We start from the raw sequence: 72,089 nt of genomic DNA, 5'->3' as shown, positions 1-72,089 counted from the left end.
AGACTCTTCCAGACTTCCATCAGGGCTGATTTATTCTCCCTCTCAATCCCATTCCCCTGCCTTCTCTCTGCAACCACTGATGCCTTTACTAACCAAGAAGCCACAGATTCACTACCCTCTGGCTAAAAAAATTCCTCCTTATCTCCGTCTAAAGGGATATCCATGAAGCCGTACCCTCTGGTCCTGGACTCCCCCACATCATCTCCATTTCCCTTCCATCTTGGCCTTTCAACATTAGATAGGTTTCAACGAGAAACCCCCCTCATTCTTCTCAACTCCAGTGAGTACAGACCCAAAGCCATCAAAAACAACTCATATATTAACTCTTTCATTCCCAGGGTCACTCTTGTGAGCCTCCTCTGGACCCTCTCTAACACCAGCACATCTCTTCTTAGATAAGAGGCCCAAAGCTGCTCACAATATTCTATGCCTGACTGAGCAAAAGGCTTGCTAATTGTATGTTTTATACAACAGTGACATTATAAAGTAGTCCTTTGAAATGGTTCAGTGATCCAGGTAATGGGATTGGAACAACACATGGTAGGACTGCTCAGAGTGCAGAAGGCCTTAAGTCTACGTGGTCTGGAGAGAAGAGACAAGAGGCAATGAGATTGAAATTGCATTCAACGAGTAGGGGAAGGAAAGGAGAATGGGGTAACTGTGTGCTTGCATGAGAGGCAAAGAAGCTAAGGTAGATACAAAAATGTGGAACACACCAAGTGCTGGTGGAACACGGCAGGCCAGGCAGCATCTGTGAAGGGAAATGCACAGTTCATGTTTCGGGTTGTGATCCATCATTGAGGGCGCTCGCCATCTAGGACATGCCCTCTTTCCATTACCACCATCAGGGCGGAGGTACAGGAGCCGGAAGCAACAAAATACTGGAGGAACTCAGCAGATCAGGCCATCACTGTGACAGGCCGAGACCCTTCACCAGGACTGGACAGACAGGAAGCTAAAGACCCACACAGTTCAAAGTAAATTTTATCATCAAAGTACTTATGTCACCATATGCAACCCTAAGATTCCTTCTCTTGTGGGCATACTCCACACATCTATAGATCAGTAACTATAACAGACCGCCCAACTCAGGCGTTCAACCAGAGAGCAGAAGACAATAATCTATGCAAATGCAAATATAAATAAATAGCAATAAATATTGAGAACATGAGATGAAGTCTTTGAAAGTGAGTCCATTGGTTGTGGGAACGTTACAATGATGGGGCGAGTGAAGTTATCCCCTTTGGTTCAAGAGCCTGATGGTTGAGGGGTAATAACTGTTCCTGAACCTGGTGGTGTGGGTGCTGAGGTTCCTGTACCTTCTTCCTGATGGTAGCAGCGAGAAGAGAGCATGTCCTGGGTGGTGTGGATCACTGATGATGGATTCTGCTTTCCTGTGACAGCGTTTCATGTAGATGTGCTCAGTGGTGGGGAGGGCTTTACCTGTGATGGACTGAACTGTACTTACTATTTTTGTAGGCTCCTTCAAGGGCATTGGTGTTTCCATACTAGACTGTGATGTTTGGGACAGCTTCTCCCCATCTGCTATCAGATTTATGGATGTTTATGAACCCACGAACAATACCTCATTATTCCTCAGTCACACAGTTTATTTATTGTAACTAATAGTAACTTTTTATGTCTTTCCCTAAACAGCTGCCATAAAACAACAAATTTCACAACCTCCACCGGTGGTCATAAACCCGAAAGTGTTTCCCCGGGACTGGATGAAGTCCAATGGTTCACAACTCATTAAACAGGTGAAGAACTTCAGTGTGTTGATGGTGCATATATTCAGCCACTTTTGTCTCTCAGACAGCTAACTATCTGCTAGAAGAACGCAGCAAGGTCGAGCAACATCTGTGCAGAGAAAGGAATTATCGATGTTTTGGGTAAAAATCTTGCATCAGGGCCACTGCTCACTCTAAACTCCGCAGCCACACAGTAGCGGAAATGCTCCCGCGCACGTAGCCTTGGTTGCCGCACAGCTGGGGTACAGACAGACGAGTTTATGAAATGTGAAGGGTTTCCTTCGTTGTACTGAATTTCATTATGCCCTTCAATTCATAAATAAAATCAAAAGTACGTGATTTTTCAATTTTCATTCTAAATATTCATAGTATGCTTGCTACAAAAAAAAATTAAAGAGCTGCACAGTTTTCAGACGGCGTAAAAATTTCCTGCTCAGAGTCACACAGCCGCAAAAAAATTCAGAGGGGACATCAAGTCAAGTCAAGTCACTTTTTATTGTCATTTCGACCATAACTGCTGGTACAGTACACAGTAAAAACGAGACAATGTTTTTCAGGACCATGGTGCTACATGAACAATACAAAAACTACACTGAACTACATAAAGACAACACAGAAAAAACTACACCAGACTACAGACCTACCCAGGACTGCATAAAGTGCACAAAACAGTGCAGGCATTACAATAAATAATGAACAAGACAATAGGCACAGTAGAGGGCAGTAAGTTGGTGTCAGTCCAGGCTCTGGGTATTGAGGAGTCTGATGGCTTGGGGGAAGAAACTGTTACATAGTCTGGTCGTGAGAGCCTGAATGCTTCGGTGCCTTTTCCCAGATGGCAGCAGGGAGAAGAGATTGCATGAGGGGTGCGTGGGATCCTTCATAATGCTGTTTGCTTTGCGGATGCAGCGTGTAGTGTAAATGTCCGTAATGGCGGGAAGAGAGACCCCAATGATCTTCTCAGCTTCCCTCACTATCTGCTGCAGGGTCTTGCGATCTGAGATGGTGCAATTTCTGAACCAGGCAGTGATGCAGCTGCTCAGGATGCTCTCAATACAACCTCTGTAGAATGTGATGAGGCTGGAGGAGGGTGGGGGAAGATGGATGTTCCTCAGCCTTCGCAGAAAGTAGAGACACTGCTGGGCTTTCTTTGCTATGGAGCTGGTGTTGAGGGACCAGGTGAGATTCTCCGCCAGGTGAACACCAAGAAATTTGGTACTCTTAACGATCTCTACCGAGGAGCCGTCGATGTTCAGTGGGGAGTGGTCGCTCCGTGCCCTCCTGAAGTCAACAACCATCTCTTTTGTTTTGTTCACATTCAGAGACAGGTTGTTGGCTCTGCACCAGTTCATTAGCCGCTGCATCTCCTCTCTGTAAGCTGACTCGTCGTTCTTGCTGATGAGTCCCACCATGGTCGTGTCATCGGCGAACTTGATGATGTGGTTCGAGCTGTGTGTTGCAGCACAGTCGAGGGTCAGCAGAGTGAACAGCAGTGAACTGAACACACAGCCCTGGGGAGCCCCCGTGCTCAGTGTGATGGTGTTGGAGATGCTGCTCCCGATCCGGACTGACTGAGTCTAGGATCCAGTTGCAGAGGGAGGTGTTCAGGCCCAGCAGGATCAGCTTTCCAATCAGTTTCCAATCAATCAACGTTGATCAGGAGTGTGTTCAGTTTCAGAGTCATTTATCTCTCACGTGTAGAGAGAGGCATCATCTTGCATTAACAACCAGCACAACCTAACAACGTACTGGGACGCAGTCTGCAAGTGTCACCACACATTCGAGTGCCAACGTAAGATGCCTACAGTTTAATAACCCCAAATTGAATATCTTTGGACTGTGGGAGGAAACCAGAGCACCCAGAGGAAACCCACACGGTCACGGGGAGCACGTACAAACTCCTTACAGACAGCAGCAGGAATTGAACATTGATCACTGACCCTGTAAAGCGTTAGGCTAACCACCACCCTTCAGTCTTGGACCGAAACAGCAATCATTTATCCCTCTCCACGGAAGCTGCCTGACTAAGCCGAGTTCCTCCAGCATTTTGTGTGTTTCCAGCATCTGTAGAATCTCTGGTGTTTATGGAAAGCAATGTGCTCATCCATTAGAATCAGAATCAAAATCAGCTTTAAAATCGCTGGCCTATGTCGTAAAACTTGCTGTCTTGCAGCAGCACATGAATACACTACAATAAAATAACTGCAAGTTACAAAGTTCAAAGTAAATTTATTATCAAAGCACACATACAATGCTGGGATTCATTCCCATGGCACACTCAGCAAATCTATAGAATATTAACCATAACAGGGTCAATGAAAGATCAACCAGAGTGCAGAAGACAATAAACTGTGCAAATGCAAATATAAATAAATAGTGATAAATTACAAGAACATGAGGAGAAGTCTTTGAAAGTGAAGTCGTTATTTGTAGGAACATTTCAATGACTGAGCAAGTGAAGATGAGTGTATTTATCCCCTTTTTGTTCAAGAGCCTAATAGTTAAGGCTATAAGACTGTAAGATATAGGAGCAGAATTAGGCCATTTGGCCCATCAAGTCTGCTCCACCGTTTGATCATAGCTGATCCATTTTCCCTCTCAGTCTCAATCTCCTGCCTTCTGCCCGCATCCCTTCACGCCCTGACCAGTCAAAAATCTATCAGCTTCGGCCTTCAATAGACATATACTTCATCCACAGCTACCTGTGACAAAGGATTCCACAGATTCACCACTCTCCAGCTGAAGAAATTCCTCCTCATCTCCATTCTAAAAACATGCCCCTCTATTCCGAGGCTCTGCCTTTGGTCTTAAACTCTCTCACCATAGAAAACATCATCTCCACATCCACTCTATCAAGACCTTTCAACATTCGACAGGTTCCAATTAGGTCACCCCTCATTCTTCTGAATTCTGGCGAATACAGACCCAGAGCCATCAAATGCTCTTCATATGACGAGCCATTCAATCCTGGAAACAATTTCGTGAACCTCCTTTGAACCCTCTCCAGTGTCAGTATATCCTTTCTAAGATAAGGGGCCCAAAACTGCACACAATATTTCAAATGAGGCCTCACCAGTGTGTTATAAAATCTCAACATTACATCCTTGCTTTTATATTCTAGCCCTCTTGAAATGAATGCTAACATTGCATTTGCCTTCCTCACCTCAACCGGCAAATTAACTTTTAGGGAATCCAGCACAAGGACACCCAAGTCCCTTTGGGCCTCAGTCTTTTGTATTTTCCCTCCATTTAGAAAATAATCAACCCTTTTATTTCTTCTACCAAAGTGCATGACCATACACTTCCAGACACTGTATTCTATCTGACATTTCTTTGCCCATTCTCCTAACCTGTTTGTCCTTCTGTAGTTTTCCGATTTCCTCAAAACTACCTGCTCCTCCACCTATCTTCATATCATCTGCAAACTTTGCAACAACGCCAATAAGTCCACCATCCAAGTCAATGACCTACAACATAAAAAGAATCGGTCCCAACACAGACCACTGTGAAACATCACTAGTCACCAGCAGCCAGCCAGAAAAGGTTCCTTTTAACACTAGCGAAGTTTAGGAGACTACTAGACAGGTATATGCAGGAATTTAAGGTGGGGGGTTATATGTGAGGCAGGGTTTGAGGGTCAGCACAACATTGTGGGCCGAAGGGCCTGTAATGTGCTGTACTATTCTATGTTCTATTTATTCCCACTCTTTGCCTCCTGCCAAGCAGTCACTGCTTTATCCATGCTAGAATCTTTCCTGTAATACCTTGGGCTTGTACCTTGTTAAGCAGCCTCATGTGTGGCACCTTGTCAAAGACCTTCTGAAAATCCAAGTACACAACATCAACCGATTCTCCTTTGTCTATCCTGCCTATTATTTCTTCAAAGAATTCCAACAGATTAGTCAGACAAGATTTTCCCTTGAGAAGACCATGCTGACTACAGCCTATTTTATCATGTGCCTACAAGTATCCTGAGACCTTATCTGTAATAATCAACTCCAACATCCTCCCAACCACTGAGGTCAGACTAACTGGCCTATAGTTTCCTTTCTTCTGCCTCTCTCCCTCTTGAGGAGTAGAGTGGTATTTGCAATTTTCCAGTCTTCCGGAACCATTCCAGAATCTAGTGAGAGACCTTTACTGATGCCCCCACAATCTCTTCAGCCACCTATTTCAGAACCTTACGCCATCTGATCCAGGTGACTTGTCTACTTTCAGAACTTTCGGGTTCCCAAGAATCTTCCGTCTAGTGATGGTAACTTCACAGCTTCCTGCCCCGACACCTGGAATTTCCACCACACTGCTAGTGTCTTCCACACTGAAGACTGGTGCAAAATGTTGATTCAGGTCATCTGCTATTTCCTTGTCCCCCGTTACTGCCTCTCCAGCTTCTTTCTCCAGCGGTCCGATATCCACTCTCACCTCTCTTTTACACTTCATGTATCTGAAGAATCTTTAATACTGTTGGCTAGCTTACTTTCATATTCAATCTTTAATTTCTTAATGACTTATTTAGTTCCCATCTGTTGGTTTTTAAAAACTTCCCAATTCTCTAACTTCCCATAAATTTTTGCTCTATTATCTGCCCTCTCTTTGGCTTTTATGTTGACTTCGACCTCTCTTGTTAGCCATGGTTGTGTCATCTTGCCTTCAAAATACTTCTTCCTCTTTGGGATGTATATATCCCGTGCCTTCTGAATTGTTTCCAGAAATTCCAGCTGTTGCTGCTCTTCTCTCATCCCTGCCAGTGTTCTTTTCCAATCAATTCTGACCAACTCCTCTCTCATGCCACTGTAGTTCCCCATACTGCACTGTAATACTGATACATCTGACCTCGCCTTCTCCCTCTCAAAATTCAGGGTGAATTCAATCGTGTTATGATCACCTTCCCCAAGGGTTCTTTTACCTTAAGTTCTCTAATCAATTCCAGTTCATTGTACAACAGCCAGTCCAGAATAGCTGAACTCCTAGTGTGCTCAACCACAATCTGCTCTAAAAGGCCATCTCATAGACATTCTGGAAATTTCCTCTCTTAGAATCCAGCACCAACCTAATTTTCCAATGTACCCGCATATTTAAATTCCCTGTGATTATTGTTTCATTGCCCTTCTGGCAGGCATTTTCTATCTCCCATTGTAATTTGTAGACCACGTCCTTACTACTGTTTGGTGGTCTGTATACAACTCCCATCAGGGTCTTTATCCTTAGCTCCATCCACAATGATTCAACACCTTCTGGCCCTATGTCACCTCTTTCTAATGATTTGTTTTCATAATTTCCCAACGGAGCCATGCCACTCCTTCTGCCTTCCTGCCTGTCCTTTCAATGCAATGTGTATCCTTGGACATTTAGCTCCCAGCTGTAATCTTCTTTCAGCCATAATTCAATCTTTAACTGTGCTACCAGTTCGTCTACCTTATTCCATATACTACACAGATTCAAATATAACACCTTCAATTCTATATTCCCCCTTTTTGATTTTGCATACCTTTTACATTGTAACTAATCCTGTTGACTGCAATTTTTCACCATCAACAGCCTCTCCTCTATACATCACCTCTGTTTGTAAACCAGCTCCCACATCTTCAGCAGAACCATATCATTGGACCATGGACCATGAGCTCCAGATGTTCACTCTCCCACTTGAGAATGCAGAGGACTCAATCCGCGATGTCCTGGGCCCCATCACCCGGGAGGCAATATACCATCCGCAAATCTTGTTCTCCTGTCCATTTCTCTAACTAACGAATCCCCTATCACCACAATGTGGCTCCTCTCCTTTCCTTTCTGAGTCACAGAGGCAGACTCAGTGCCAGAGACCTGATCACTGTGACTTTGCTCTGTTAGGTCATTCCCCCCGACAGTATCCAAAGTGATATACCTGTTGTTGAGGGGATGGAGTACTCTGCATTGACTCCTTAACTCCTTTCCCCTTCCTGGCTGTCACCCAATTTCCTGTATCCCAAACCTTGGGTATAACTACCACTCTATAAGCCTTTTCTATCACCCCTCAGCCACTCGAATGACCTAGAGTTCATCCAGTTCAGCTCCAACTCCTTAACGCAGTTTATTAGAAGCTGCAGCTGAATGCACTTCTCGGAGTTGAAGTCGTCAGGGACACTGCAGGTTTCCCTGCCTGGCATCTCTGCTGCCCTAGCTGAACAGCTGTAAGGAAAGGAAGGGGAAAAAAAACTTAACCTTAAGCTTTTTTGTTTGCTTTCTCTGACTAAAGGCTGGAAGAGCTAAAGCCTGAAGATCACCACTCTGACTCTGTCTACTCAGATGACAGCTGCTGTGATGATGGCCACTGTGCCTGCCCCTGCCTTCCTTTAATTTACTCTTGTTAATCAATCACGAACGTGGAATGGTTGCTGGTCAAAGCTCGGGCAGCTGAGGGGTAGTAACTGTTCCTGATTCTAGTGGTGTAAGTCCTGAGGTTCCTGTACCTTCTACCTGATGGCAGCAGTGAGAAGAGAGCTTGGCCTGGGCGGTGGAGATCCCTGATAATGGATGTTGATTTCCTACGACAGTGTTTCATGTGGACGTGCTCAATGCTCGTAATGTACTGGGCCAAATCCACCAGCTTTTGTAGGATTTTTTTGTTCAAGGGCATTGGTGTTTCCGTACCAGGCTGTGATGCAACCAGTCAATATACTCTCCACCACACATCTACAGAAGTTTGTCAAAGTTTTAGGTGCCGTGCCGAATCTCCGCAAACTCCTAAGAAAGTAGAGATGCTGCTGTGCTTTCTTTGCAATTGCATTTACATACTGGGCATAGGACAGGTCCTCTGAAGTACTAACACCCGGGAATTTAAAGCTGCTAACCCTATCCATCTCTGATCCACCAATGAGAACCAGCTCGTGGAGCTCTGGTTCCCCTCTCCTGGTCTATCATCAGATCCTTGGTCTTGCTGACACTGAGTGAGAGGTTGTTGTTATGACACCACTCAGCCAAATTTTCAGTCTCCCTTCTGTATGCTGATTCATTATTGGAGTATAAAAGTTGCATTGTTTGCTGTGTAACCAAAACTATGTAGTCAGCTTTGATGTAGATTATGTAGTCTGAATTTGCTATTTGCTATGCATGTATCCAATTTAGTAGGAGAATGAAATCTTAAGAATGTAGAAGACAATGGTGTGTTAATGAGAGGTGTCTGAGTTTGCTATTTGCTATGCATGTATCCAATCTAGTAGGAGAATGAAATCTTAAGAATGTAGAAGATAATGGTGTGTTAATGACAGGCTAGCTAAGAGATGTAGATTAGAACATGATTAAGTCAATGGGTAGAAACAATAGTGGCGGATGTACTAATTGGACATGCTAATGCAACTAAACCAGGAGATTGCTATAAAAAATGCTATGCACAAGGATCGGTGGGCCATCGGCAACTAGCTCAATGACTGTCTCAGCTTTGATTTGCAAATTAAAGTTTAACCCTTCTTGAAGAATCTTCGGCATCTCCTGGTCGTTTGTGGGGCATGAGAAACCACAACAAAATTGGCGACCACGGCAGGACCGGAAAGAGACCCGCGGAAAGGAAACGGCAGATTGGGGATGCTTCCCAGTCCTCTAGGGACCCCCACAAGGCTAACAGAATTAAGGGTGCACCCAAATAAAAGGTAAGTGCTTTTTGCGACAATTTGGACTAAGAATTCTGTTGGTTTTGGGGAGGTCTTGGAGTCTCAGAAGTGTGGAACCACTGCCGAAGGGTCTCTCCGGTCCAAAGAATCTGGCAGAATTGGGGGTTAACAGGAGGCTCAGAGGATTGATCAAGAACACTGCAGTGAGGGTAAGTACAAATAAGTTAATAAGAAGTTAAGTTAAGAAAAATTCCACGTGGTGTTGATAAGTCCCTGTGGATACCGCTTCGTATAAAACGAAGGTCTGAACGGGCAGGGAAAAGGAAAATAGAGAAAATCCTCGTGGATACCACCTTAAGAGATAAGGGTCCGAATAGACGAGGTGCAAAGAGAAAGTTCTGTGGATACTGCTCTGAATAGAGGTCTGTACGGGCAGAACAGAATAGGAAACAAGGACAGTCCAATATATAGTTTAAAGCGCTGGTAGACAATAGACTAGGCATAGAATTAGAGTAAATAATATTATCCAGTAAACGAACTGTGAATCTCTGAAATACCTTAAAAAGAGAGAACAACATGACAGGTAAAGGAACGGCAGTAGAGATTCTGAGCAAAAAATTCCTGGTAAATAAATGAGATCACAAAAACTTCAGAAAAATGGGAAAAGAGAACCAAAAACCTGGTCACAAAATGGCCAAGAGAAGGAACGTTTGATGTAAGCTTGTGCGAAGAAATGGAGGCACTAATTAAAAATTACAAACCACGACAAAATTGGTGACCGCGGCAGAACAGACAATGTGGAGACGAAGTGGGGCCAAGCAGAACCCGGAAGGCTTGTGAAGCATGGAAGTCGGTTTGTTGGTAGCGCCCACCCCTCTACTGACGATTCTGATTTCAGAAGTGCATGGGATTGACCATTGTGCAAGGGGGGAAGTGATAAAGAAAATAAAGAAGGATGGTTTTTGGTCACCTTATTTACAGGCTTCAGTGAACTTTGTCTTGTCACAGTGCGAGGTATGCGCACAGAATGCAGGATTCGGACATCAGTTATTTGACTGGTTAGAAAGTAGACTCGGAGGATGGGGAACATAGCTGACTAAAATGGCAATAACTGTCAGTATTGTATTGTTGAGCTGTGCGCTTGTGCTGTGCTGTTTTCTTCCTTGTCTCAAGTCTCTTGTAGTGTGTGCTGCAACCAAACAATTTCCGATGTTCGTGGCAATTACTGAAGCAAGCTTAGTGGAGAAAGAAACACCGAAAATGTATCGTTACAGCCTACAACACCTGCAGGATGAACAAGAGGAAAACGACAGTGTGGGAGTAGATTGTAAGGGCTTCTGAGTTTTTTTTCCCTGTCTCAGGTACAAAGGGACAGGTTTTTGGCTCAGCGACCCAGGGTAACAGGGAGAGAATACTTTGGGGTCTTGGCGCAGAAAATTATAGTTTAACCCGAGATTTGGGAATAAGTGCTTGAGTTTATTGGGGCTTTTGTGCGCGGACTCTTAGTCTTCTTTCTCTGTGTGAGACCCTATGGGTCTCAAAGGGGGGATATATTGGAGTATAAAAATTGCATTGTTTGCTGTGTAACCAAAACTATGTAGTCAGCTTTGATGTAGATTATGTAGTCTGAGTTTGCTATTTGCTATGCATGTATCCAATTTAGTAGGAGAATGAAATCTAAAGAATGTAGAAGACAATGGTGTGTTAATGAGAGGTAGCTAAGAGATGTAGATTAGAAGATGATTAAGTCAATAGGTAGAAACAATAGTGGCGGATGTACTTGTGATACGCAACGATAGACCGATTGGATATGCTAATGCAACTAAACCAGGAGATTGCTATAAAAAATGCTATGTACAAGGATCGGTGGGCAAACAGCGACTAGCTCAATGACTGTCTCAGCTTTGATTTGCAAATTAAAGTTTAATACTTCTTGAAGAATCTTCTGCGTCTCCTGGTCGTTTGTGGGGCAAGAGAAACCACGACATTTTGATACGGCCCACACCAGTGGTGTCAATAGCAAACTTGAATGTGGTATTGGAGCTGTACTTAGCCTCACAGTCATAAGGGTAAAGTGAGTAGAGGAGGGGACCAAGCACACACCCTTGTGGTGCTCCTGTGCTGATGGAGATTGTGATGGAAATGCTATCAATCCAAACAGACTGGGGTCTGCAATTGAGGAAATCAAAGATCCAGTTGCACAATGAGATATTGAGGCCTAGGACCTGGAGTGCAAGGATTAGTTCTGAGAGGATGATGGTTTTGAATGCTGAGCTGTAATTGATAAAGAACATCCTGACGTAGAGTGCCTAAAAAAGTATTCACTGCCCCCCCCCACCCCCGGAAGTTTTTATGCTTTATTGTTTTACAACATTGAATCACAGTGGATTTAATTTTGCTTTTTTTGACACTGATCAAAGTGAAAACAGATCTCTACAAAGTGATCTAAACTAATTACAAATATAAAACGCAAAATAATTGATCGCTTAAGTATTCACCCCCTTTAATATGACACAACAAATCGCTACTAGTGCAGCCAAATGGTCTTGGAAGTCTCATGATCAGTTAAATGGAGATCAATTGTGTGCAGTCAAGTGTTGCAATTAATTGTAGTAAAAATACACCTGTATCTTGGAAGGTCCAACTGCTGGTGAGTCAGTATCCTGGCAAAAACTACACCATGAAGACAAAAGAACACCCAGCAACTCTGTGAAAAGGTTATTGAAAAGCACAAGTCAGGGGATGGATACAAGAACATTTCCAAGTCACTGAATATCCCTTGGAGTACAGTTGAGAAATGGAAAGAATATGGAACAGCTGTAAATCTGCTTAAAGCAGGCCGTCCTCAAAAACTGAGTGACTATGCAAGAAGGGAATTAGTGAGGGAGGCCACCAAGAGACCTATGACAACTTTAGAGGAGTTACAAGCTTCAGTGGCTGAGATGGGAGAGACTGCACATACAACAACTTGCCCGGGTGCTTCACTAGTCACAGCTTTATGGGAGAGTGGCAAAGAGAAAGTCACTGTTGAAAAAAACTCACATGAAATCAGAAGTCATGAAGACTCTGAAGTCAGCTGGAAGAAGGTTCTATGGTCCGATAAAACCAAAATTGAGCTTTTTAGCCATCAGACTAAATGTTATGTTTGGTGTATGCCAAACACTGCACATCATCAAAAACACACCATCCCTACTATGAAGCACGGTGGTGGCTGCATCATGCTGTGGGGATGCTTCACTGCAGCAGGCCCTGGGAGGCTTGTGAAGGTAGAGGGTAAAATGAATGCAGCAAAATACAGGGAAATCCTGGAGGAAAACCTGATGCAGTCTGCAAGAGAGCCGTGACTTGGGAGATTTGTTTTCCAGCAAGACAATGAGCACAAACGTAAAGCCAAAGCTACACAGGAATGGCTTAAAAACAATGAAGCTAATATCCTAGAGTAGCCAGACCTCAATCCAATTGAGAATTTCTGGCTGGACTTGAAAAGAGCTGTTCATTCATTATCCCCATGCAATCTGACAGAGCTTGAGCAGTTTTGTAAAGAAGAATGGGGAAAAATTGTAGTGTCCAGATGTGCAAAGCTGATAGAGACCTATCCACACAGACTCAAGGCTGTAATTGCTGCCAAAGGTGCATCTACTAAATACTGACTTGAAGGTGAGAGTAATTATGCAATCAATTATTTTGTGTTTAATAATTGTAATAAATTTAGACCAATTTGTAGAAATTTGTTTTCACTTTGACTGTTTTTTTTCTGTTGATCGGTGTCAAAAAAGCCAAATTAAATCCATTATGATTCATTGTTGTAAAATGTCACATACCTCGTGGGTATCTTGTGACTGTCTCATGGCCATGATGTAATTGTGTATCTGATGAGCGTGATATAATGCTCTTGTGATGGTGGGGTGATGTATTTTCCCACCAGTATGAGGTCACATGATGTAATTTTCCACCCAGTGTGAGGTCATGTGATGACATGTTCTCAACAGGTATAAAACGGGGAAAGCCTGCTGTGACGCAGGAGTTTTTGTTGGGACATCGTTAAAGTCGTCCGTTACTCCGTTATGCTGCGTATTTGGTTTCATGATGCAGTTTTCTTTTAAAGTGGAGTCTTAATTCTTACTGTAAGGTGCATTGTCATTGTGCCAGCAGTTTTGAAAATTACTGCCAGTTATGTTTGATGTATCTTCGATTTAATTTTAAAGTCTAAGGATTGGAGAGTTAAGATTTACTGAAGTACGGGAACCCGAAGGATCGAGTAAATTTGATGTCATCGGCGGTAATACAGGATCGACCTTATTGGATCGTCGTTCAGGAAATATAACCTGCATCCAAGATAACCCCTGTCTTGTAAGGGCAGAAAGGGTTGGGCAGTGCTATTCGCCAAGGAAAAGGTCAGTTCCTTCAAGCCGTTTTTATTTCCTTCATCGTGAATCCTTCGGGCAAAACATATTTCAGCTAGGATCAACAGTAATGTCACGTCTTTGAGGAATTCATTACTTCAGGGAAGTCTCTCCTAATTGACTGTATAAATTATTTGGACTTGCATTTTATCACTTTAAGAACTGTGTTCACATTTATCGCTTTAAGAACTGTTCGAGTTGCCATATAGCAGTTAACTTCTGGTTAAGTTAGTCGTTTATTTACTTTTCATTTTTATTGAAGAGTTTAAATGTTTATTTGTTTATAAAAAAACCTGTCTCAATTCTATATTCATTGTTGCTGTATCGTAACAATAAGAATAAAACATGAAAACTTCCAAGAAGGGTGAATACTTTTTATAGGCACTGTACGCATCTTTTCTGTCCAGATGTTCCAGGGTTGAGTGAAGAGCCAATGAAATGGAACCTGCTGTGGACCTGTTGCTCTGGTAGGCAAATAGAAGCTGATCCAACTCGTCTCTCAGACAGGAGCTGATTTGTTTAATCACCGACCTCTCAAAACACTTCATCACTGTGGATGTAAGTGCAACTGGGCAATAAGAAGTGTGTGTATGTATGTATGTATGTGTGTGTGTGTATATGTATATATATGTATTATATATATATATATATATATATATAATTAAATAAATAAAAGTGGGAAAGAATATACAGCACCACTGTATAAAAATAGGGCCTTTCACCCATCTACTCCCATCAACCTGCACCTCGACCATAGCCCTGCATACCCCTCCAATCCATGTACCTATCCAGTCTTTAAGAAAGGAGGAAGGCAGCAGAACAGACATTATAGACCAGTTAGCCTGACCTCAGTGGTTGGAGTCAATTGTTAAGGATGAGATGATAGAGTACTTGGTGACGCAGGACAAGATATGGTAGTCAGCATGGTTTCTTTCAGGGGAAAATCCTGCCTGATGAACCTGTTGGAGATTACAAGTAGGATAGATAAAGGGGGTGCAGTGGATGTTGTATATTTGGACTTTCAGAAAGCCTTTGACAAGGTGCCACACATGAAGCTGCTTACCAAGTTAATAGCCCCTAGTATTACAGGAAAGTTGCTAACATGGTTAGAGCATTGGCTGATTGGTAGGAGGCAGTGAGTGAGAATAAATGGATCCTTTTCTGGTTGGCTGCCAGTGACTAGTGGTGTTCTGCAGGGGTTGGTGTTGGGACCATTTCTTTTTATGCTGTATATAAATGATTTTGATGATGGAATAGATGACTTTGTTGCCAAGTTTGCAGATGATACAAAGATTGGTGGAGGGGCAGGTAGTGTTGAGGAAACAGGTAGGATGCAGAAGAACTTGGACAGATTAGGAGAATGGGCAAGAAAGTGGCAAATGAAATACAATGTTGGAAAATGCATAATCATGCACTTTGGTAGTAGAAATAAGTGTGCGGACTATTTTCTGAACAAGGAGAAAATCCAGGAGTCTGAGATGCAGGGGGACTTGGTAGTCCTTGTGTAGAACACCCTGAAGGTTAACTTGCAGGTTGAGTCGGTGGTGAGGAAGGCAAATGCAATGTTAGCATTCATTTCAAGAGGTCTAGAATACAAGAGCAGGGATGTGATGCTGAGGCTTTATAAGGCACTGGTTAGGCCTCACCTTGTGTATTGTGAACAGTTTTGGGCCCCTCATCTTAGAAAAGATGTGCTGGCATTGGAGAGGGTCCAGAGGAGGTTCACAAGGATGATTCCAGGAATGAAAGGGTTATCATATGAGGAACATTTGATGGCTCTGGGTCTGTACTCCCTGGAATTCAGAAGGAAGAAGGAGGGGGTGTGATCTCATTGAAACCTTTCAAATGTTGAAAGGCCTAGAAAGAATAGATATGGAAAGGATGCTTCCCATGGTGGGAGAGTCTAGGACAAGAGGGCACAACTTCAGGATAGAAGGGCGCCCTTTCAAAATAGAGATGCGGAGAATTTGTTTTAGCCAAAGGCTGGTGAATTTGTGAAATTTGTTGCCACCTGCAGCTCTGGAGGCCAGGTCGTTGGGTGTATTTAGGGCAAAGATTGATAGGTTCTTGATTGGACATGGCATCAAAGGTTATGGGAAGAAGGTTGGGAACTGGGGTTGTGGAGGAGAAAAAAAGGATCAGCCATGATTGAATGGCGGAGCAGACTCAATGGGCCAGATGGCCTTATTCTGCTCCTATGTCTTATGGACTTCTATTAAGTATTGCAGTCAATCCCACATCCATCACTTCTGCAGGAAGCTCTTTCCTCACTCCCACCACCATCTGAGTTCCCCTGAAATATTTCACCTTACACCTCTTAACCTAAGGCCTCCAGTTCTAGTCTCACCCAACTTCAATGGAAAAAGCCTGCTTGCATTTTCCTCTGTCTAAACCCCTCTATCAACTCTCCCCTCAATCTCTTAAGCTCCAGGAGAAAAAAAGTCATAACCTATTCAAACTCTCCTTATAACTCAGGTAGTTCAGTCCCGGCAATATCCTCGTTCTTTGTACTCTTTCAATCGTATTGATATATTTACTGTTGGTGTCCAAAGTAACTAATTAATAGCAAATTTCTGACAACAAGAAGTAGAAACACTGAATTTTAGTGAAAGAAGATTAAGCTTGTACAGAAATTAAGTGGTGATTTAATCAAGGAATTGAGGGGAAACTGTTCCCTCTGGTGGGAGACTGAAGAGTGACCTTGAGTTAGAGATACTGCAGGCCTTTCTGTGGAAAACATTACTTCACACGAATTCTTTCCACTGAAGTTGGGTGAGGCTAGAATTAGGTCATAGGAGGGGTGAAAGGTAGAATATTAAGGGGAAATCTGAGAGGAACCTCTTTATTCAGAGGGTGGTGTAAGTGTGAACAAGCTGCCAGAAGAATGGTTAACGGAGGTTTGATTATACCATTAATGAGAAGTTTAGAGAAGCGAATGGATGGGACAGGTATGGAGGGCTATGAGCCGACACTTTGGGGTTCCCAACCTTTTTTATGGCACAGACCCCAGTTTGGGAGCCCGAGGTCCAGGTGCAGGTCAATGGGACTAAGCAGAATAACAGTTTGGCATGACTAGATGGGCCGAAGGGCCTGTTTGTGCGCTGTAATGCTCTGACTCTGAATGGGGTGGATTTCACAGGAAAAGAGCATTCCATTTTAATGATTTACTTCATTTACTTTTTTTCCAAAATTACTCTAATCAATGACCCCATTCTCAAAATTATTTCCACTCAGCAAGATTTCCTGACTAACACATGTAATAGCTTCCCTTGATTTCAAAACTGGCACATTCACTTCAGTTTATTAGCATTATAAATGATCCCTCCCATCCATCCCATAATCTCATTGACCCCAGGAGGTACTGTAGAGCAGTTGCTATAGGGATGGAAAAAAGCTTCTTCCCCCAGGCCGTGACACTACTGAACTCCCTGCCACCCGCCAGGTCCCACTGGGTGGCATATGGTTAGCACAACACTTTACAGGTTCAATACCCACCCCTGCCTGTAAGGAGTGTGTACTGTGACCGTTTGGATTTCCTCCCACGTTCCAAAGACATCGCAGTTGGTAGGTTAATTGGTCATTGTAAATTGTCCTATGATTAGGCTAGGGTAAATCTGGGGGGGTGTTGGACAGCACGGCTCAAAGGGCCTGTGCCATGCTGTATCTCAATACATAAATAAATCGATCCCGTTAGAAGTTTCAGTGGCATTATATTGTTTTCTTTTTAACTTGTGCCATAAATGGCCCTTAATAATTGTTAATTTATTTGTGGTAATATTACTTAGTGTGTGTGTGTGAGTTTTAAGTATTGTGTTGTGCACCTTGGTCTGGAGGAAAGTTGTTTTGCTTGGCAATGTACATGTGTACGGTTGAATGACAATAAACAGAACTTGAACTTTTGCACAATTGTTGTAAGCCTGATGGGTCTGGTGCTCAAGTCTGATGCTGTCCTCAGCTGCTGTCTAACCTTTATCAATAACATAAACACTAGAAATACTTGACAAGTTGGGTCATATCTGTGGAAGAAAAGGTTCATGTTTCAGAAATGAGATGTCAACTCATTTTCTTTTCTCGCAGATGCTGCCTGTCCTCCTAAGTATTTCCAGCATTTTATTTTAGATTTCCAATATCTGCAGGTTTTTATTTGACTTTATATCTATACTTCATCCCACACATGCCAGGCGTTCCCACAGAGCTGCTGCTGTACAGAGAAAATTCAGCCCCCAACCCTCTGTTCACATAAGTGAGTATCACAGCCAGGGATTCTGATCAAATCAACTGAGAATTTTTATTTGTGAATCACTTGTTGCTTTTTCACAGTTGAGCCCAAAAAAAAAGGAAAATTGTAAAGCACAAAAAACTAAAAATTCAAAAACTGAAATGGCAGCACTTCAAAAGCATTCATATACATGAGAAAGCCTGCAGATCCTGGAAATCCAACCCAACACATACAAAATGCTGGAAGAACTCAGCAGGTCAGGCAGCATCTATGGAAATGAATAAACAGTTGCCATTTTGGGTTAAGACCCTTCTTCAGGACTGAGGAGGGGGAAAGATGCCAGAATAAAAAGGTGGGGAGGGGAAGGAGGCTAGCTGGAAGGTGATAAGTGAAGGTGACATATCGATTGCTTATTAATTTTCATAGATGCTGCCTAACTTGCTGAGTTCTTCCACCATTTTGAGTGTTGCTTCAAAGTGATTCATTCCTCTTTGCTCAGTACTTAGTTGAACCACCTCTCGCAGCTAGAACAGCCAGTAGTTCTTTTGGATAAGTTTCTATTAGCTTTGCACAATGTGATGGAGTAACAACCATTCCTCCTTACAAAATTGCTCAAGCTGTGCCAAGTTAGTTGGCGAGCAGTGGTGGGTAGCAATCTTGTCAGAGATGTTCAATCAGGCTAAAGTCAGGACTCTGACTGGGCCACTCGAGTACAATACTCTACTTCACTTGAAGACACTCCATGGTGGTTTTAGCAGTGTGCTTTGGGTTGTTGTCCTGCTGAAAGCCAAACTTCCTTCTCATTTTAAGCTTTCTGGCAGAGGCTAGCAGGTTTTTATCCAGGATCTCTCTGGAGATAGCAGTATTCACCTTCCCATCAATCCTGACCAGATTCCCAGTCCCTGCTGCTGAAAAGCATTTCCATTGCATGATTCTACATCCATCTGTAGCATATTTTACAGTAAAGATGGTGTTACCCAGCTGATATGCAGTATTTGATTTATGCCATATGTACCACTTAGAGTCAAGGGCAAAAAGTTCCACTTTGGTCTCATCCAACCACACTACCCTCTTCCACATCTTTCATGAGCAACACTTTGAAAAGTCTTGACACACAGGATTATGCTTTTTTTGTTGCTAGGGCTTCTTCCTTGGCTCTCTTCAATTAAAAAAACCCCTTTATGTGCAAGGCCTCGGTAATTGTGGAGCCATGAAGTTCATCTCCAGTTGCAGTCACTGACTTCTGCAGCTCTTTCAAAGTGACTACTGGCATCACAGTAGCCTCTCATACAAGTGCCATTCTTCTCCAGCAACCAAGTTTAGAGGGTAGCCTGACTCAGGCAGTGTAACTGTGGTTTCACATTTTTCCACAATGAGCTCCAGGATATGTTCAGTGCCTTTGAGATGGTCTTGAACCCTTCCCCAGATATGTGCTTTGCTATTATCATTTCCTTGACTGTTCCATTTCATGTCTTCATTTTGGCTTGGTCTGCTGAAAATCTACCAACTTTACACAGAGAGGGGGTATTTACATATTCTTACGAATTCATTGAAAACAGATGATCCTCCAGTTTTCTACATCAACAAATTGGGTACATCAGTAAGGTAATATATTGCTACCTAGACAAGTTAGTGTAGTAAATACAAAGGGGATGAATACTTTTTCAAGGCACTGTAAATACAAAACTCAGGAGTCCTGTATTTTTTTGGTAGCATTTTCTTAATTTGCTCCCTCTGTTCTTGCTGAACTCTTATTTTGCCCAGTCCCAATGACCTGCAACCAATCCCATCCATTCCAATTTCTCTTAAATTTTGCAATTGTACCTGCATCCACTACTTCCACTGTCAGCTCACTCTATACTTGCACTACAGCCTAAGTTAAGTTCTTTCTCATGTTCCCCTTAAACATTTTGCCTTTCATCTTTAACCTACTCTCATGCAACCTGAGTGGAAAAAGCCTGCTTCTAATTATCCATTTATACCCCCCCCCCCCCCCCGCAATTTTGTATCTTACTGCCCATTATCGCCACTGGTGTTTAGGGCAGCAATGAAGGCCACTCAAATGTAGAAGGATTCTTCGTTGCTGTTTCCATAACAATTTTGTTTTACCAATCAGGGTTGTTAGCCCTGAGCTGAACACTTGAACCTGGAACACTGTTAGTCTGGTCTCTACCCTTTGGCAGACCACAGTATGTGTGCTTGCAACACTGTGTGTCAGAGTGGTCAGCAGCACTGAGGCTCCACAGAGGACTGTCCTGTCTCCTTTTCTCTTCACCATCTACACCTCGGACTTCAACTACAACACAGAGTCTTGCCATCTTCAGAAGTTTTCTGATGACTCTGCCATAGTTGGATGCATCAGCAAGGGAGATGAGGCGGAGTACAGGGCTACGGTGGGAAACTTTGTCACATGGTGCGAGCAGAATCATCTGCAGCTTAATGTGAAAAAGACTAAGGAGCTGGTGGTGGACCTGAGGAGGGCTAAGGCACCGGTGACCCCTGTTTCCATCCAAGGGGTCAGTGTGGACATGGTGGAGGATTACAAATACCTGGGGATATGAATGGACAATAAACTGGACTGGTCAAAGAACACTGAGGCTGTCTACAAGAAGGGTCAGAGCCATCTCTATTTCCTGAGGAGACTGAGGTCCTTTAACATTTGCCGGACGATGCTGAGGATGTTCTACAAGGCTGTGGTGACCAGTGCTATCATGTTTGCTGTTGTGTGCTGGGGCAGCAGGCTGAGGGTAGCAGACACCAACAGAATCAACAAACTCATTCGTAAGGCCAGTGATGTTGTGGGAGTGGAACTGGACTCTCTGACAGTGGTGTCTGAAAAGAGGATGCTGTCCAAGTTGCATGCCATCTTGGACAATGACTCCCATCCACTCCATAATGTACTGGTTAGGCACAGGAGTACATTCAGCCAGAGATTCATTCCACCGAGATGTAACACTGAGCGGCACAGGAAGTCATTCCTGCCTGTGGCTATCAAACTTTACAACTCCTCCCTCGGAGTGTCAGACACCCTGAGCCAATAGGCTGGTCCTGGACTTATTTCCACTTGGCATGATTAACTTATTATTATTTAATTATTTATGGTTTTATATTGCTATATTTCTTCACTATTCTTGGTTGGTGCAGCTGTAACGAAACCCAATTTCCCTCGGGATCAATAAAGTATGTCTGTCTGTCTGTTGACCTATTTGGCATGGGTGACCCTACCAAGAGATAAAACATAAAGCCCTTACCTCAACCAACGTAACTCTTCAGGTCACTGAGCCATACAAGCCTCCAAATCTTGACAAGGCTGTGGTCCACTTGGAGGATAATTTTGTATATCTCTACCAAATCTCCCCTCATTCTCCTATACTCCAGAGAATAAAGACTTTTAAAAAAATGTTCTATCAACAATGCAATTTAACCGCAGTACAAAGACACAGTAATCAATTACCTATTTACATGTGACTTTATTGGAAAGAACATTGCAGGTTTTGATGGATAAAATACTCTCTGCATGTGAACACAGATTTAGTATGAGAATCTGTTAACATTCAAAATAGGGTCCGACGATCTTCGTAGAATTCTGGCACGTCCAATTACCCGTTTAAAACTAAAAATCTGGACAATACACCGATGTAATGTGATCCTATTTGTCAAACAGTTCAGAATGGTACAATACATACATGCAGCTATCGTCTTATTTATTTATTGAGATACACAGCGCAGAACAGGCCTTTCTGACCCAATGAGCCACATTGCCTAGCAACCCACCTATTTAACCCTAGCCTAATCACAGGACAATTTACAATAACCAATTAACCTACAGTATGTCTTTGGACAGTGGGAGGAAAAACGGAGCACTCGGACGAAAGGACATATAAACTTCTTACAGAGGACGCCAGAAATGAACTCCGAACTCTGCCCCGAGCTATAATAGTGTCACGCTACTGTTGCGCAGATTTTCTCATGTGGTCAGTGGTTTTCACACCATTAACCTGCCTCAATATCCTATCTGCATTTAATAAAAAAAATAAGATTGAATTAATATTTCTCCACTCATTTTGGCATCTATCTCAACAACCTTCCCAACACCAATTTTAAACAAGATATCCACTCAGCACATCGTGGTTGAGAGGTTACATGCTCAATGCTTGGTGTGGCAGTAGGATCCAAACACCTCTAGAGGCAAGCTCGTAGATAGCTAATGCAGGCTCTAGCTCAGGCATGGAATGGGAACCATCAGAAATATTAAACAGCTCATTGTACAGCAAGCACCTCTTTACCGTTATATGAAATGAGAATTTACCTTGAAATCTGCACGTCAATGTACAAGTTTGTATGCAATGTTGAAATGGAGAGGGCTGAGGAATTTAATGACATAACTCACAATAATCCCCAAACATTTAACAATAAGCAGCAAACTTCATAATTCAGGAAACATTACACGCTTTAATGTGGATGTCACAATGCATCGATAGTTACTGCAAGGTTCAGTGAATACATCAGTTCCTAACACTGGTTATGAGCATCACTGCAGTTTCATTTTTGCAAGATCTGTTGTTTTCAGCATTCTTGTTCAAACACAATTTCTGGCATCTACCAAAATAAACAAGTCATGCATACGCAAATGGCATTACCCAGGGATGGAACTGACTGGCATCAAACTGCAACATATTTTATTAATGCAATAACATTTGAAAACATACAGGAAGGAGGGGGTGCAATGAATCACAGGATTAGGTAACATACATCTTTGAACAGCTATATTTCACTTTAGCTGTGATATATTGCAAAACCGGCGGTATTGTTATTCAAAAATAAACCCTCTTTCCATTCCAGATTGATATCCAATTGTGTTTGAAGTCAAACGGCACCTTTCCCACCAGTCAAAATGTTTTATTTCCTGAATTTAGTTTAGTATAAATTTTGGCACAATTGTTAACATCATAGTGTTTATCATGCTGAGGTTTTACTTTTCATAAATAGTGGCTTCCAGACCAGAACAGAGCAATGCCATACATGTACAGGCCCAGCAGTCTATAACTTAAGAGATGGACTTGTACAAAGTTGCAAATATTTTAGCAACAAGCCAGTTTTTTATTTAGATCTTAAGAGAAGCTATATTATGGCTAACTCTAAACTACTCTTAGCAGATAATCAGAAATTATCCATTTCTGATTCAGTGCAGCTTGAAGTTGGCTTTGTAAGCAACATCCACTTCGCAAAACCAAATTAGAAAATATTAAACCTGCGTTGCCTCACATTTATTTTGAGAAATGCTTCACCTGTCGGGCAGCCAGTGCATCAAGAACCAAGGACTTTAGCAAACAGAAGCTCACATCTGACTACTGTTGCTAATTGGAATGAACTGTAGTTTTACTTCTAAGTTAGGTCTGGACTATGTGCATGCATTTTCTGCATCGCTGTATTTTGATGATATTCTGTATGGGTTTGTTGTCTTGTACGTGTGAGGACTGGACATCTAACTGCGGTGTCACAGAAGAAGGCAGGTGCGTCAGCTATGTGTTCTTGTATGTGACTGTTGGAAACGTGTTTTAGCACCTTGACCCCACAGTAATGCTGTTTTGTTTGGCTGTATTCTTGAGTATTCATGTATGGTTGAATGACAATTGAACTTGAATTGAAATGAATTTTAAGAAGTTTAATCTTAGAGCACATTCTAAATTCTGTTTTATTGATTCAAATTGATCTGAATTCTTTTTTGGTGTGCAAAAGAGGCTGTAAACATTATAAAGATATACAGAGTATTCATCCTACTTCAGAACTTCTAAAATTAATTTTGCTTTAGTCCTACCAAAACGACAACATTAATACTCAATGCACGTTATCTTCTGAAGTAAAGAAATCTGAAAGAGTTAAATGCAACAAATATGGCACAACTTGTAATCCAAAAGAGCTCTTGGACAAGACTGGAGAAAATTTTTTCCACCGCCTTAAGTCTCCCTTTCTCCAAAATAGATTAAGCTAATTCAGATTAGTTTTGTTCAACTATCTAATTCCTCTTCCACAAGTCTGGTCAATAATTAACTGTAGGTGAATTCCCAATTCTGTATAAACCCACAAGCACAACACACTTAAAAACCCAGGGCCATTTTCTACACTTCCTGGTTAAGATAGTTTACCTTAATGGACCAAGAGTGGATTGTACACTTGAATTTTATTAGTCAGCTACCCTGAGGACTTAGTGAGCTATTGAAGTAAACAACTATTTGAAACTTTTCCAAGAAAGAACATAGGAGGGCACAAATTAGTATGGGTTACAGGGATCAGGTAACTCCAAGTCACAGCACCTAGCTAGAGTAAATCAACGGGCGGAGTTCCAACTCAAAGGTCAACTAGTTGTTAAAATACATAAAGCACAAAAGAGCTGGAACTATTCAAACCAAAGAGATTCTGCAAATGCTAGAAATCCAGAGCAACATACACACCCACACAAAATACTGGAAGAACTCAGCAGGTCAGAAAGCATCAACGGAGAGGAAAAAACTGTTGACATTTTGGGGCCAAGACCCTTCATCAGGACTTACGATGAAAGGTCTCGGCCTGAAAAGACAGTTTATTTCTGTCCATAGATACTGCCTGGCCTGCTGAGTTCCTCCAGCATTTTGTGTGAGTGTGTGTTGCATGGGAAAAGTTCAGCAAATCAGACTGAATCTGCGAAGGGAGAAATCTCTCCAAATACTACTTGGCCTTTGGTCATTTCCACCATCTGCAGCTTGTTTCTGTATCATTTAATGACTAACGTTAATAGTTTAATGGTCTCTTCAAAATGGATTGGTATCTTAATAATTAGAGCTGTGTACAAAGTAATTCTAAAGTAGCCAGTTGTGCCAAATAAGATTATCATCTGCTTCCAAAATTCAATTCTACTGTAGTCCATAGGGCTGATTTTTTTTTTGGATTAAGGGTACTATGTTAGGCCACTAGTGTTTCTACTCATGGCATAGGGTGAGTTTCTACCTTTTGGTCTTTAATCTTGTTCACGGTGCTGGTGATCCACTACTGAAGACAAAGTGTATCTCGGAGTGTAAAGCAATGCACCATCATATCCCACTCCACTCAGGAGAAAAGTACAAAGCTTGAATGGCACTAAAGTTTATACTGACAAGAGAATGTGTTAGAAATGGCTGTCACACTCAAAGTTCCCTTGGTAGTACTAAGTTTAAATTACATGGCAACACAGCTTTAACATTCCAACCAGGGGCTTGTTAAGACTATTTTCCATTACAGTTCACCAGTTGCAAGCAGTCAAAGATCTACCCTACAGTCTCTTTCAAACCTTCCATACCTTGTGTGCAAAAAATAAAACAACTTCTTCTGCTGAAGTAGTGCGAATGCAAGAAATTTTGCTGATTAATTTGATTGCTGACTTTATTATGTAAACAATTAACTTTGGACATTTTAGCTTGTGTCCTAAACACACACATTAGACCAATGGCTTTATGCTTTCACGAGACACTCGTGAAGGCTCCAAACTACCTCAAGGGGCCCAAAAAAGCGGGAGAAAAAGTAATTACTTTATAAGTCAAATCAAAACAAAAATTAGTTCTTGCATAATTCATCTAAGCCAGTATTCCTTCCAACTTTTGCTTTTTCCACACCAGTCACATTAGTTTGAAAATAAGTCAGCCATGGAGGATGCAATTCTTCGTTTAAGTGTACATCATTTCAGCCATATGTGACATTTTTTTGGGGATGTACAAGTAATATTCCATGTATCCCGAAAGGTCTTCGATGGTGATATCTTCCACAAATGCCCGGGCCTCCTCAGAGCAAGACCGTGGTGAGCCCGTGGCCCCAGAGCCCGGCTGAGTTCTTCGGCAAGGTGACGTGTGCCGGCCAGCCTCGGCTGCGTCCCTCTCACACTCTGATATGACGCTGCGGAGCCCAGTGAAGGAGTATACTTCGACGTCTTGCCACCGCTTGCAGCGGCATTCGTTCCCCTGCAAGCAGCGGCACGGGTCGGTCTGATGAAGCTGCGACAGAGACTGGAAGTCGGACGTGGGTTTGGACTCCTGGCTCGTCTCCAGCGCCTGCTTAGGAGGCTCGGAGCGAGGGTCAGTGCATGATTTGGTGCCATTTACGCCAGCAGATTCTCCCGAAGACTCCAGTGAGAAGACACTAGGAACTTTAGCGCCAAACACAGCTTCAGGCTGCCCGACCTTGCAGCACTCTTTGGGAGGCTGGACGGCAAGGCCCTGGTAAGGCTCTGCTTGCTTGCTGTGTTTTGCCTGAGAACTGGCAGCAGGTGCTATCGAACTGCAATATGTAAATTTAGGAGGATGAAGAATTGGTGATTTGGAACGTCTTCTCCGCTGTGTCCTGATAGTACCACGTGGCGGCTTTCTGGAGGAGCTGTACATGGACAAGGGCAGAGAAAAACTGTTAACACCTGTCATAAATGTCACCTTTCAACTGCAACACACTGGAATCCACGTGACGCACTTTAATTTTGTCACTGCCGAGTGACTAGACTCTGAAAACTCACACCCATTCCTCAATCATACTTTATTTACTGCGCACAGGGAGAAACAGCACAGCCTCTATCACCACACTCTGAAGTCTGAACGAGGAAATTCTTTTTTTTATGAACAGAATTGACTAGCTGGATACAGATGCTGACCAACCAGTAACCTTGTGCATGTTCAAATTCCTTGTCTGTATGATCAATCACTTATCACATCACAGATATTAATAGACAATGGAATCGGGAACAGAAATCTCTAGCACATCACAGGCCCTTCAGTCCACAATGTTGTGCCGACCACGTAAACTACTTTAGAAACTGCTTAAAATTTCTCTACCACATAGCCCTCTGTTTTTCTAAGCTCCATGTACCTATCTAAGAGACTCTTAAAAGACCCTATTGTATCTGCTTTCACCACCACCGCCAGCAGTGCATTCCACGCACCTATCACTGTATGTCAAAAACTTACCCCTGACATCCCCTTGGTACCCATTTGCAAGCACCTTAAAACTATGCCCCCTCATGTTAGCCATTTCAGCCCTGGGAAAAAGCCTTTGGCTATCCAAACGATCAATCCCCCTCATCATCTTATACACCTCTATCAGGTCACGTCTCATCCTCCATCGCTCCAAGGAGAAAAGGCCAAGTTCACTCAACCTATTCTCTTAAGGTATGCCCTCCAATCTAGGGAACATTCTTGTAAATTTCCGCTGCGTTCACTCTCTATAGTATCCACATCTTTCCCGTAGTGAGGTGACCAGAACTGAACACTGTACTCCAAGTGGAATCTGACCAAGGTCTTATATAGCTGTAACACTACCTCACGGCTCTTTAACTCAAGCCCACAGTTGATGAATGTCTTCTTAACAACACTGTCAACCTGTACAACAGCTTTGAGTGTCTTATGGACACAGACCCCAAGATCTCTTAGATCCTCCACATTGTCAAGAGTCTTACCATTAACATTATACTCTGTCTTCAAATTTGACCTACCAAAGTGAACCTCTTCACACTTATCTGGGTTGAAATCCATCTACCACTACTCAGCCCAGTTCTGCATCCTATCGATGTCCCGCTGTAACCTCTGACAACCCTCCAGACTATCCACGACACACCCAACCTTTGCGTCATCAGCAAACTTACTAACCCACCCTTCTACTTCTTCATCCAGGTCAGTTACAAAAAAATCACAAAGAGGAGGGGTCCCAGAACAGATCACTGTGGAACACCACTGGTCACCTACCTCTATGCAGAATACAATCCATCAACAACCACCCTTTGCCTTCTGTGGACAAGCCAATTCTGGATCCACAAAGCAAGGTTGCCTTGCCCTTACTTTCTGAAGGAGCCTTAGCAAATGCCTTTCTGAAATCCATAACACTACATCCATTGTTCTACCTTAATCAATGTGTTTTACATCTTCAAAGAATTAAATCAGGCTTGTATGGCACAACCTGCACTTGACAAAGCCATGACTATGCTTAATCAGATTATGTCTCTCCAAATGCTCACAAATCCTGCTTCTCTGCATTAAAGGCCAATAATACTTCAGAATTAGTAAAGTAACTGATTAATAGTAAGTGTCACTCTAGAATGTTTGCATTTTTATTTCGTCTCTGTTTGCCAAACAGCTCTGGTCCACTGCTGTGCAAAGGGAAGCTATGTTCTTCAAAGAACTTTCTTGCCTAGACTGACTGCAGCCTGTCTGTAAACCACCTTGCCTGGATACTATCTCATCCCTCACCTTGCTGCAACTTCCATAATTTGTGAACGGATTGTGGAGGGAAGAAGGGGCCACGGACTGCCGTGGAGGCCAAGTCATTGGATATATTTAAAGAGCATGTTGATAGTTTCTGGATGAGTAAGGAGGCCAAAGGTTACAGAGAAAAGGCAGGAGAATTTTATTTATTTTAATTTAGAGACACAGTATAAAACAGGCCCTTCTGGCGCAATGAGCCGTACCGCCCAACAATCCCTGATTTAATCCAAGCCTAATTACAGGACAATTTCCAATGACCAATTACCTTACTATGCCTTTAGACTGTGTGAGGAAACTGGAGCATGCAGAGGAAACCCGAGCTGGAATATTGCTGCACTAACTCCTACACTGCCGTGGCCCCCATGTTATGGGTGAATGGGGTCGAGAGGGAAAATAAATGATTATGTGACGTGTTGTACAACATGGGTGATCACCGTCTTATCCAAGACCATGATTGTTCTCAACAAATTTTCCTGCAGTGTCTTTACAAGACGGGTGAGCTCAGTTATTATCAATACTCTTCAGAGATTGTCTGCCTGGTGTCAGTGGTCACATAACCAGGACTTCTGATCTGCACCGGCTGCTCAGATGACCTGCTCCCATGGCTTCATGTGACTCTGATCAGAGGGTAAGCAGGTGCTACACTTTCCCCAAGGGTGACCTTCAGGCTAGTGGAGGGAAGGAACACCTTACACATCCTTTGGTAGAGAAGCAGCTCCACCCTGCCATCCTTAGGACCATCACATGTACACTGGAAAGGGTTATTCAAGTTATCTTGATCTTCACATGTGGAAGAAATGATCTGCATGTCAAGGATTCCCATATAACTTAGGAATCAGGACATCCATACAACAAAGAGTAGGATTAGTCACAGGGTTTAAATCTCAGGGCAAATACTCACTTTATCAGTTGCTCATTAATCATTAATGAGTATTAATCATGGCCCTTGTGGCTAAAGGGATCAGGGGGTACGGAGAGAAAGCAGGTACAGGGTTCTGAGTTGGATGATCAGCCATGATCATACTGAATGGCGTTGCAGGCTTGAAGGGCCAAATGGCCTACTCCTGCATCTATTTTCTATGTTTCTATGTTTCTAATGGCAAGGAATCAATGATAACCTACATCGGAAAAGAAAGACTTTAAACTTGCAATGACATCAAATAAAATCTCTGCACAGACATTGATGTGCTGGAATAAACTTGGAGGGGATAGTTGGGAAGAGGTAGGGGAGAGTCACTTTGAAAGCAAGGTCAAAAGTTTGATGTTTTCAGACAACCTTTGGTGTCAGTAAAATGTGGTGCAGCGTAAGAAATTCTGTATAAAGCCCAAGTTCTGCCTATGCTTCATTGTTCTTCTATAATCTTAAGAAAGGCCAGTACTCTGAGCACAGTTTGATCTGGACCAGGATTCCAATGAAGTATAACTATGAATAACAATGAAGAATAACTATGAAAACTATTGCCTTACAACTATATATAAACACAGGAATTTCTGCAGATGCTGGAAATCCAGAGTAACACAGAAAATGCTGGAGGAACTCAGCAGGTCAGGCAACATTGATGGAAATGAATAAACAGTTGACATTTCAGGCCAAGATCTGCTGAGTTCCTCCAGCATTTTCTGTGTATCTTACTACAAACTGATTAAACTGATTTTTCCCCCTTTCTCCATCCCTCACCAGAAGTCCAAGATAGCTTGCTGTCCCTTCCAGTCAGTAATGAAACCATTATTTTGTGTATTGTTGTATGATGCAACTATAGAGTAAAGTCTGTTTAGACTGATGGATACAATCTTCAGAACCAACGCCAAGTGTCAGTTGCTTACCCATGCCAGCTTTCTTTGGAAGAACACACTGTCCTGGGTTTAGGTCCGTCAGTGCTGCCTCGCAGTGATGTCCTCGAAGTAGCTGTTTCAGTGTTTATGTGGACAGATGCAGGTGCAGCACTGCAAACAAAAAGCAATAATTTTCTCATGTGCCCAAACCGTCCAATCCAAAGTGTTGTACATGACCACTCTGATCACAAGCACTGAACGGGAATGAAACAGATCAACTACCTCAGCCCACCCACCCCACCAAGTAAAGAGGATAAAGGTGATCGCCACTATTCCAACTCCCAAGGGTTGGAGCCAAGCATGATGTCTGTCAAAATCACAGCTCAGACTTACTTCCAATCACTTTTGGGAGTTGTTTGGTGTGTCCAGAAATCAGGTCCAGAGCCAGCCTGTCCTGCAGCTGGAAGTGTGTGTGTGCGTGTGCGTGCGTGCGTGTGTGTGTGCGCGCGCGCACATGTGTGGGAAGGGTCTTGTTTTGCTCTTGTTGTTGCTGCTTGTGTTTGCTCTGTAAAACATCAAGGGCACGCTATATTGGCACCAGAATATTTGATGACATTTGCAGGCTGCCCCCAGCACATCCTTGGGTATGTTGGTTGTTAACACAGATGACACATTTCACTGCATGATAACGTGTACATGTAATAAATTCTGAATCTGAATATACACCATAAAAAATTCCTAACAAGAAACATAAATGAGACCCACTATTTCAAGAATAAAACTTGAAATGAACTGAAGTAACATCAAATTATCAGTTTCATTGGATTGCTACTGACTTGTAATCTTTCAATATTTTTCCTCAGCACGAATTAATAGATCTCGAAAGCAACAACGTCAATGCTATACCAAATAACTGACTGATAAGTGAGATAACAAAATGCTTTATTATTGCCAACTTGCAATAATGCTCTTATAATAGCCTTGTATTGGATCTGATATGATCTTGGCCTTTCCTCTGCCAACTGTTGGCCCCACAATTTTGGCAAGCATTCAGAATCCACTTTAGTCAGCTCCACACTGAGGTCCCTCACCATCTGGGATATGCCCTCTTCTCATTTCTACCATCAGGGAAGAGGTATGGGAGCCTGAAGAACCACAGTCAGGGACTCAGAAAAAGCTTCTTCCCTCCCGCATCAAACTACTGAATGGCCCATGAATTCAGGCACCCTACCGCATTAGTCCTTTTTATCCCAACTATTTATTTTGTCACTTCTAGTAAATATAAACATGAAATTCTACAGATGCTAGAAATCTAAAGCAATGCAAAATTCTGGAGGAACTCAGCAGGTCAGGCAGCATGTATAGAGAGTAAGTAACAGTTGACATTTCAAGCCAACACCTATAATCAGTAACTATCTCCTTTTGCACTGTACTGCTGCCACAAAACAATAAATTTCACGTCATGAGCTGATGATGATAAACCTGATTCTAAAGTGCTGTAAGCTAGATTTGGGCTCTCTCAGAACCAATGTTTGCCCTGAAGGGCTGGAAATGCAAAGCTGATATCCATATGCACATTCCCATGTCTTCCCCCCCACCCCCCCCACCACCCTACTACTGACTAAATGGTTGTCCAAACCTACCGTTCAGAGTCCACTTTAAGTTTTTTGAATGCCATCTGCAGGCTCTCCTCATCTTCACCACCTTTCCCCTCGGATTCCATGTTGGGGAAAACAGCCTAACTAGATGTTATCTGTAACAGAGATCACAAAGTGAGTTTGAAGGTCTATGTTTGGAAAGCTTTGGAGTTTCAAAATTCATCCTAAAGCTACACAGATTGTACTATCACAAAGCCCTGCAGTCCTACAAACTCCAGAAATTCTGATCCATTAAACCTGCTCTCATGATTCCCAGTTACTCCAAACTTTAACATCATGCCGATTTCCTGTATTGTTACCCCGTCCTTTCTCTTTCCCACCCACCTTAATCACTTTAGAATATTTTGAAAACACTCAGCAGGTCAGGCAGCATCTACAGAGAGAGAAACAGTTAGTACTTCAGGTGCCTCTTAAAGTCCAACCCTATGTCCCCGTCATGAGAGGTGGAAAGGGCAAGGCTGGGCAAAAGGGCTTTGGTGAAATGTATGGGTCAATCCCTTGTACGGTGGATACAACAGATCACTGAACTCCAACCAAACCATTGACTTTGCATGGTGGAGACGGGAGGCCATCAATAGCCTCTGCTCCACTGGGAGCTAAGGACCCAAGAAGATGAATATTTCAGGTAGCTAACACCAACCAGTCTTTCATCCACCCCTTTAAATCATCTTTGAAACCTTTTGGTGATGCTTTTAGCCATTACTCTTAGCTTTCATGAGAATAGTTACAGTATTTCTTTACCCTTGATCACCAAGCAAAAAGCTATTGAGCAAATCTGAAATGAAAAAGCTTATGATGCTACTTGAAGTTTTAGTGCCATCATGTGGTCAATAAAACAAACACCAGCACCAAATTTTCTGCTCATAAACCAGATAATGTTCCTTAAAGTTTACCTTTAATTGTTACACGTACATTGATCATCAAAACATAATGAAATTTGCTGTTTGTGTCAACCACCAACAGTCTGAGGAGGTGCCCACAGGTGTCAACATAACATGTTCACGACTCACTAATGCTAACCTGTACGTCTTTTGAATGTGGGAAGACAGCAGCACCTGGAGGAAACCCACAGTTTTCCAACAAGCACAATCACTCCAGCATAAACGTTCTTGTATAATGACTCTATTTAAAGCTACAATCCCTCCCTCCATTAAGTACCTTTGACTATAATAACTAAACTGCTTACATTAAAGAGCAAAGTTGAAGGGGAGAGTGAAAGTAGAGGGGAGTTGAGACCACTACACGACGAAGAAGTTGGAGGTGGTAACTGCACTAGTGTTTGAGGAGAGATGAACGTTGAAATAAAAAGCTAGTTGCAGTTCTTCCACTGATGGTGAAACAGAGTGAGAGGAAAATTGCTTGGTTCGGCAACTACTCCCCCCAAGACTACAAAAGACTCTGGAGTTGTGGACACAGGCCAACACCAACAAAACTAGTCTCATCTCCATGGCACATGGATCAGCTTCTTTTTAAGATTTGTACTTTTTAATAAAACTCATGCATTTTTTAAAAACAGTATATGGTGGTTCATCCCCACTCACTGGCAGAAAGCAGTACAGCAGCTAAACTAACAGTTTACCACCTCACTCACTGGCTAAGTATTATCACTTGGTCAATGTTCGAATTATGTAGCCAATTAGCTAGTTTATTCCCATCTAAGAAATTTCTTGTATCTTATCTATAGAAGTGATAGACTTTTTTCCCCAGAGGCGTTATCTTTATTCCTTTTATCTTTACATTCATTCGTTTCTCAGCTCTTTTAATTTTTTAAATTTCATTGAAATACAGTGCAGAGTGGGCCCTTGCCTCACTTCCCAGCAATCCCTGATTTAATCCTATCCTAATCATGGGCTCATTTCCAATGACCAATGTTTGGAATGGAGGAGGAGAGTGGAGCACCCGGAGGGAACACCACACGGTCACAGGGAGAACATACAACTCTTTATAGGCAGTGGCGGGAATTACTCAGTTTATTTAATATCTGTATGTTTGCACTGTCGGCAGAATTAAGGCTGCTTGTCATTCCTGACTCCTGGAAGGACCCCAAGGATCAAAAAATAAACAAAGATCCAGAGATTTACCACTGAACATTGACGCGTGTAACAATACACCAATTTTATCAGTCAGAAAAATACAGTAGTGAATAGGGCAACATGACAGATGAGAAACGAAGATACTGGAGATTTAGCCAAGGTTATAAAAGATCAGGTCAATGGGCAACCTTCACCTTGGAAATGGCAAAGAGGGGGATCTGAATCAGAATCAGGTTTATTATCACTGACATAAGTTGTGAAAATTGTTGTTTTGTGGCAGCAATATTGTGTACATACATCTACTGATGCCTCTGGACACACCTTCAGTGATGTTCCTGGAATCATCAGGTGTTTTGGGTCTTTCAACATCATACACCCTCCTCCAGGTGACCCAGCCGGGGCCGATCAGACCCCAGCTTGTGTCCAGATGGCTAGCTACACATGACTCCATGGCTCCCCTCTCTTGAGCCACAGCCATCTTGAGGCCCTCTCTGCCACATCGGTGTATACTGCGGATGGCTCTCCTCTTCCTCTCTCCCTCGATGCCCAAATTGCTGAAGGCTCTGGCAATATATATTTTAAATTAAACAGGCAATAGAGTCATAGAGAAGTATAGCATAGGAACAGACCCTTTGGCCCATCTAGTCCATGCCAAAACTACTTAAACAGCCTACTCCCATCAACCTGCACTCGGACCATGGCCCTCCATATCCCTACCATCCACGCACCTATCCAAACTTCACTTAAACGTCAAAATCGAGCTCCTTTGCACCACTTGTACTGGCAGCTCATTCCACACTCACTCAGTGAAGACATTTCCCCTCAAGTTCCCCTTAAATTTATCACCTTTCACCTGTGACCTCTTGTAGTCCCACCCAACCTCAGTGGAAAAAGTCAGCTTGCATTTACCCTATCTACGTTCCTCTATAGTAACAATTACAAAATACATATATTAAGAAGTAGTGGAAAAATAAAGCAGAATAGTGAGGTAGAGCTCAAGGATGAGAGAGGCTAGCTATACTGAAGCTCGTGAAGTACCTAAAACAATGAAGGCACAGGTAATAAGGCAGGGCAAGTCTGGTGTCTAAAGTTCAGAACTGAAAAGAAGATGCCACAGATTATCCATATGGGTTCAAAGACTGAGTGAGAGCAGATCGAATGCCACTAATTCTGAACTACAAAACATTCTCATTCATCCAAGACGGCTTACGCCAGGGGTTCTCAACCTGGGGTCCATGGCATAAAAAAGGTTGGGAACCCCTGATTTAAGCAAAGTGAACATGACAATATCAGATGTTACTTGACTGCAGGTGGAGAAAACAAAACCTGGCCTTATTATGAAGAGGGCGGTGTGTGAGGACCAGAGTCACAGAGAAAGCTTGAATGGGTTAGGACTTTATTCCCTGGACTGTAAAATGAGGGAAGATTTTACAGAGATATATAAAATTATGAGGGGTATAGATAGGGTAAACTTTTTCCACTGAGGCAGGTGAGACTAGAATTAGAGGTCATAAGTTAAGGCTGAAAGGTGAAACAATTAAGAAGAATCTGAGGTGGAACTTCTTCACTCAGAGGATGATGCCAGTCTGGAAACAGCTGCCAGCAAAAGTGGTGGCTGTGCGTTCAATTTCAACATTTAAGACCATCAAATCTGCATCATAGCTTGATCATGGCCGATTTATTATCCTTCTCAACCCCATTTTCCGTCCTTTCCCCTGTAATCTTTACTAATCACCCTCCACTTTAAATATACCCAATGACTGGGTCACCACAACCATCTGTGGCAATGAGTTCCACAGATTCATCACATTCTGACTGGAGGGAGCAAAGTTAAGATGGCGCTAAACAGCGACTCCTTTGCTTGCACCTTCGGAAACAGCTCTATTTCCATCTTTACTATCTCTATTTTTCCCTTTCAGGGTTCTTTTGAAGACCCTGACCTGGATTCTTTGTGGGAATGGGACTGGTTCTCGGGGTTTCAGGACTGGCCGTTGTTTGGTACGCCAAGGGTTCGGCCTGAGAGTCCGGCTCTGATTTGGAAGCCTAAGATCTCGGGGCTCTGCAGACGGGCAGACTGAGTCGGTGTCACGGCAGGAGACCCAAGTGTCATTGGGGGAGTTGGAAAATCGACTGCTGTGTGCCCAAAAACACAGGATCTTTGAGATCTTTGGGAACAGAGCTCAAAAAAGCAATATAACGGACTTTTAACATCGTAAATCAGCGAGTTGTTTGTTATGTCTCCCTGCTCACTGGGAAAAACGGAGACACCCCCTTCTCCCTTACTAGGGAGAGAGCCTGTGGTATGTCAAATGCCATGTGAAATGCAAAGTCTTTGGGGTAACTGCAAGTCTGTATCTTTGTTACTGCTTTGCTCATGCTTGAGTACGTGGTGGTGGGTGCTGATGATTTTTTTTTGCTGGTGGGGGAGGGGAGACCTTTGCTTGCTGCCACTTACGTGCAGGAAGGTGGGACGCTGGGGGGGACTTTCGGATTCTTATGTTTAACTGTCGTTCATTCTTTGGGGCACTCCTCTGTTTTTGTGGATGTTTGCGAAGAAAAACCATTTCAGGATGTATGTTGTATACATTTCTCTGACAGTAAATTGGACCTTTGAACCTTTGAATTAATTTCTCCTCATCTCCGTTCTAAAGAGACGTCTACCTTTTCTGAAACTGGGCCCTCTGATCTTAGACTCTCCCACTATTGGAAACTACTCACAATGCTCCAAGTGTGGTCTGACCAATGCCTTATATAAGACGAGAAGCTAGACTGGACTGCCAACACAGATGCCTTGTGCAGGAAGGCACAGAGTCGACTGTACTTCCTTAGAAGGTTGGCGTCATTCAATGTCTGTAGTGAGATGCTGAAGATGTTCTATAGGTCAGTTGTGGAGAGCGCCCTCTTCTTTGTGGTGGCGTGTTGGGGAGGAAGCATTAAGAAGAGGGACGCCTCACGTCTTAATAAGCTGGTAAGGAAGGCGGGCTCTGTCGTGGGCAAAGTACTGGAGAGTTTAACATCGGTAGCTGAGCGAAGGGCGCTGAGTAGGCTACGGTCAATTATGGATAACTCTGAACATCCTCTACATAGCACCATCCAGAGACAGAGAAGCAGTTTCAGCGACAGGTTACTATCGATACAATGCTCCTCAGACAGGATGAAGAGGTCAATACTCCCCAATGCCATTAGGCTTTACAATTCTACCGCCAGGACTTAAGAACTTTTTAAAAGCTATTATTAATGCTTTTTGAGATAGTGATTTAGATGCATATCATATTTTTTACTGAGTTAAGTATTGTATGTAATTAGTTTTGCTACAACAAGTGTATGGGACATTGGAAAAAAAGTTGAATTTCCCCATGGGGATGAATAAAGTATCTATCTATCTATCTATAATCTCAGCATTACATCGTTGGTTTTATATTCCATCCCTCTTGAAAAAAATGCTAACATTGCAATTTTCTTCTTTACTACCATCTTCATTTGCAGCTAACCTTAGCTAGCGAATCCAGTTTCAGACATTAAAATCTTGCATATGTGCAGTTAAGTGCCGACCCCAGGTTCTTGCCTAGTCTCAGACCAATGCACATCAGTCTCACAATCTTACTGCAATTCCCTTGCATTATATGGGAAAATATCAGATTCTCATTTAAATGAATGGCAATTTCCTACCTGTATATGAAGGAATTAAAGAGGCAAGCATTAAGACACATTAAAGCTTTTGTTATTTGTAGTTCAACACTATTTTAATGTAGGAAATATTTTTACATGTTGAAATATATAAGCTTCAACCGTAGCTTTGTCTCCTGCCCAATCCATCATGATTATTTACCTGAGATTGCTTATCAACAAGACTTTATCACCAAGTTTATAAGGAGTCTGTATTTTCTCCCTATGACCTTGTGGATTTCCTCTTACACTCTAAATATGTTTGGGTTAGGGTTAGTGAGTTATAGACATGCTAGGTTGGTGCTGGAAGCATAGTGACATGTGTAGGCTTTCCCAGCACACTGTGTTGGTCGTTGATGCAAACAACGTATTTTACTATATTTTGTGTACATGTGACAAATAAAGCTTATCTTAATCTTAGGAAATCTAAATTTAGAGCTCAGGGTTACTTATTCACAATGGAACTGAGAAATTTGGTTAGACGGAGGCGAATCATCTGAATTCCTTTTCCTCGAAGGGTTGATAGAATTCGAAAATATCCACATATTTAGCCAAAGAGCTAACAAAGCCACCAATATTTGTCATCAGCAAGCTTGCTAACCAACCTATTATGTTTTCATCTAAATCATTTATAAATAATCACAGAGGTCCCACTATAGATCACTGTCCTATTCTGTGTCGTACAGGAACTCCAAATTAAGTTACTTCCTATGAAACAGACGATTACAGATGGGACAAGTACTGTCAACCGGTTGAGCCCAAGTAAAGCTGACATCACTGCCGTGCACCCACAAAGATGAATTCTTTGCAGATTTCACTTTTCAGAAGGTGCTGACTTTACACCCCAAGAGAGTGCAGCGAGAGAGGAAGATTTCCCCGAGCCTCTTTCTAACCAATATTTAACTGAGTACTGATGGATGATATCATCATTATGTGTCATGCCGTAACGTGGGCGATCATGACTGTTCCTGGCAAATTTTTCTACAGAAGTCTGCCTGGCATCAGTGGTCACATAACCAGGAAATGATATCAGTTGCTCATATGACCATCCGCCTCCTGCTCCCATGGCTTCACGTGACCCTGATCAGGGGACTAAGCAGGTACCCAAGGGTAACCTGCAGGCTAGCAGAGGGAAGGAGTACCTCACACCTCTTTTGGAAGCAACGCATCTCCAACCCACCACCACTGGTTCCCCTATCGAGCGTGGTCAGAACCAGTATCATCAAGGGTTCCTGTCACCATGGCCATCCCTTTTTCTGGCTACCTACTGAGACAATCACGTCTTCCACATCCCCTTCTCAGTAATACTGGTATGTTCTCAAACCCATAATTCTACCTCTTCCATTGAAGATGGCAATATGTGTTTTTATGGCATTATCTTTGTTCACACTGTACACTGCATCATTGTTGTTCATGCGCTCATTGTATTTATCATTACCAAGTATGCTGTTTTTATAAAACACCAAGTAAACAAGAGGTTTCATTGCACCCTGGTACATATGACAATAAAATAATCTGATTACAGCACCCTAGGTGCTCAGCTGTACGGAATGGAAAAAAAAAGTCAGAGCAATTTCTTAGTATATGGAAGTTAATTTGGTTTTGATAAGGCGATATGGGTCATTCAAAGTCCAGTTTACTTACCTTTGTGATTAATTCCATTTCAGCTGGATGCACAGTAATGACTCTGCCTTACTTGACCCCAATTTGAAACAGGATCGAATCCAAGGTAGCTTATCAATTTTATCAATTAGGGCTGAAACTCGCTCGTCATTTGGCAATCAGAATCATTATTGCTTTCTGAGAAAAGGATAGCTCAATAAACAATACAAATCTTCATCCGGTTTCTGCTGTTAGTCTGGCAATAAAATAACCAATTGAACTCAGAAGGAAAAATATTCTAGTTTAAAAATTTAGCTACAATTTTGGTCTCATTCATTCTATAGGAAAGTGATAGGTCACTGGGAAACAAATTGTATGATCCATGCATAAAATTTGCAAGGTAAGGCACCCAGCTACACAGTACCTCACAAATGCAGTTTCAGAAAGAACTGAACAAAGGCTGAATCCAAAAGGTTCAAAGAGGGCCTCTACGGTGAAGGCCAGGCAGAAACCCATGTTGGGTTGGGGTCTGGCCCCTTCTGTCGGTGCTGCCTCCAGTATTTGCTCTGTGGGAGGCAAGCTGGATTGCGTTCATCTGCAGCTGACCCAGTGCAAGCTGAGGAACTGCTGCATGCTTATTCTTGCAGAAACATGGCTCAGGACAACATCCCATGCACCATCAGTCTTCAGGACATGCCAACTGGGACCTGACCTAAGATTATTTTTTTGAGACTATGTGTATGCACTATCATAACTATATGTGCTGCAGTCGACGGTATATACTGTGCTTTGTACATGGGCCCCAGAAGAACACTATTTCGTTTAGCTCTATACATGTATATGGTTGAATGACAATTAAACTTGAACAATGAGAATAGTCACATTAATCATTCTCCTCTCAAAGTCAAATGCGGTGGTATGCAGCTTTAAATCTACATGGCTGGTAATGAAACCCTACTAAATGATTATCTGAATAACATAGAAATCTACAGCACATTACAGGCCCTTCGGCCCACAACGCTGTGCCGAACTCATTCAGACTTATTCAGCTTAGTAAAAAGATACCTTAAACCAGGGGTTCCCAACCTGGGGTCCACAGACCCCTTGCTTAATGGTATTGGTTCAAGGCATAACAAAGGGTCGGAATCCCTGCCTTAAACTGCTTTACAAAGAGGAAGGATTATTAACGAGCAGGACAAAAAGGGAAAGGACACAAAGATGCTGCAAACATTGGAAGCAAGGTGAAGAGAATACCCTGCCCAAAGATGTACTGACCGGACCACACTACTTCCATATGCAAGGGTGCAGGTCCGATAAGTGAATGTCATTACCTAATGACCAACAGTCCCTGTCAACACTCCTGGTCTGAATAACCCTGAGCAAATATTCCTATTCAAACAAAGCTTTTCATAAAGTGTAAAACAAGTGAAACTCTTGTGTTTGTTTACTCAAAGCAATGGCTAGAAAAAAAGCCATCAATATCAAGATCTAAAACAGAACCAAAGACAGCCAAATCCCTAAGAATTCTGCCTGTTCACATAAAATCTCTCAACTTGCTGTTTTACCAAAAGATAAATCTGACTCAAAAACATATTTAATTTTAGAGATACAGCAGGGCAACAGGGCCTTCCAACCAAACAAATGCTCACCACCCAGTCACACAATTAACCTACTAACCCATACGAATGCGGGAGGAAACTGGGGCACCCAGACGAAAGCACCCGGTCACGAAGGAAGCATACAAAAATCATAGATAGCAGCAGGAATTTAACATAGGCCATTGGCTCTGTAATAGTACTAAACTAACCATTACACTGCCATTCCATCCCTGTGGAATTACCAAAGTACACACGTCACCAGATACAACCCTGAGAATTACTTACTTGTGGGCATACACAGTACACATAGTAGTGCAGCGGTTAGCATGACACTACTACTGCTCAGGGTGTCAAAATTCAGAGTTCAATCCCAGCATCCTCTTTATGGACTGGGCTGTATTCACTATTTTGTTTGTAGGATTTTCCGTTCAAGGGCATTGATGTTTCAAGGCCATGATGCAACCAGTCAACCTACTCTCCACCACACATGTATAGAAGTTTGTCAAAAGTTTTAGATATCATGCCAAATCCTTGCAAACTTCTAAGGAAGTAGAGGTGCCGCCATACTTTGCTGTGATGGCACTTTTGTGCTGGGTTCAGAACAGATCCTCTGAAATGATAACTCTTGAGAAATTTAAAGTTGCTGATCGATCCTCTCTACCTCTGATCCTCCAATGAGGACTGGCTCATGAACCTCTAGTTTCCTCCTCATGAAGTCAAAAATCAGGTCCTAGGTCTTGCTGACATTGAGTGAGAATTTGTTATTGTGGCATCACTCAGCCGGATTTTCAATCTCCCTCCTCCTATATGCTGGTTCATCATCACCTTTGATTCGGCCAACAGCAGTGGTGTCGTGAGCAAATTTGAATATGGCATTGGAGCTGAGCTTAACCTCACAGTTATAAGGATAAAGCAAGTAGAGCAGGTCACCACATTCTTCTTAGGCACCAGTCTAACTAAAGCCTGCTTGAAGTAGGAGGGTACCTCAGACTGTCAAAGCAAGAAGTTAGATATCTTGGTAAACACCAGCCAGTTGATCAGCACAGTCTTTAGTACTCGGCCAGATACCCCATCTGGGCCGGATGCTCTCTGTGTGTTCACCCTCCTGAAAGAAGCCCTCGCAGACTGAAATCACATCTCATCAGGGGCTGTGGGTGTTTGTGAAAGTTCCTCCATGTTTTGACTGTCAAAGCGAGCATAGAAGGCATTGAGCTCATCTGAGAGCAAAGCCTTGTTGTCACCTATGTCACTTGATTTCACTTAGTAAGAGGTAATAGCATTCAAGCTCTGCCACAGCTGTCAAATATCCTTCAGTGATTTAAGTTTGGTCCAGAATTACCACTTTGCACATAATACAGCTTTCCGGAGACTCAAAACACAAAGATTATCTAACAAAAAATATGCACAGCGTTTTCTCCGGTATGTCGTATTTAACATAAATCATGACCAATGTGTCGACATTTATTCTGCTTTAGGAAATGATGGCAAAATGTGCTCAGGGAATTGCACACATTCTCAAATAAATACACAAATGCATGATTGGAAGATAATTGCAACCAGCAACATAGGGGAAATTTGATCTGCACCTGGAAATTCCAGAGCATGGCAGATCAGAAATAGAAGTGACATTCTGGGGAAAAGCCCAAAATGAAGCAAGATAACATATAGGCTTTGCTTAGTAGTAATTACCAAGTTTTCTATTTCTGTTGCATCATTAATTTGGACAAGTTTCAAAATTAACTACAAAATAAATGACCATTCATTCTAATGGATCAGTACTTCACAATAAGTTTGGGTACAACTCCCAGTAGGATCTTTAACCTATTTCAGAAATGACATTAATTCACTCATAGGCAACACGAGTGAATCTGCAGATGCTGGAAATAAATAAAAACACAAAATGCTGGCAGAACTCAGCAGGCCAGACAGCATCTATGGGAGGAGGCAGTGACGACGTTTCAGGTGACTCCTGATGAAGGGTTTCGGCCCGAAACGTTGTCACTGCCTCCTCCCATAGATGCTGTCTGGCCTGCTGAGTTCTGCCAGCATTTTGTATTTTTATTAATTCATTCATTCACACTGAGTTGACCAGCAAACTGACAGCGATTTCAGAACAGACAAGCAATGAAATAAGCAGACAGGTTCTTTTAAGTGGGGGTGAAACACTTAATTTGTTATGCAGTGATAATAAATGCTGGGGAATTACCATCCAAATTGTGAAAGTGAAATTCATTCCCAAGCATACTACTAACAAATGGAATAATCGGTTATTAGCAACTAAGCATCACAGAAACGTCTCTGTAATAATCATAGTCAGTGTTGAGTCATCCAAAATATTGTGCTGAGAAAAAGATTGTCCATTTAATTTCTTTAGACACTATCATTACTCACTACATAACCAGATTATACAGTTCTGATGTAAGAATCGTTCAGCTAACACTCCTCATACAACACTCGTCAAACAACATCTTATATATCCAGTGGCTACATTTCATTAGGATTTTGAGGATAGTTTGTAAATCACCAAAGACTCTAGCAAATTTCTGCAGATGTACCCTGGAGGGCATTCTAAATGGTTGCACCACACAGGATTGGAAAAGGCTGCAGAGTTGTAAACTCAGCCAGCCCCGTCATAGCCATGAGCCTTCCTACCATCAAGGACGTCTTCAAAAAGGCAATACCTCAGAAAGGCAGCATCCATCCTCAGGTGAGACCCCCAATATCCAGGAAATACCCTCTTCTCATTCTACCATCAGAAGCTGTACAGGAACTTGAATACATACATGCTTAACATTTTAAAGACAGCTTCTTCCCCTCCACCATTAGATTTCTGAATGGACAATGAATTCAAAACACTACATCACTATTTTTGCTCTACTTATTTAATAATATATAGTCTTAAGCATGGTCTTATGATTCCAAACAATTGGTTTATTGATCATTATAGAATGTCTCTGGTGCTCCCCACTCCCTCCCTTTTCCCTACAATGATTCCCCTCTCCTTGCCCCCTTCCCACTCTCAGTCCACAATAGAGGTGCTTATCAGAATCAGGTTTATCATCACTCATATGTGTCATGAAATTTTGCAGCAATACATTGCAATATATAAAATTACTTTGCAAAAGGCTTAGGCACCCTAGCTATATATATGTGCCTAAGATCTTTGCAGAATACACACAAATACACACAGTATTGTAATTTATAGTATATTTTATGTATTGCATTATACTGCTGCCACAAAAAAACAACAAATTTCATGACACATTAGTGATAATAAACCTTATTCTGATTCTTAAGTAGTAAGTCGTTAAGAATCTGCAGAGGCAATAAAAGAAAGACCACGAAAATTAAACTTAATGCACAATGTCCCATTATTTTGCTCAATAAAAGGCTGCAATGATGACTTTATTACTCAATAAAGGTAAACATTCCTTTTCAATTTTACTAATAGCCATGCAATGACATCATTTTCCAATCATGCCCATTTCTTAATTCCTTTCATTCTGACAGCAAGTCCTACCTTTAAACAGTCATACAAACTGGAATTTCCCTCATTTAGTTCCCTGAAGCCATTGATCTCAATCTCTCTCTCGCTTTCATTTTCTATGAAGCTTTGTGAAACACTGCTCAGATTTACTTGCATGTGGAGAGGAAAAAGTAAATGCAGGAATGATTTGACATTCAAAAGCAAAGATCAGCTTTCGGAATGTGATCAGATTAAATTAAAATACATAATTATTCTATAACTGATGTTGCAGTTAATATTCCTACTTTGCTTCCTCTCAATCAAATTCCAGGTGGTGTATTTTGGGTCACCTGGAGAAAGCACTGCATTCGCAATGGCACGAGATTGACATTAATGGCACGATTACTGTGCCGCGCCAATGGCTTTTGGGACCACCTGGTAAAAGAAGCCATTGAAGCAAAACTACAGGAAAAGAATTTTAACAAAGGTGAAGATCGCACGCTTAAGAAAGAACTGGAATCCAATTGTAAACAAGGTGGGAGAGAAGAAACCTGATAGGATGAGGACTAACCTATCAGGAGGGGTGGACAACAAGAAACCAAATACCACCGGACTAGACGTGCCCAAGCATCATCCCTGATGAAGATGGCAGAGTTTGGCATTGAAATGTCGGTTATAATTAAAATCTGCACTCAACTAGAAGCCCGGGAAGAGTTTATTCATTCCAGATCAGTCTTTACAGCCACCTGAGGACAGGGGTTCCCAACCTTTTTTATTGCAATGGACCAATACCATTAAGCAAGGGGTCCATGGGCCCCATGTTAGGAACCCCTGCTTTAGGAGAACATCTTATTTGATCACGACTACCACATTGTGATGAATAAATTTCTGCTGCTACTAATGACTCCAAATGCCTCAAAGTTGCACAGATTCCAGAGGGAATGCAAGTGATTGTCCTTGACAGGCAAGATTTAATGGAGCACTAGTAGAATCTGTCAATGGGGAGAAGCAGCCAAAAAAAATCTCTTCATCAACCAATATCACATCAAAAATTGCTACCGTGATATCTGTGCTAGAAAGTCAGTCCAAGAACCCAGGTCTCCTTCTGCAAGATACAGTCCACAGGCAAAAGTTTTCAGTTTCTTTATCAATGATGTTGCTTCATCAACAACCATTCATTCGTCACAAAATCAAAAGTGGGATGTCTTGGGGCACCAGAGTGGTGCCTCTGGAAGGACTGCCTGGGACCCTGAATGGTAGTGAGGGAGGAGGTGTAGGAGCAGGTGTGCCATTTATTCTGCTTGCAAAGAAAAGTGCCAGGAGGGATGTAACATGCTGTAAGGTTTCACTGATAATGTAATGGTTTCTCTGCAGTACCAATGTTTGGGTTATGACTACAGATAACGGGGTTTGGAATCCTGTTGTTCTTTCTTGTGAGTCTGGAAGAGAGTTTTTTGCGGTCTTTTGCTGGGGAGAGATGAGGAGGGAAGACATGAATGAAGAGAGTTGGTAGACCACCGGACGGAGTGGATGTGGAGCGAGGGTCTGAAGGTCAGCGACGATCGGAGGAGGTCAATGGTGGATGAACGGCCTTATCAGTGAGCTCCAACTTTACGCATCATGTTTAATAAGAATGGGCCCCTTTTCTTCTTTTTCATTTTCTTTATTAACCATATAGTCAAAGTAAGAATTATAAAGCTTAATCGTTTAATCACATATTGTGTACCATTTGTTATTTTGGGGTAATGATTTGTAACAGGGGACACCGCTCAGCATCCACCCAAGATTTCTTAAGTTTGGCTGGGCCGGGGGCTATCATCCCCTATATTAAGCCGCAAGCCAAAGCAAGAGTTACAGGGAGGTCAGTGGGGAGGAACAAATGAACAAGGGAGTCACGTAGATCTCTGGGGAAAGTGTAAAGTGTGGGGTGGAGGGAGGAGGGTAAGGTATGCTTGGTGGTTAAATCCCGTTGATGATGGCAGAAGTCACAGAGAATTATGTGCTGGACGCAGAGGCGGGTAGGGTGGTAGGTGAGGACAAGAGGAACCCTATCTCTGGTATTCTGGCGGGAGGATGGGGTAAAAGCAAATGGCCATGAAATGGAAGAGATGTGGGTGAGGGCAGCATTGATGGAGGAGGAAGGGAAGCCCCTTTCTTTGAAGGAGGACATTTCCTTAGTTCTGGAATGAAAAGCCTTATCCTGACAGCAGATAGATAGATAGATAGATAGATAGATACTTTATTCATCCCCATGGGGAAATTCAACTTTTTTCCAATGTCCCATACACTTGTTGTAGCAAAACTAATTACATACAATACTTAACTCAGTAAAAAATATGATATGCATCTAAATCACTATCTCAAAAAGCATTAATAATAGCTTTTAAAAAGTTCTTAAGTCCTGGCGGTAGAATTGTAAAGCCTAATGGCATTGGGGAGTATTGACCTCTTCATCCTGTCTGAGGAGCTGTCTGAGATGCAGCGGAGATGGAGGAAATGAAAGAAGGTGATGGCATTTTTGCAAGTAACAGGTAGGAAGAGCTAAGACACCAGTAGGTGAGCAATCTCCGGAGACAGATATTGAGAAAGGGGAGGGAGGTGAAATCTGACTTCACATTTGTTTCCCCAGTCCTGATGAATGGTCTCAGCCCGAAATGTCAACTATTTTTTCCATAGATGTCTTTTCCATAGATGCTGCCTGTCCTGCTGAGTTCCTCCAGCATTTTGTGTTGCTTAGATTTCCAGCATCTGCAGATTTTCTCTTGTTGCTAAATAGGTAGGTCGCTGGGCAGTGCAGCTCAGTGGCCATAAGAGCCTGTTCAATACTGTATCTCTGAATAAGTAAACTAGATCTCCAATACTACCTTTTTAAATAGTGGAATTTATTTGCAACTAACATTTGATTTCTAGCTTTTCCAGGTTCTGATGAAAAGTTGTCAACCTGAAATATTAACTGTTTTTTTCTTCCACGGGTCTGCTGAGTTCATCCAGCATTTTAATTTTTATTTTAACTAATGAAGTGGTCATTGCCTTTGCCTGACAGGCACCAGGCACCAGGTAACCAGCAATGACAGCTTGTACTGGACAGATAATAGCTACCACTCAATCTGCATTGCAAAGTAACGAGAAGCAGCAGTGGGCCAGAGCTTTTGCAACCTGCTCCACCACTCAATGTCTAGTGCAACGTAAATTTATTATCAAAGTACATACTGCCACCATATACAACCCTGACATTCATTTTCTTGCAGGCATTCAAAGATTCAAAGCACATTTATTATCAAAGTATGTATGCAATATCCAACCCTGAGATTTGTCTTCCCATAGACAGCCACAGAACAAAGAAAAACCATGGCACCCACTTAAAGAAAACATCACACCCTCAAAGCCCAAAAAAAAGAACAAATCACACAAAGGGCAAAAAACGAGTGAAAAAACACAATATAAAACATCAAACCACAGAGTCATTGAACCAGACTAGGAATATTCAGTTCATTTCTATTTAGCGCTGTGTCATTCATTTACTTCAGGTCAGAGAGCCAGTCTGCCCCGATCAAAATCGCAAAAAATAGCAATAAAAAAGGAGAAACACATAATAACGTGAACTACAAAGTCCAATCCACAAACTACACTGATGAAAAGCTTTCCCCAAGACCCTGGCACCTTTTTCCTGCAGCATCGATCGAGGCATTCATAGTAGAACAAGGAAATACAATAGAGTCAATGAAAAACTACACTCAAAGACTGACAAACAACCGATGTGCAAAGGACACATGGCTCTACTTTCCCACCTGATCCATAGCACTTTCTGTTTTCCACTACTTCATCATGGTCAGTGTTTGAAGGTGTTAAACCTGTGGCTACTAACACACAAGAATCCCACATAAATTTAACAAAGATGTATCTTGTAAAATAGTATTAACCCTTTTCCTTTGTAAGCACTCAGCAGCAATCCTCCTCCAACAATCTCAGATTACTCTGCCCCACACATACAGACGCTGGAAAAACTCAGCAGGTCAGGCAGCTTCTATGGAAATGAATAAACAGTGACGTTTCAGCCCGAGACTCTTCTTCAATCCTGAATAAAGAGTCGGCATTGAGCCAAATCCTGACAAAGGGTCTCGACCCAAACCCTCAACTATTTAATTGAACTGAAGTTACATCCTTCATATACAAGGAGTAAAAATCTTTACCTTGCATCTCCATCTAAATGTGTAATGTGTAATTTATAGTAATTTGTAATAAATAGTATGCACAACAGGACAGTCAATATAACATAGAAATACAATCTTATCAGCATGAATTAATCAATCTTCCTGGTGGAAGAAGCTGTCCCGGAGCCTGTTGGTCCTGGCTTTTATGCTGTGGTACCCTTTCCCAGATGGTAGCAGCTGGAACAGTTTGTGGTTGAGGTGACTCAGGTCCCCAATGATCCTTTGGGCCCTTTCTACACACCTGGCTTTGTGAACTTCTCATGATTCAGAACACTTACATTTACAGATGCGCTGGGCTGTCCGCACCACTCTCTGCAGAGTCCTGCAATTGAGGGAAGTACAATTCCCATACCAAGCAGTGGGGCAGCCAGTCAGGATGCTCTCAATTGCGTCCCTGTAGAAAGTTCTTAGGATTTGGGGGCCTATACCAAACTTCTTCAACCATCTGAGGTGAAAGAGGCGCTGCTGTGCCTTTTACACCACAGAGCTGATATGTACAGACCATGTAAGATCCTCTGTGATGTTTATGCCGAGGAACTTAAAGCTCTTCACCCTCTCAACCCCAGATCCATTGATGTTGATAGGGGTTAGCCTGTCTCCATTCCTCCAGTAGTCCACAACCAGCTGCTTTGTTTTTTGCGACACTGAGGGAGAGGTTGTTTTCTTGACATCACCGTGTCAGGATGATTTACTCTTTCCATAGATGCTGCCGGACCTGCTGAGTTCCTTCAGCATTTTCTGTAGGTTGCACTGGATTTCCAGCACCTGCAGAATCTCCTGTGTTTATGATTACTCTGCTGCCTGCTTGCACTTCTACTTCTTTCAACTATTCATTTCACAAACACATCTGGTTAACATTTCAAACTTCCATAATTTTCAAAGAGGATTAAATGATTAGTTTGAACTTAACACAGTCCTTCAATTGAAATCTAGACAAGGGGTGCAGTGTGAAGTCAGAATATACCAAAAGAGTAGAGCATAGCAATTATACTATTGACATCATAAACACAAGAGATTCTGCAGAGTAACGCAAACTAAACGCAGAGTTCCTCAGACAGATGTACTTTATTGATCCCGAGGGAAATTGGGTTTTGTTACAGCCGCACCAACCAAGAATAGTGTAGAAATATAGAAATATAAAACCATTAATAATTAAATAATAATAAGTAAATAATGCCAAGTGGAAATTAGTCCAGGACCAGCCTATTGGCTCAGGGTGTCTGACACTCCGAGGGAGGAGTTGTAAAGTTTGATGGCCACAGGCAGGAATGACTTCCTATGACGCTCAGTGTTGCATCTCGTTGGAATGAGTCTCTGGCTAAATGTACTCCTGTGCCTAACCAGTACATTATGGAGTGGATGGGAGACATTGTCCAAGATGGCATGCAACTTGGACAGCATCCTCTTTTCAGACACCACCGTCAAAGAGTCCAGTTCCACCCCCACAACATCATTGGCCTTACGAATGGCCTCCTGCATTTTTTGTGATATTATTTATAAGTCAGACATGATCCTGCAGAAGTTTAGATATATTATCAGACCAGAGAGGTATAAAACATGAAACTAAATTCTAAAAGAAAACAAATACAGAAGATTAGTACTAATAATGAATACATCATCCCAGTTAGTTGGGACACATCGTGACCAGTACAATTAAATGGCTACCCCAATTAGCTGAAGTTTCATGGAAATTGTCAGAAAGATATAAATAGAGACAAACTGGGTAACAAATTACATATTTAAATGAAATACAGAATAAATTAAAACATTGCCAATACTACAATACTATAAAACTGTGTATTAGTTCCCAATACTTTATCATCCATGTTGTGTTCTTTTGATTTGACACCTAGCGCAGATTAACGGCTGCCTTCATACAATGCTTTAGACCTGGGTTTCCCAACCTTTTGTAATGCCATGGACTCCTGCCTTTAACAGAGGAGTCTGTGGACCCCAGGTTGGAAACTCCTGCTTTAGACAATTGCATCTTTCTAATCTTCATTTGCTTTGTAACATCAAAGATGATTGCCGATACTTCAAATTCTTCATTCTTTCTAACTTGTTGAAATAATGAAATTGCTTTGTTTTGAGTTCTGGCCATTTATGACTTCTCCAAGCCTGAATGCTCGAAACTACAGTGAACAAAACAGTCCTGAATTGTCCTGCTGATTTCCTGCCAACTATCAGTGACAAAAAAAATTGCAGCTTTTTGAACATGAACACTAACACATGCAATTAAACATACTTAAAAACTGCTTGCTGGAAGGACAATGTTGTGCCCAATAGCTATGCAAATACACATAACTGATGCTAGTTAGAAACTGTTTAGCAATGGTCTCCTGCTCCAATTAAGACCATAAGGTATAGGAACAGAAATAATTTAGCAGCATAGTTTCCGAAATAAACAAAGAAAATCTCAGCTATTTTCCTGATTAGTTTTTGTTTTTTTAAGAGTTGTACCAAATAAGCGGCTGTCCTAATTAACTGATGGCCCAATTAACTGGAATCCACTGCACAATTCCTTAAGGTTGTAATAGCCAGGGTGGTATGGGGACAAGCTCTCACTACCTATTAAATGTTCCCAATGGCGTGTACCTCAAATAGCCTTTGATAACCACGTCCAGCTCCTGACCTTCACACACGGCTTAACTACTAAGCCCGTTTCTACTGACAGAAGGGGCACCTGAAAGCCAGTTGCTTTGGGCAGATGAAGCTAGTCAGCCACGTTTGGCAGCTCATCTAGAAGGAAAACACTGATCTCAAACCTCCACTGCCTTGCGGGTATACCCACTCAAGGGGAAGGCTTCGGGAGTAAACCCCAAGGGAAAACATCTGGAGCTGTAGTCCCCAAGACAGCCCTGCATTATTAAAACTGACTGGCGCCGACTGTATCAGTCTCTGCCTTTCCTTTGGGTTCATTAGATGATTGGAGAAGTGGAGATTGCTACAGGTACAACAGCCTACTCTCCACATTGTACTGCCCAGGTTTGCATATCTACACAGCAAGGACACAACATCCATGGTCAACCCAACTGACGAAGGCCTCAATGTATATAAGAAGACCATAAGACATTGGAACAGAATTTGGCTATTCAGCCCATCGAGTCTGCTCTGCCACTTCATCACGGCTGATCCCGGATCCCACTCAGCCTCCTACACCTGCCTTCTCACCATATCCCTTGATGCTCTGACCATTCAGGGAACAAGCAACTTCCGCCTTAAATATACCCATGGACTTGGCCTTCACCATAGTACAGGTGTCCCCCATTTTTCAAACGTTCGCTTTACAACACCTCGGTGTTATGAAAGACCTACATTAGTTACCTGTTTTCGCTAACAGAAGGTGTTTTCATTGTTACAAAAAAAAAGGCAGCGCGCGCCAAGCAGACTAGCTCCTCCCCCAGCTGCATTCTAGCCGGCATTGCTTAAACACGTGCCTGTGGCATCTGTGCTTTATGTCGTTTTACTTTGTGCAAGATTAGTTCTAAGGTATTGGAAAAGCCTAAAAGTGTAAGGGTGTTACACTTAGCTTAAAACTAGACATAATTAAGCGTTTCGATTGTGGTAAACGAAGTAAGGACATGGTGAGTTTGGCTAAGGGTTTGTGGAAGTTGACGAAGATGATGTTGAAGAGCTGACAGATGAAGAGCTGATGAAGAGGAAAGGATAACAATTGAAACCGAACACAGTAGTGAACGGCCTGAAAGTGAAGTCGTCCAGGAACTGAACGTGAAGCAATTGCGTGAGATTTTCACTGCGATTGACAACGCTGCAACGACTGCAGCGAAGTATGACTTTAATTTTGAAAGGGTACGTAGGTTTAGGGCATATTTGCAGGATGGTTTGAGTGCTTACAAAGAACTATGATAGAAAAATGCGCGAGGCTAAGCATACTGTCGTTTTTCAAGCCTTCCACATGAGCCACAGCAGAGGATGAAACTCGACCTTCGACATCAAGGCAGGCAGACATAGAAGATGGTGACCTGTCTGCCCTGATGGAAGCAGACGATGATGAGATGACACCCCAGTGTCCCACCACACCAACCTCCGACAACTCAGCCTAACACACCATCATCAGTGTGCTTGCTGTCTTCCCAATTCCAGTAAGTGAAACTACACTGGACGAACATTATTTCTGCTTTATATAGGCTGTGTATTTTTATGTGTTATTTGGTATGATTTGGCAGCTTCATAGCTTAAAGGTTCCTGGAAAGAGTGTTTCTGTCGACAGCACTAGCGCCGAGTGTTTCTGGCAAGAGCACTTGCGTGAGATTTTCGCTACGGTGGACAGTGCTGCAATGATTGCAGAAAAGTATTCCTACTTTATATAGGCTGCTTTTACTATATGTTACTGTTATTTGGCATGATTTGGTAGGTTATTTTTTGGGTCTGCGAGTGCAATCCACTCCATCTAGTCTTTTCAACATTCGGTAGGTTTCAATGAGATGCCCACGCATTCTTCTCAATTCCAGTGAGTAGAGGCCCAAAGCTGCCAAACACTCCTCATATGTTAACCCATTCATTCCTGGAATCATCCTCAAGAACCTCCTCTGGACTCTCTCCAATGACAACACATCCTTTCTGAGATATAGGGCCCAATATTGTTGAGAATACTCCGTGCAGCCTGACTAGTGTCTTATACAGGCCTTATCTCCTTGCTTTTATATTTTATTCTCCTTGAAATAAATGCCAACATTGCATTTGTCTTCTTTACCACAGAATGAACCTATAAATTAACCTACTGGGAGTCTTGCACGGGGATTCCCAAGTCCCTCTGCACCTCTGATGTTTGAACCTTCTCCCCATTTAGATAATAGTCTGCACTATTGTTGCTTTTACCAAAATGCATTATCATACATTTCCCAACACTGTATTCCATCTGCCACTTTTTGCCTATTCTTCCAATTTGTCTAAGTCCTGCTGTAATCGTATTGCTTTCTCAGCACTACCTACCCCTCCACCTATCTTCGTATCATCCAAAAACTTTGCCACAAAGCCATCAATTCCACTATCTAAATCACTGACAAACAATGTGAAAAGCAGCAGTCCCAATACTGACCCCTGGGTAACACCACTAGTCACCAGCAGCCAACCAGAAAAGGCCTCATTTTGAGGGGACAGGGGAAGCTAATTTTCAAATGATATGTTTGCCACCATTATTGCACGATGCAACCCATTTAACTGCAGAACTATAACACAAGGAAGTAATTCCCTCACATCTACTGGTATTAAACTATTTAAAAAAGCCCACAGAAGTTCCATTAAGCCAACTACAGGAAGATATCTGAGACCAAAGAATTAATGAAAACTCAATATGACACCAGTTACAAACAAGAGAAAATAGGCAGATGCTGGAAATCTAAGTAACACACACACAAAGCACTAGAGGAACTCAGCAGGCCAGGCAGCATCTATGGGGAAGGGTACAGTCGACGGTTCGGTCCAAGACACTTCATCAGGAAATGAAGATGCAAAGTCCAGGGTAAGGTGGTGGTGTGTGTGTGCGCGCGTGTGTGCACGCGCGCGGGTGAAACCGGGAGAGGTGGAGGAGTGAAGTAAAGAGCTGGGAAGTGATTGGTGAAAGAGATAAAGGGGGAATCTGATAGGAGAGGACTGAAGGCCATGGGAAAAAGGGATGGGGGAGAAGCACCAGAGGGAGGTGATGGGCAGGTAAGGAGAGTGGGAAATGGGAATGGTGAGGAGGGGTTCAAATTCCTGTAAATCAAGAAACTGATGGTCATCAGGCTGGAGGCGACCCAGACAGAGGTGTTAATCCTCCAACCTGAGTGTGGCCTCATCGCAGCAGTAGAGGAGGCTATGGACTGACACGCCAGAATGGGATGGGAAGTAGAATTAAAACGGGTGGCCAATGGGAGGTCTCGCTTGTTCTGGCGAACGGCGTGTAGGTGCTTGGTGAAGCAGACTCCCAATCTACATCGGGTCTCATCGATATACAGGAGGCCACACCAGATATAGTAGATGACCCCAAAAGACTCACAGGTGAAGTCTTACTTCACCCTGAAGGACTGTTTGGGGCCCTGATAACATCAGAGGAATATACATCAGAAAACTGCTGGATTGTACAGCAATGGAAATAAACACATCATTCGCCTTCTTATCTGTCCGCATACTTACATTCACAAGCTGATGTAAAAGCACTATCCAACTTCCCTAATCAGATGACCTATATATTTTTTAACTGATGCACAAGGAATAAATGTCAGGAGAATTCCCCTGTTTGACATCAAATATTCCCATGCAATTGTCTGTACTCACACAAGAGAAAACATGAGGCTGTGGTTTAAAATTACTCAAAGAAAATACCAGAGACACTGACAGCATCTGGTCAATAATGCACTCGGAGCTTGATTCAGTCTACCCTCTAGATTGAAGTTCAAATCTAAAGCTTTCTGATTAAGGAATGTAAAAGCTCTAAATTCAAATTTAATCCTCAAATTAATCTCTAAACCTAGATGGGAACTCTCAGTAATTAAACCAAAAATTGAACAATATTTACATACAGCACTCCACTTCAGCACAACAACAGGCCTTTCAGCCCATCTAGTCCATGCCTTATTGTTATTCTGCCTAGTCCCATTGACCCACACCTGGATAACATCACTTCACACTCCTCCCATCCACATACTTATCCAAACTTGTTAAAATCAAACCCGCATCTAGCATTTTCGCTGGCAGCTCATCCCACACTCACACCACCCTGAGTGAAGAAGCTTCCCTTCATGTTCCCCTTGAAAATTTAATCTTTCACTCTTACACATAAGAAACCTTAAAAAAATACTTTTTCTTGTCAGTCAATGTATGTACAGACACTCCTGTGTCATCAATTTATGGACATACAATCAGTAGTGTATATACTTACACTATCTCATATTTCTGGTATTTTTCATTATTATTGTTCTCTCTCTTGTAGCATTTTTTGTTACACTGGATCTATTGAAGCACAATTATTTTGTTCTCCTTCACACTTGTGTACTGTGAATGGCATTAAACAACCTTGAATCTTGACTATTGCTCTAATTCTGAGGTCCATAAACCAATGGGGCATTTCAACTGCCCATAACACACCCAGGGAAAGAAAATTACAAGAGAACAATACTAAGGCCACCAGTACTGGTCACTTTCTAAAGATTTCTGCTCAGAAAACTGGATGGCAATTTAGAAATAATATCTTTCTTCCTTCTCACAATTTCAACTGCTTGATATACAAGCTCTTCCCACAACCACAATTGAATAGTGGTTCAGGAACAGTTATTACTCCTCAACATCACACTCTTGAACCAGTGGGGATAACTTCACTCATCCCATAGAACTTTCCACAACCTATGAACTATCTTATGTTCTCGATATTCTTTGCTTATTTGTTTATTTTCATTATTTCTTTCATTATTTATATTTGCACAGTTTGTCTTTTGCACATTGCTTGTTTGTCCACTTTGTTAAGTGTGGTGTCTCACCATTATGAATTATTATTATTATTATTATTATTATGAATCTTGGATTTACTGAGTATGCCTGCAAGAAAACAGAGCTCAAGGTTGTATACGGTGACAGGTGTGTGTGTGTGTGTGTGTGTGTGTGTGTGTGTGTGTGTGTGTGTGTGTGTGTGTGTGTGTGTGTGTGTGTGTGTGTGTGTGTGTGTGAGTGAGTGAGTGTGTGTGTGTGTGTGTGTGAGAGTGAGTGAGTGAGTGTGTGTGTGTGTGTGAGAGTGAGTGAGTGAGTGTGTGTGTGTGTGTGTGTGTGTGTGTGTGTGTGTGTGAGAGAGAGAGAGAGAGAGAGAGATAATAACTTTACTTTGAACTTTGAAAAGTGCTGGAAGAACTCAACAAGTCAGGCAGCATTTGTGAAGGGAGAAGGATGGTCACCCTTGGTGACACTTGCAAGCTGCCCCCAGCACAGCCTCAGGTAAGTTGTTAATGCAAAGAACACATTTCACTGTACATGTGATAAATAAATCGAAATCTGCCTCCAAAGATGCTGTCTGACCCACTGAATTCTTTCCACTCGAGTTTAGCATCTGCAGTCTCTTATCTTTGCACAATTGAATAACGAGTCAAAGTTCTACTCTGCATTAATGGTATTATTGGATTAAATGGGGGAGTAAAAAGACCGTCGGACATAGGAGCAGAATTAAGCCATTCAGCCCAATGAATCTGCCCCACCATTCAATCCCAAGTGATTTCCCCCCCTCAACCATTCTCCCATAACCTTAACCAATCAAGATCCTAACAGTCTCTCTTAAATACATCAAATGACTTGGCCTCCAGGGCAATGAATTCCAGATTCAGCAACCTCTGGCTAAAGAGATTTCCTCCTCATATCAGATCGAAAGGGATTCTGTGGCTTTGTCCCCCAAACTGTCCTACCACTGGAAACATCCACTCCACGTCCATTCTCTTCAGGCCTTTCAGTATTCAGATCTCTCCTCATCTTTCTAAACTCCAGTAGAGTACAGGCCCAGAGCCCAGAAATCCTCCACATGTAGCTAGCCCTTCATTCCTGTGAACCTTCGCCAGGGTCAACTCAGAGCTCACAACATTGCAATGTGACCTGCCCAACACCTTATTGGTGTTGACTAACACCCACAGCATTACACCATAGGTTTAACATACTAGTCCTCTCAAAAGGATCATCACTTCATGATTTCCAGAGGTCCCAAGAATGAAGATGAGGCTGAGTACAGGGATATGGTGGGAAATTTTGTCACATGGTGCGAACAGAATCATCTGCAGCTTAATGTGAAAAAGGACTAAGGAGCTGGTGGTGGACCTGAGGAGGGCTAAGGCACCGGTGACCCCTGTTTCCATCCAAGGGGTCAGTGTGGACATGGTGGAGGATTACAAATACCTGGGGATATGAATGGACAATAAACTGGACTGGTCAAAGAACACTGAGGCTGTCTATAAGAAGGGTCAGAGCCATCTCTATTTCCTGAGGAGACTAAGGTCTTTAACATCTGCCGGACGATGCTGAGGATGTTCTATGAGGCTGTGGTGGCCAGTGCTATCATGTTTGCTGTTGTGTGCTGGGGCAGCAGGCTGAGGGTAGCAGACACCAACAGAATCAACAAACTCATTCGTAAGGCCAGTGATATTGTGGGAGTGGAACTGGACTCTCTGACAGTGGTGTCTGAAAAGAGGATGCTGTCCAAGTTGCATGCCATCTTGGACAATGACTCCCATCCACTCCATAATGTACTGGTTAGGCACAGGAGTACATTCAGCCAGAGACTCATTCCACTGAGATGTAACACTGAGTGGCATAGGAAGTCATTCCTACCTGTGGCCATCAAATTTTACAACTCCTCCCTCGGAGTGTCAGTCACCCTGAGCCAATAGGCTGGTCCTGGACATTATTTCCACTTGGCATGATTAACTTATTATTATTTAATTATTTATGGTTTTATATTGCTATATTTCTTCACTATTCTTGGTTGGTGCGGCTGTAACAAAACCCAATTTCCCTCGGGATCAATAAAGTATGTCTGTCTGGAGTTAAATTACTTGGTGCTTGGCTTCTGGTAGGGTCACCCATAGTGATAATCAAGGGGAGGTTCCAGACAAAGAGCGACCCAACCAAGAACTCAATGATGGAGTGAGTAGATGACGACACATCACAACGGCAGGGAAAGCAAAAGAAGGCTGCAGTAGTGCAGAGTCCCCATCATCTTACATTCCATGCCAGTATCCCTGACCTCGATCTGTCAACAACTGTGCGGTGGCTGCCCATACATTGGCCTCCCCACGTTAAACAAATTCATGCTCAAGCATTCTCCATTAAGGAAATACAGGTAGTCCCCGAGTTATGAACTTATGGACAATTCGTACTTACGAACGGAGGGAGAACACTATCCACCATTTTAAGTCGTTGCCGTTAACACCGTGTTGAGTGCGTAACTTTGTATTTGGCTTAAATATTTCTTAGCAAGATTCACCCTGACCCACCCCCCCTTTCCAGTCAGCACCACCCCCACTTGTCCCATTTAACCTGTATACGTGCAGGTGGATTTTAGGACCTGGGGGAGCAGAGGACCTGCTGCCTGCGGCTGCTGCTGTTTTTTTTTATAAGTGTGATCGTGAACAATAGCCAGGTCAGAAATGCTGATCAGGTCAACTAGTTCCCAAAGAGAACTCTGATAGGCCAATCAGATGGTTCACTGCTACTCAGCGAGAAAACATAAAATCCGCAGTTTTCTGTTTCATTGATGGAAAACGATGGCGATCAAAAATAAAATGGAAATAATAAAGCGATTGGAAAGAAGTGAAACGCCATCGGTCACTGGAAAAGCTTTAGGCTACAGTCGGTCAATGATCGGAACAACTGTAAAGGATACAGGTAAAGGATAAAGTGAGAATAATGGAGCATGTGAAAGGCCCTGCCCCGATGAAAGCTACAATTATTACTAAGCAACACAGTGGTTTAATTATTGAAATACATACGTTTCTTAAGTGTTTATATGCATAGAAATGTAAAATATATACTTGATACTAAGAAAAACGTTTGACTAACTGACACTAGATAATACTGGATGTACCTGTTCTTGACTTATGTACAAATCCGACTTAAAGACGGACTCGGGAACAGAACTCGTTCGTAACCCGGGAACTGCCTGTAAGCCCCTTGGAAGAACATCATACTCGACTTGAATGATCACACCAGCTCGTTAAATGAATGCTGGCCCTGCACTTGGAGAGGGAGTCGTGAGACAGTCTCACAGAATCCCCAGACACTGCATCCTCAGGCAGGGTTTTGACCTGAAACGTCGACAGCTTCTTTCCTCTCATTGCTACCAAACAGTACATTTACCTTCCTTACTACCAACTTAGTGCCAGAAAACAATCAGGGGCCCATATGCAGTATATTACTCGTAACACTCTTCACGGCAGGCAACATCGGTGGCAGCAGGTTTCAGTTAAAATCCTTTTATCAGAACTGAGAAGACAAGCTGAAGGCCAATGCCCTCAAAACGTGGACTGATCACAACAGGGGATGAATAACTAAGAAACAGATGCAGGGACTCTGTTTGCAGGGCTTCAATCTGAAAAATCAACAAATCTTTGACCCTCACCTCCACCCCAAGGATGCTGTTCGTGTCCCCAAGGCTCTCACCTCCACTAGCACAAACCATGCATGTTCTTCACACAAGGGAATATCTTGGAGGCTGAATTTGCTTCTCCAGTGGCAATAAAAGTCGTCTTGGCTCAAATAGGGCTAGGGAAGCTCTCCTCCCGTTTGTTAAATACCTTTTAAAAAAACACTGTTTGCATGGATGTCATCTGAGGACCAAGTTTCCCCTTCACATTATTGGTTGAAAAAGTCTTTTAAGACATCTTAATGTTATGAAAGGCCAAATACAAATCCAACCACCTTTACCAGTCTTCAATCCACGTCAGCTTGTTGAACTTCAGCAAGTACAGGCTCAGAGCCATTACCAGCTCCTCACATGTCAAGCCTTTCCACAGGACAGGAGAGGGAGGAGGAAGAACCCCCTTTCCTTTCCAGTCCCAATGAAGGTTCTCAACCTGAATCCTTGACTGTTTATTCCCCTCCATGGATGCTCCCTGATCTGCTGAGTTCCTCCTCATTCTGTGGGTACTGCTCTATCAGGGGTTGCCAACCTGGGGTCCAGACCCCCTCGGTTAACGGTAGGGGTCCATGGCATAAGAAAGGTTGGGAACTCCCTGCTAGAGTTCCAGCGTCAGCAGAGGCGCTTGTGTTTATGTCAAACCTGTCACTTTTGTGATTATTCTTGTGGATGATCGACCCCTCCCCCCCTCCACGACCCTCTCCGGATTCAGCACCTCTTTCCTTAGATAAGGGGCCCAGAATAGCTCACGTTACAGTTTAATGTCACATCAAAACGTTTCCTTTCCTCCCACCATCCACAGATGGTGTTTAGCTCCTCCAGTAGAGTGGCGGGTTGCACCTCTCTACTCCCTTGTGACTGCCAGTGAAGGCCCGGGTAGGGGTAATGACACAGCAGTGCAGGCCTCCTGCGGCCGCTGCTGCACACCGGCCCGGCCTTCGCCACTCTCCCACCGGCGTCGGTCAGGAGATTCGAGCGGCGAAGGAGAAGAGCTTCAAGCAGACGCTTCTACATCTATCACCGGGAAGGGTAACTGCAGCCTTACCTTCCTGACTCCTGGGCCGGCGAGCGGGGGCCCCAGGGTTAGGCCGCGATCACCGGGCTGAGCGAGGAGCGGGGACCGGCAGGGATGAGGGCTTCTGTTCCAGCAGCAACAACCCCTTGTCTGAGAGCGGGGGGCCGAGGAGCGCTCCGGGATCGGCCCTGACGATGCTTGTTTACATTCAACCCCCCAACCTTCCCCTCCGCCTCCGCCTCCGCCGCCGTCGCCGTCGTACGTGCGTACGTACGCGCGCAAAACCTGGTGACGTACACAGTCAGATGTTGCTGACGTCACTGAACTGGCGCGTCTCCACCCAAGCACCTGCTGGCGGTCTGCGCTCACGTCGAGCACGTGACCATCCACGGCGCTGAATATTCATGAAGGGGTGGGGAAACGATTCGACCTCTCATTCGGGGCTGGTCGAGGAAAATTAAAATGAGGGGGCGGTCCTAATTTGGTGGAATAATAGCAAAGGGATAGTGAGGGATAAAATTGGTCCCTCAGAGAATCAGAGTGGACAGCTATGTGTGGAGCCGGAAGAGATGGGGGAGATCTTGAACTATTTCTTTTCTTTGGTATTCACTAAGGAGAAGGATATTGAGTTGTGTAAGGTAAGGGAAACAAGTAGGGTAGTTATGGAAACTATGATGGTTAAAGAAGAGGAAGTACCAGTGCTTTTAAAGAATATAAAAGTGGATAAATCTCCAGATCCTGACAGGATATTCCCTAGGACCTTGAGGGAGGTTAGTGTAGAAATAGCAGGGGCCCTGACAGAAATATTTCAAATGTCATTAGAAGCGGGGATGGTGCCGGAGGATTGGCGTATTGCTCATGTGGTTCCATTGTTTAAAAAGGGTTCTAAGAGTAAACCTAGCAATTATCGGCCTGTAAGTTTGACGTCAGTGGTGGGTAAGTTAATGGAAAGTATTCTTAGAGATGGTATATATAATTATCTGGATAGACAGGGTCTGATTAGGAATAGTCAACATGGATTTGTGCATGAAAGGTCATGTCTGACAAATCTTATTGAATTTTTTGAAGAGGTTACTAGGAAAGTTGACGAGGGTAAAGCAGTGGATGTTGTCTATATGGACTTCAGTAAGGCCTTTGACAAGGCTCCACATGGAAGGTTAGTTAGGAAGGTTCAATCATTAGGTATTAATATTGAAGTAGTAAAATGGATTCAACGGTGGCTGGATGGGAGATGCCAGAGAGTAGTGGTGGATAACTGTTTGTCAGGTTGGAGGACAGTGACTAGTGGTGTGCCTCAGGGATCCGTACTGGGTCCAATGTTGTCTGTCATATACATTAATGATCTGGATGATGGGGTGGTAAATTGGATTAGTAAGTATGCAGATGATACTAAGATAGGTGGCGTTGTGGATAATGAAGTAGGTTTTCAAAGCTTGCAGAGAAATTTAGGCCAGTTAGAAGAGTGGGCTGAAAGATGGCAGATGGAGTTTAATGCTGATAAGTGTGAGGTGCTACATTTTGGTAGGACTAATCAAAATAGGACATACATGGTAAATGGTAGGGCATTGAGGAATGCAGTAGAACAGAGTGTTCTAGGAATAATGGTGTGTAGTTCCCTGAAGGTGGAATCTCATGTGGATAGGGTGGTGAAGAAAGCTTTTGGTATGCTGGCCTTTATAAATCAGAGCATTGAGTTTAGGAGTTGGGATGTAATGTTAAAATTGTACAAGGCACTGGTGAGGCCAAATTTGGAGTACTGTGTACAGTTCTGGTCACTGAATTATAGGAAAGATGTCAACAAAATAGAGAGAGTACAGAGGAGATTTACTAGAATGTTACCTGGGTTTCAGCACCTAAGTTACAGAGAAAGGTTGAACAAGTTAGGTCTTTATTCTTTGGAGCATAGAAGGTTGAGGGGGGACTTGATAGAGGTATTTAAAATTATGAGGGGGATAGATAGAGTTGACGTGGATAGGCTTTTTCCATTGAGAGTAGGGGAGATTCAAACAAGAGGACATGAGTTGAGAGTGTTACGAATGTGCCACAACTCTGAGGGGCCGAAGGGTACAAAGTCGCCCCCTCCTTTTTGAGAATCACAAGATCGCTATTAATTCGGGTCTGGGACCCAGGAAATGAGAGAGAGAATCCACAAGGTTTAGGAATGTGTCCTGGCCTCAGCAAAACAAAGCCACTGATAATGGCCATTGTCTCTTGGAGACGGAATTGTGTATTGAATACTGTACTATTCATTGAAGCCCCTCAGGGGATGACCAGAGTGGGCTGGTTGAGGGATTGCATCATCCCAACCTGATTGACATCTGAGACCCCATGAGTAAGGATAAAAGAGGGTCTGGGGAACAACCCCTTTAGACGCACCAGGGGAAATGCTAGAAATCCCGTGACAGCGTTTAATAGCGACAGCCGATGAGGGGCTCGTGTGCGTCCTTCCCTTGCCTGGGATTGGCGGCCTCACCACAGAAGAACGGCTTTAGCTAAAGGAGAGGCCGCAAGTGAACGGCCACACCAATGGGACTCCCAACGGATCGAAATCATAAAAGGAATCGGCAAGTTTCTCAAAATCTCTCTCTCTCTCCAACCATTGAAATACAGCGGTCCCCAAGGCTGCAGCCTGCATGAACTGAGTGACTTTTATATTTCCATCGGACAATACATTATCCCCTAGACAACGATAGAGCTTATTTCTTATTGATTATTATTATACCCGCACTTTTAGATTTAGTATTGATGATGTATATTATCTGTATATTTGCATTGGTATTATTTTTGTGTATTTTTACTAATAAATACTGTTAAAAATAGTATCATCAGACTTAACGGACCTCTCTATCTTTGCTGGTAAATGACCCAATAACGGGGTTCGTAACAAAGTGGGGCCTTGTCTCGAGATTTGATACCAAATTGGAGGGCCAGTGAATCGGGCTTTTAAGTCCAAACATGGGTCTGGTTGCACGGGTAACCAGACGGGAAACCAGCAAAGATGGACGTGGATGAATTTATAGAAAACCCGACTCTGGAGGCGCTAGAGGCTGCCACAAAGTCGGACTTGATAAATATTGCGAAAGGACTAAACCTCGTAGAGGTGAGGTTGTTGATGAAAAAGCGGGAGGTGCGGAGGGCCATAACTCAGTATTATGTTGTGAAGAATGTGTTTTCTGCTGAGGTATTGGAAAATATCCCTGAAAAGGCACCAGCTAGTGGGACGGCTCAGTTAGAGTTGGAGAAATTAAGGTTGGAACATGAAATTAAGTTAAAGCAGCTGAAAAGGAAAAAGAAAGGGCCAAAAAGGAGAAGGAGAGAGCCGAGAAGGAGAGAGAGTATGAGGAGAAAGAGAAACAGAGGCAACATGACTTGGACATGGAGAAGTTAAGGCAAGAGTGAAGAGCTCAAGGGCCAGACCGAGAGGAACGGTTTAATGTTAGTCGGGAGTTTAGGTTAGTACCTCCGTTCGAGGAGACGGATGTTGATAGTTATTTCTTGCATTTTGAAAAGGTGGCAGTGAGTCAGAAGTGGCCCAAAGAGCAATGGGTGGCGTTGTTACAAAGTGTGTTAAAAGGGAAGGCACAACGGGCATATGTGGCGTTGTCCATGGAGGAGGAGTCTGAGAATTATGAGAAAGTAAAGGAGGCCATTCTTTGGACCAATGAATTGGTACCTGAAGCGTATAGACAAAAGTTCAGAAATTTAAAGAAAGGGTGGAATCAGACGTATGCAGAGTTTGCCTATGATAAGGGTGTGCTCTTGGATCGTTGGTGTGCCGCAGAAATAGTGGAAGAAGATTTTTGGCATCTCAGGGAGTTAATTCTGATTGAGGAATTTAAAGGTTGTGTTTCGGATGATATCCAGATGTATTTGAATGAGAAGCCGAATAAGTCCATCTCCAAATTTGCTAGGTTCGCAGATGAATATGCCCTAACCCACAAGACAAAGTTTTCCTCGAATAAGAGTTACCAGAGAGACCGTGGGAACGGTAGAGAAAGCCTGCCGGCTGAGGCAGAGATTCAGCCGGGAGCTAGCGGTAAAATTAAGGAGGAGGAAAGGCAAGACGGCAGGAGAGGCCCTGGCTTGGCCTGTTTTAATTGTGGAAAGGTGGGTCATATTGCATCTAAGTGCCTTGCTCCGAGGAAGGAGACAGGAAAATGGAAAGCAGCAGTCCCTACAGGATGTGTTGTGGTGATCAGTAAATTGACGAGAGAGCCCCAGGTAGACAGAATACGAGAAGGGTCTGAGAAATGTATTTCAGAAGGAACCGTGTCTGTGAGAGAGGGAGACACACCAGTTCCAGTGTGGATCTGGAGAGACATGGGAGCGGAGCTGTCACTGATTAGCAGTAAGGTACTGGATTTTGGTCCTCAGACTGCAGAGGTGGCTTTGAGAGGCATAGGAAAAGGGACAGAAGCGGTGCCCTTGCATAGGATCATTATAAATTGTGAGCTGGTATCTGGATCAGTTGAAATAGGGGTGCGATCAGAATTCCCGAGAACTGACGTAGACGTCCTTCTGGGTAACGATTTAGCTGGTGGTGACGTTTGGTCGGCCATGGAGCTGATGAGCCAGCCTGTGAGTGCTGAGGACCCGCCCCTAGATTCCAAGATCTATCCCGCATGCGCGACCACTCGCAGCATGTCGAGAAAGGCAGCTGAGAACGAGACCGGTTTAAATCCGGCCAGTATCGATTTGGCTGAGACGTTTTTACCGACCCTGTACCAAGAGGGGTTAGAGCAGAGGTGTCGAACTCAATTGCACATGGGGCCAAAACTCAAAGCACACTTTAGGTCGCGGGCCGAACAGGATAAACATTTATTGAACACACTAAAACTAAACATTTTTTGAACATAAATATGAATAAAAACAGACAGGAATATTATTCCAGAAAAAATAAACTAAAACTTTAAATAACTTAAATATTTTGCTCTCCATAAAAATATCTCCTGTCAGTATTATACAAGTTAGAAATATGAGCATGCTGCAAAAAACCCTGAAAATATAAATAAAATTTGTGCTTTTCAGCAAAAGTTAAAACAACAACAAATCAAAACACTCAGTTTTCTTTGCTCTTATGCCGTTTTGTCAGAGCTGGATGCTTGGCATCTTTTCTTGGCAATAAGTTCATTTAGGTTTGGTGTAAGGTTCTGTGTTGTGGAGATTCTCAGGATGGACTGCAGGTGTTCATCAGTGAGACGACTCCTGTGTGATGTTTCGTTAATCTTCATCACTGAGAAAAGCTTCTCACACAGATATGTGCTACCAAACATGCACAAGGTTCGAGCCGCATGTAGACAGAGCTGAGGCATTGCTTCAGGAATGGAGCGAATAAACTGTACGGGCCCTGCAGTGTCGTACTTTGCCTTTAGTGTCCCATTACACTGCAGCTCTATCAGCTCCATCTGAATCTGTACAGGTGCAGTTTCCACGTCGACGGCAAATGGGTTGCAAAGCAGCTCGAAATTAATTTTTTGTGCTTCAAAGTCACCAAAGCGCCGTGCGAACTCAGTGAGAAGTGCGCTCAGTTTATCAGCAAAGTGCGCATTTGGGAACATCATTGCGCCGACCTGGTTCAACATTACTTGGCAACAGGGAAAATGAGGCAAGTTGCACTGGTGCATTTGTGTCTCCCCCATAAGAGCAGCTTCACTTGAAATGCCTTCACTGCATCATACATGTCAGTGATCATGCGGTCACGTCCCTGGAGCTGAAGGTTTAAGACGCTGAGATGTGTTGTTATGTCAGCCAGAAATGCCAACTCACATTTCCACTTTTCATCCCGCAAAACTGTGGAGTCTTTTCCTTTACTGTCCATGAACTGACAGATTTCCTTGTTGAGCTTAAAATCTCTATTCAGAACTTTTCCCCGACTCAGCCAACGCACCTCTGTATGATAAGGAATGTCGGCAAACTCTGAATCACGGGTTTACCGGCAATGTCAGTAAACATATACTCAGCAACCCATCGGTTTTGAAAGACTCTGTTTTCAGAATCAACTTTTTTCTTCGCCATTGTTAAGGGTTAGCTTTGACTTCAGAATAGCGTTGTATACAGCAACAGACGCTTGACGCGGGAATGTTCCCAGGTAGCCTATCGGCAGCTGTTGCGTTGCATTATGGGATCTGTAGTTTGTGTGTTATCAGTGCTTCATATCGCCGGGCCATTAATAATTAAAATAATAGATCTATCTAAAATGATCTCGCGGGCCGGATATAATTGTACGCCGGGCCGGATATGGCCCACGGGCCTTGTGTTTGACACCTATGGGTTAGAGGGTGGTAAAATAGAGAATAGGAAAGTGAAAAAGAGTAAGGGAGAGGAGGTAGACCTGCCCTTAGCCAGGAGGAAATCTGTAGAGGCACGGAGTAAAGATGAGAAACAGATAAGGCTGTTAAAAGGTCCAGGGTTGGACATGGATGATCTGTCTGGTTTGGCAGAACTGTTTGAAGAAGTTGAAAAATTCTAAAGGTGTTCCTGATAATGAAATGAGGGCAGTCCTAGATGAAAAGGATGCCATTACCTTGAAGAAGTCTGCTGGGTTGGCAGATGAGGTTGTTTCAGCCCGCGGGGTTGAGTTTACTCCAGAATGGAGTTGCCCAGAGAGTAACTGAGAGGATCAGGGGAATTTAGAATTTGAAAAGGGTATGGGTATTAAAAGCCTGGAAGAGGCAGATGTCCCATTTGAGTGTGTTCAAGATGTGGATGCACGTGGTACTGAACCTAGTAATGGAGCTCAGAAAAAGTCTGAGGTATTTGATTCAGTGGAAAAGGAATGCAGTCCTTGTGGGTCAGATGGACTTGGTTCAGTGAAGAAAGGGTTAACCTTGGTAATAGTGGGAAGTGAGACTTCCCAGTTGTTTGTGCTCGAAGGTGTGTTAAAAGTTAGTGAGGAGATAAAAGGTGGTGAGGTGAATATTATTATTGAAGGGAAAGGGAAAAGTGTAGTTCCTAAATTGAATGAAGAAAATTTAAAGTCTGGTTTGATGTCAGAAGCAGCAACCAGGCTGCAGAGACAATGGCTTGGTAACACGGTGCCTGCGAATCAATTACAGGTTGATTTGGAATGTAAAGGTGCCCCACACGCTATTGTTATTCAAGAGTGTGCTGTGAAGAGGCAGAATTTGAAATGCTGTTTGAACAAAGAGAGATTACTTGCAGATTTTAAATTGAAAACTAATAGCATGAAGGGTCCTGAAGATAAAACTAACAACGTGCTTAAAATTAAAGAATTGTGTGGAAATTCGGAAAATGGTCTAAGTTTGGAACACATTGTTGATAAAATAACTCCTATGAAAGGAGCATGCAAAAGCCTATTCCACACTGATATACAAGTTAACCACGTGGGAGTTAACTGGAAAAGGGGCGAGGGGTGACGGGATGCCATTTTAAATAACAGGATCCGGTTTTAAGGAATTTTGCCAAAGCATGTGAATAATAAAGACAACCCCCATGGAAGATTGACTGTTAAGTTTGAAAGTACAATAAAGATTAGTATTTGCATGAACTTTTGTAATATACACGTAAGCTAAGATCACAACTCTTTAGTTTTTGTTTGCTGAAGAAAAGGAATAAAAATAGGTGGTTATTAAATTGGAGTCTGATGCTACAAGACTTTATTAAGGTACAAGATGTTAAGATATTAAAGGAAGTGACAATGTAATCGCTGTTTAGATGCTGAATTGAATGTATAACTGTATTACTCTGTAGTGAAAAAAAACTCTTTTGTATTGTGTTAGATTCTAAAATCCTGTAAGACTCTGTATTAATTCATTTTTACCAATGAAGGAAGGGGGTGTTACGAATGTGCCACAACTCTGAGGGGCCAAAGGGTACAAAGTCACCCCCTCCTTTTTGAGAATCGCAAGATCGCTATTAATTCGGGTCTGGGACCCAGGAAATGAGAGAGAGAATCCACAAGGTTTTGGAATGTGTCCTGGCCTCAGCGAAACAAAGCCACTGATAACGGCCATTGTCTCTTGGAGACGGAATTGTGTATTGAGTACTGTACTATTCATTGAAGCCCCTCAGGGGATGACCAGAGTGGGCTGGTTGAGGGATTGCATCATCCCAACCTGATTGACATCTGAGACCCCGTGAGTAAGATTAAAAGAGGGTCTGGGGAACAACCCCTTTAGACGCACTAGGAGAAACGCTAGAAATCCAGTGACAGCGTTTAATAGTGACAGCCGGTGGGAGGCTCATGTGCGTCCTTCTCTTGCCTGGGATTGGCGGCCTCACCACGGAAGAACGGCTTTAGCTAAAGGAGAGGCCGCAAGTGAACGGCCACACCAACGGGACTCACGACGGATTGAAATCATAAAAGGAATCGGCAAGTTTCTCAAAATCTCTCTCTCTCTCCAACCATTGAAATACAGCGGTCCCCAAGGCTGCAGCCTGCATGAACTGAGTGACTTTTATATTTCCATCGGACAATACATTATCCCCTAGACAATGATAGAGCTTATTTCTTATTGATTATTATTATACCCGCACTTTTAGATTTAGTATTGACGACGTATATTATCTGTATATTTGCATTGGTATTATTTTTGTGTATTTTTACTAATAAATGCTGTTAAAAATAGTATCATCAGACTTAACGGACCTCTCTATCTTTGCTGGTAAGTGACCCAGTTACGGGGTTCGTAACAAGAGTTAAGGGGCAAAAGTTTAGGGGTAACACAAGGGGGAATTTCTTTACTCAGAGAGTGGTAGCTGTGTGGAACGAGCTTCCAGTAGAAGTGGTAGAGGCAGGTTCGATTTTGTCATTTCAGAAAAAATTGGATAGGTATATGGACAGGAAGGGAATGGAGGGTTATGGGCTGAGTGCAGGTCGGTGGGACTAGGTGAGAGTAAGCGTTCGGCACGGACTAGAAGGGCCGAGATGGCCTGTTTCTGTGCTATAATTGTTATATGGTTAATATTAATACGGGAAGGGGTGGGCGTTCAATATTAATAAGGGGGTGGGGAAGATACTTTGGGTGAGTGACCTGGTGGATGGAAGAGCTAACCTACAGGACAATTGGGAAACTGTTCAGCATGTGATGCACCATCAATAACTCATGCCGAGACTTAGGAAGTGAGATATCGGCTTTTATTGACTGAAGAACAACTACATCCTGGGAAAATGAGGGAGAGCAGCAGGCCACAGTCGCCTTTATACAGGGGTCTGTGGGAGGAGCCACAGGGGCAGTCAGCAGGGTCTTGGGAGGAGCCACAGGAGCAGTCAGACAGGTATATCTAGTTCACCACATTCACCCCCCCTTTGTTTAAAAAAAAATTCCCAAGCATATTTACAGGTTAAGTCGATCAGGTGGTCGAATCGTTCGCTGCGATCTACGTAGCTCCGGCTGCAATTGCACAGGAGCCGGAGGTGATGACGGCACAGGTGCCGGAGGTGGTGTTTGCTCCGGAGGCGGAGAGTGGGTTAATTCTGTCCCAACAGGAGGTGTCAGGGATCCCTCGCGTGTGAGCGAGGTCCCTGGAACAGACGCATACGGAGTCTGTGTGGGGCACGGTGCGTGCGGAGTCACCTCGGGTACAGGGTGCATAGTTACCGTGGAGTGCTCGGGGTAGTGGTCTGCTGCTCCGGCGGGCGCCAGGTCGCGGACAGAGACCGTGTCCTCCCGCCCATCAGGCAAGACCACGTAGGCATACTGGGGATTAGCATGCAGGAGGTGAACCTTCTCGACCAGTGGTGAGTACTTATTACTCCTCGCGTGTTTAAGTAGCAGCACTGGCCCCGGGGACGTCAGCCAAACTGGCAGGGTGGTCCCAGTGACAGACTTCCTGGGAAAAGAGAATAAGCGTTCGTGAGGGGTGGCATTAGTGGACGTACACAACAGGGAGCGGATAGAGTGGAGTGCCTCAGGGAGGACCTCCTGCCATCGGGAGACCGGCAACCCTTGTGACTTAAGGGCTAAAAGTATGGCCTTCCACACTGTGGCATTCTCCCTCTCCACCTGGCCATTCCCCCGGGGATTATAACTCGTGGTGCGACTAGTAGCTATGCCCCTAGCAAGCAGGAACCGGCGCAACTCGTCACTCATAAAGGAGGACCCTCTATCACTGTGGACATAGCAGGGATATCCGAACAGAGTGAAGAGCTGGCGCAGGACTTTTATGACCGACGTGGTAGCAGTGTCGGGGCAGGGAACGGCAAAGGGGAATCGCGAGTACTCGTCAATAATACTGAGAAAGTAGACATTGCGGTCGGTGGAGGGAAGGGGGCCCTTAAAGTCAATACTCAGTCGCTCAAAAGGACGGGTGGCCTTGACAAGCTGCGCAGTGTCAGGACGGTAGAAGTGCGGTTTGCACTCAGCACAGATCTGGCAGTCCCTGGTCATCGTCCTGATGTCCTCCAGGGAGTACGGCAGGTTCCGGGCTTTAATGAAATGATAAAACCGGGTGACCCCCGGGTGGCAAAGTTGGGCATGAAGGGCATACAGCTGGTCGAGCTGGGCACTAGCACACGGTCCCCGGGATAGGGCATCAGAGGGTTCATTGAGCCTGCCAGGCCGGTACAGGATATCGTAAGTATAGGTGGAGAGTTCTATTCTCCATCGCAAAATTTTATCATTTTTGATTTTGCCCCGCTGTTGGTTGCTGAACATGAACGCAACCGAGCGCTGGTCGGTCAGCAAGGTGAACCTTCTGCCGGCGAGATAGTGCCTCCAGTGCCGAATAGCTTCCACTATGGCTTGGGCTTCTTTCTCCACCGTGGAGTGCCGAAGTTCAGAGCCTTGAAGGGTACGAGAAAAAAACGCCACTGGCCTGCCTTCCTGATTGAGGGTAGCAGCCAGCGCGACGTCAGAGGCGTCACTCTCTACTTGGAAGGGAATGGTCTCGTCCACCGCATGCATCGTTGCTTTGGCAATGTCCCCTTTAATGCAGCTGAAGGCCGCGCGGGCCTCGGCAGAGAGGGGAAAGGTGGTAGACTTGACCAGGGGGCGGGCCTTGTCTGCGTAATGAGGAACCCATTGGGCGTAATAGGAAAAAAAAACCCAGGCACCGCCGGAGGGCCTTGAGAGTAGTGGGAAGAGGGAGTTCTAACAGGGGGCGCATACGGTCGGGGTCAGGGCCAATGACCCCGTTCTCCACGACATACCCAAGGATAGCGAGTCGTGTGGTTCTGAAAACACACTTGTCCTTGTTATAAGTGAGGTTCAAAGCATCGGCCACTTGGAAAAATCGTTGGAGGTTGGCGTCATGATCCGACCAGTCGCGACCAGGGAAATGTGGCCGTCAGTTTGTACTGGTCCACCATCCGGTCCATCTCCCTCTGGAAGACTGAGACCCCATTTATGACACCAAATGGGACGCGCAGAAAGTGATAGAGCCTGCCACCCGCCTCGAAGGCGGTGTAGGGGCGGTCCTCTGGGCGGATGGGGAGCTGGTGATAAGCGGATTTCAGATCAATTGTCGAGTACACCTTGTACTGAGCTATCTGGTTGACCATATCCGCGATGCGGGGTAGGGGGTACGCGTCAAGCTGCGTGAATCTATTGATGGTCTGGCTGTAGTCCACAACCATCCTATTTTTCTGCCCAGTCCAAACAACGACCACCTGGGACCGCCATGGGCTTGTGCTTGGCTCAATGATCCCCTCCCTGAGCAGCCGCTGCACCTCTGAATGAATAAAGGCCCTGTCCCCCGCACTGTACCTCCTACTTTTAGTTGCCACAGGTTTACAGTCGGGGGTCAGGTTGGTGAACAGCGATGGGGGAGGGATCTTGAGGGTGGAGAGGTTGCAAA

At 43.3% G+C, this 72,089-nt stretch overlaps 1 protein-coding gene across 1 annotated transcript; it reads right to left on the bottom strand.

Annotated features, from left to right (window-relative positions):
* Positions 1 to 22,388: 22,388 nt before the first annotated feature.
* On the bottom strand, positions 22,389 to 60,597 carry oser1 (oxidative stress responsive serine-rich 1). Its single transcript, XM_073062155.1, has 4 exons — positions 60,363 to 60,597; positions 31,623 to 31,732; positions 30,031 to 30,150; positions 22,389 to 26,335 (listed from the first exon to the last, which is right to left on the bottom strand). Exons 2-4 carry the CDS (start codon positions 31,700 to 31,702, stop codon positions 25,633 to 25,635), a joined length of 903 nt encoding a protein of 300 aa, XP_072918256.1. The 5' UTR covers positions 31,703 to 31,732; positions 60,363 to 60,597; the 3' UTR covers positions 22,389 to 25,632.
* Between the last annotated feature and the right edge of the window lie 11,492 nt (positions 60,598 to 72,089).

The sequence above is a fragment of the Hemitrygon akajei genome, chromosome 11 (assembly GCF_048418815.1).
Source record: "Hemitrygon akajei chromosome 11, sHemAka1.3, whole genome shotgun sequence".
Classification (NCBI taxonomy): domain Eukaryota; kingdom Metazoa; phylum Chordata; class Chondrichthyes; order Myliobatiformes; family Dasyatidae; genus Hemitrygon; species Hemitrygon akajei.
Note: the sequence above shows the minus strand (reverse complement) of the source record. Positions and strands in the feature narration are given on the sequence as shown.

Bases quoted from the DNA above. Each gene is read 5' to 3' on its own strand.
- oser1 (XM_073062155.1), bottom strand. From the start codon at position 31,702: ATGGAATCCGAGGGGAAAGGTGGTGAAGATGAGGAGAGCCTGCAGATG. The intron at 30,151-31,622 runs GTAGGTTTGGAC...TTTTGTTTGCAG, and splicing joins CTTAAAGTGGACTCTGAACG to TGCTGCACCTGCATCTGTCC. The intron at 26,336-30,030 runs GTAAGCAACTGA...GTCCATGTACAG, and splicing joins TCCAAAGAAAGCTGGCATGG to CTCCTCCAGAAAGCCGCCAC.